The following is a 72089-nucleotide window of genomic DNA, read 5'->3' on the forward strand; positions in this document are numbered from 1 at the left end:
TCAGTGACAAATACCAATAAAAAGGTGTTAGCATGTGGAGGTAATGTGCTGTTCCAGTCTCTTCTGTACCTAAGGTCCATCACCGTTCCCTTTGGATCCCTACGTAATTCGTTGCTCTCCGATACACACGATCGAACAGCGGAGGAGTGGTATTAAAGCGTCAACTTTAGGTTACAATATTTCCGGATTTAATTAACATTTTACAATGCAACAAACGGCACTGATTACGTATTTGTTTATATGTTCAGATGTGCTAACAAAACTAACGGGGTTCCATTTAAAAAAAACGTAGGTTTGTGTTAAAAAACATACTTCCGTGCATTTTTTTATCGTTTGTATTAACCAATTACAACAGCCCCTCTCCTCACGTTCGGTCTGTAGAATCGATTCGTCAGTATTTGATGTGGTTTACGAAATATATCCAGCGGTAATGCTAGGTGACTCACCCCGTATACTCTTGGCGTTTCAGTACTTATGCCTACGCCCATGCCGCAGTGGTAATACCGGTTCTCATCAGATCACCAAAGTTTAGTGCTGTCAGGTTTGGCTAACACTTGGGTGGTCACCGTCCGGGTATGCCGAGTGCTGTTCGCAAGGTGTGCACTCAGCCCTTGTGAGGTCAGTTACGGAGATACTTCGATGAGAAGTGGCAGCATCGGTCACGAAAACTGACCACATGCCTCTCCATATCCGCATCTGGTGATGGCTAAGGACTGCGGATGACACGGCGGCTGGTCGGCACTATTGAACCCTCAAAACCTGTTCGGACGGTGTTTATTTGTTCAGTAACTATGTTTATTATGCGGTGTAGCTACCACGAATAAAACCAGAACGTTTACAAATATCGTCTCAAATGCATTACAGACTATTTAACAATTACCATACAGTAATTTGTAAGACATAAATATTTACGAGGAGTGTACGACGGTAATATTGTGCTATTCCAACGTCAATTGAAACTAAAGTGATTTATCTGTCTTCTACTAACGCGTACGATCAAAATGATTTGCGTTTAGCCTACAAGTGATGAAAGTACCAGTAAAGAAGAAGCAATGACACTACTACTTGATTCATAAATTTGGCAATAGCAGATAATGCTATTAGCATGCAATGCAAGTTCGTAGTCGATTGCGAATATGAGTACTGTAGCGATCCTCTCAAAAAATTTGTTTGCTGAATTTGTATTTCATCCTTTACACAGGGCTCGGAGGATATTGGCCGCACCAGCCGGGTTTGTAGATTTGCATGTTGTATGTGTGTCCATTAACGTCAATTGAATTAAAATCTCGGACGAGAAAGCTCATTTTGTGATTTCGCACTTGAGTCTTTGATGTTACATCTCTCAATTTTGTTGGAACTAGCGGTAAAAGTGGAAGCAATCGAAAAATAAATTAATTTACGTGTAGTGAGTAAGCGGAAGTGTGATACTCCTCTGCCGTCGGCACAATTATGGGATTGTCTTTGAGGTAAAAATGTATACTGCATAACCGTTTCATGTTGTATGTTATCCTCGTTTCCGTGTGATGACAGATGTGTATGTTCTGAGATCACGAAAAATTGGCGTACATTTTGAGAGTAAATGTCATTTTCATGGCTGAAATCGTCTTTGAGTGAAGACATGCTCTTGTACCTTAGCTGTTTCTCATAAAACGATTTTTCTTCATCGTACAAGGCCTAATAGGAACCTGAGGAACAACACAGAAATTTCCTCCGATTGTTTCATATCCAATACACTTGCTACTGGCTACAGGAAGTTTACATCTTGCATGCAAAAACACATATTCTTCCTTTTCAGACTCATTCACAACACGTAAGGTAATGACGCACAGTACCCGGTCACTACTGTTGACCGCTGACCTTACGAATATTGTTGCAGACACTTGGATAACATTTTTACGAACTTCCAGAATGCTGGAGTGGCTGTGGGTCAGCAACTTCAGTTATTCAGTACAACGAAAATCCAGTCCCAAATTGCAAATTTTACTTTTTTATTCGGTCGATGACTAGTATCAGGCCGAGACGCATTTCAAATCATCGTAACAAAGTCAAAAATGATATTTTCGAAGACATGATAACCGTGTCAAAAATGTGCAACGAATAGTTACAGCACTGTTAGTGCGGGACGTGGGATTTGGACGCAAACAACCCATTGGGTCAGTTAATGTCTATTCCCAGGCGACGGGATGCCGATTACATTGGGGATGCTGACTGTCTTCCACGTTATTAGAGGAGCATCAACTGGGTGCTTTAGTCACCGACGATAGTATTTTGATCGGACGTTCCACCTCTGGAGCGTTAGTGTACAACGTCACGTTCACTGCCGAAAGGTACATTATGTGATCAAAAGTATCCAGACATCTGGTTGAAAGTTACTTAAAGTTCGTGACGCCCTCCATCGGTAATGCTAGAGTTCATTGTGGTGTTAGTCCACCCTTAGCCTTGATGACAGCTTCCACTCTTGAAGGCATACGTTGAGTTAGGTGCTGGAAGGTTTCTTGGGGATAGCAGTCCATTCTTCCTGGAGTACTTCAGGAGAGGTGAGACCTGGCACGAAGACGTCGTTCCACAACACCCCATAGGTGTTCTATAGGATTCAGGTCAGGACTCTGTGCAGGTCAGTCTATTACGCCTACAGAAATGTTATTGTCGTGTAATAACGCCTCCACAGGCCGTCCATTATGAACAGGTGCTCGATTATGTTGAAAGATGCAGTCGCCATCACCGAATTGCTCTTCAACAGTGGGAGGCAAGAAGCTGCGTAAAACATCTATGTAGGCCTGTTCTGTGATAGTGCCACGCAAAACAAAAAGGGCTGCAGGCCCCCTCCATGAGAAACACGACCACCCATAACACCACCGCCTCCGAATTTTACTGTTGGCACTACACACGATGGCAGACGACGTTCACCGGGCATTCTCCATACCCACACCCTGCCATCGGGTCGTGACATTTGCACCGTGATTCGTCATTCCACACAACGGTTTTCCACTGTGCAATCGTCCAATATTTAGGCTCCTTACACCAAGCGAGGCATCGTTTGGCATTTACCGGCGTGATAAGTGGCTTATGAGCAGCCGCTCGACCATGAAATCGAGGCTTTCTCACCTCCCGCTTAACTGTCGTAGTACTTGCAATGGATGTTGTTGCAGTTTGGAATTCCTATATGATGGTCTGGATAGATGTCTGCCTATTACACATAACGACCCTCTTCAACCGTCGGCGGTCTCTGTCAGTCAACAGACGAGGTCGGCTTGTACCGTTTCGTGCTGTACGTATCCCTTCACGTTTCCACTTCACTATCACATCGGGAACAGTGGACCTAGGAATGTTTAGAAGTGTGGAAATCTCGCGTAAAGACGTATGACGCAAGTGACACCCCATCACCTGAACACGTTCGAAGTTCCACGGAGCGCCCCATTCTGGTCTCTCATGACGTCTAATGACTACTGAGGTCGCTGATATGGAGTACCTGGGAGTAGGTGGCAGCACAGTGCACCTTATGTGAAAAACGTATGTTTTTGGGGATGTCCGGATACTTTTGATCACATAGTGTAGCGTAGTGGCAGGCGCTCGTTACTATAACTTCGACGCTGCGTAGCGTCTTTCGATGAAGTCTCCGAACATTGGTTCCTATCCTCAATTGTTCCTCAAGACAGTCTCTACAATCCTTCGCAGCTTATCATACCATTTGTGGACAACCTGAGAAATATTTTGCTTTACTGTGCACTCAGAATGTATTAGTTTTGTGGAAAGAATCGTTCCATTACACTAAACTGATACTATTTTACAGTGTTAGAAAATAAATGCATCGTAATGGCACCCCGGGACTTATTTCATAGAAACTTGCTGCCCTCACCACTGATTAGAACCACAAATAGCCTGTTCACATGTTTTGAAGAGTCCAGGCACTACCAGATTTGCTCTCTGGTGCATCGTTTACGAGATTTTCACGGAATACAGGTAGGAGGAAGTACAACACGTTCATTAAGGTCATCCACGAAAGGATCACCTCAACCAGCACGATCTCGGGTGAGAAGGCTTGACCAATATACCCTACGTTTTCTATGCCACTTTCCACGGAACCGGGATTGAACTGGGAAACTTATATCGAGATTCAAGTAAGGGTGAGGAGTTTACACGTTTCAGTCACTGCGTGAAGATAAAATAACCGAACTTTCGGCTACGGTAGCCTTCATAAGTTTGAATACTTGCAGTGACGGCTGCCTGCCATAGTAGCCGAAACATAGTACATCTACATCTACATTTATACTCCGCAAGCCACCCAACGGTGTGTGACGGGGGGCACTTTACGTGCCACTGTCATTACCTCCCTTTCCTGTTCCAGTCGCGTATGGCTCGCGGGAAGAACAACTGCCGAAAAGCCTCCGTGCGCGTTCGAATCTCTCTAATTTTACATTCGTGATCTCCTCGGGAGGTATAAGTAGGGGGAAGCAATATATTCGATACCTCATCCAGAAAAGCACCCTCTCCAAAACTGGATAGCAAGCTACACCGCGATGCAGAGCGCCTCTCTTGCAGAGCCTGGCACTTGAGTTTGCTAAACATCTCCGTAACGCTATCACGCTCACCAAATAACCCTGTGACGAAGCGCGACGCTCTTATTTGGATCTTCTCTATCTCCTCCGTCAACCCGACCTAGTACGGATCCCACACTGATGAGCAATACTCAAGTATAGGTCGAACGAGTGTTTTGTAAGCCACCTCCTTTGTTGATGGACTACATTTTCTAAGAACTCTCCCAATGAATCACAACCTGGTACCCGCATTACCAACAATTAATTTTATATCATCATTCCACTTCAAATCGTTCCGCACGCATATTCCCAGATATTTTACAGAAGTAACTGCTACCAGTGTTTGTTCCGCTATCATATAATCATACAATAAAAAAAATGGTTCAAATGGCTCTGAGCACTATGGGACTCAACATCTTAGGTCATAAGTCCCCTAGAACTTAGAACTACTTAAACCTAACTAACCTAAGGACATCACACACACCCATGCTCGAGGCAGGATTCGAACCTGCGACCGTAGCAGTCCCGCGGTTCCGGACTGCAGCGCCAGAACCGCTAGACCACCGCGGCCGGCATACAATAAAGGATCCTTCTTTCTATGTATTCGCAATACATTACATTTGTCTATGTTAAGGGTCAGTTGCCACTCCCTGCACCAAGTGCCTATCCGCTGCAGATCTTCCTGCATTTCGCTGCAATTTTCTAACGCTGCAATTTCTCTGTGTACTACAGCATCATCCGCGAAAAGCCGCAAGGAACTTCCGACACTATGTACTAGGTCATTTATATATATTGTGAAAATCAATGGTTCATAACACTCCCCTGTGGCACGCCAGAGGTTACTTTAACGTTTGTAGACGTCTCTCCATTGAGAACAACATGCTGTGTTCTGCTTATTTATATCTTGACGCGGTCACACATACAACAGAATCTGAAATGAACTCCAGTCGAGAAACACTACAAATATGCAGTTATGCGTAGCAAATCTTTACTATAGCAGCTGACAACACTGATGCATTTCTCTAACAAGGATTGCATTGCCTACACTTCAGACAGATGTCTTCTCACATTACTGCGTTAATTGTGTCTTTACGTCGAACGCTACCAATAACTTATAACCTGTCGCAAAATACTGGAAGGTCCCGGTGTAATGACCAACATCAGGGACTTTGAATTAATCTCCTGGGTATGCACTCGGAACTTTTCGAGGTTAAGTTGTGTCAACAAAAATGTATGTCGATATGGAAGAAAGGTAGTCGTCTTATTGAGAAAGGTAAACTTGAGTGTTGTAGGATTAAATGAATGCTTACATCTCCATTCTATTCAAACCTCTATTGACAGTGGAAGAAGACAGGAAGAGGAAGCAAAAGGAAGTACGGAGGAGACAGCAAAGGCCACAAGGGAAGTCGCTTGGGAGATGGCACGCGATCAATCGATATCTGCTTTTAGACGGGCAAACAATAGGGGATCCTCGCTGCCGCCGTCTCTATATTCATTCGTCCTGGCCGACTGTTTCTTGTTTCCTTTGGGAAAATGTGTGCGTCCGCCCCCTTCCTGCATTTGCGAGCGCGCTGCACGCCTTTGCGCCGATGGAATTTGAAACGCAGTCATCGATCTAGCTATGTGCCGACAACCGAGTACTAGTATGAAATTCTCGGTGAGATACAGACAGGGTATTTTCGAAATATAATGAAACATTGTTACAGATAATTAGTGCACGTTTCTAGAGATAAACTTTCATCATTAGGCAGTTCATATCAACTTCTGCTATATTTGAATAAAAAATGAACACAATTTACGAAATTTGAGACACTGAAGATCTCACAGTAAACATATTGCAATATAAATGTCAAGCATTGTAACACGAAAGCACTTCAGATTTTAGTCTTTCATAACATTTCTGAGGTGATTGTACAGTGTCTGAAAAACAGTATAATTTGTCATGCAGATGTTATCACAAATTACTTATTAATCCACAAATTTTGCTTTGAAACAAAAATAATAATAATAGTCATCATCAACATCCTTTCAAGGATTAGGCTTTTGCCTGTTCCGAACTCACAAACAAAATCATTCCCATCTGTTCCGAGATCCTGCAATGTCTCTTTTCCCATTTGGCCCATAGTTCATGATCTGCTGGGAAATTCCGTGACATGGGATCCTCGTGATGTGTTGCCTCCAATTCTTACGACGAGTTTGAATGAAAATTTTTCATTCATGCTGGAGGTGTTTAATATCTTCATTTCTAACCATGTCTCTGTCCGCTCCCGGTAGCTGAGTGATTGTTCGGTCAGAGAGCCGGTTGGCCTCTGTAATAAAAAACTGAGTGGAAGGATCAACCACCGAACTTGAACAGGATGTCTTGCGACGTCCGCAACGACCAAACACAACGATCAGTAACGAACAAAGAAAAAAGAAAAAAAAGTGGTCAGCGTCACAGGTTGTCAATCCTAAGGGCCCGGGTTCGATTCTCGGCTGGGTCGGAGATTTTCTCCCCTCAAGGATTGGGTGTTGTGTTGTCCTAATCATCATCATTTCATCCCAATCGACGCGCAGGTCGCCGAACTGGCGTCAAATCGAAAGCCTTGAACCAGGCGAGCGGTCTCCCCGACGGGAGGCGCTCGTCACACGACATTATTATTATTATACCATGTCTCTTATTGCGTAGCCCTTCGTACCCCTAGGCACCCCATCTCTTCAGTTTCCAAATTTTTCTGTGGTAAATAAGCTTTCTCTTCCATAGGATGATAGAGTAACCGCCATCATTTTATCGAAGTTAATGGTGGCCTCTTTTTTTGTACTTTCTGGCGCCATATTCTGTTAATGGTACACAGACATCTTGTAGTTTTTGTATTTTATTCTGAATATCACAGTCAAACAAAATACACAACACATCTTTGTCTAACAGTTTTTTTTTAATTTTACCTGCAGTTATGCTGATAAAGAACTGCAGCAACTTCACTGTTGCTGGAATTGAAATTAGCTTCAGGAATCTTTGTTCAGGTCTGTGTTTCTCGTTTATTTCTTCATTTGTTATCTGCTACCACTTATCTTTTCCCCATCAGCTTGATTTAAAAGCAATGTAAACCTTGCTCAACAGTGTTATGAATGTTGTTACTTCACTGTGTGGCTCCTAATTGTGAATAACAGATATTTACATTAACGTAGAGGCACCGCTCTAGGATGGTAATTTGCAGAGACAATTTATCCAAATACCACAAGTAGCTCATGCTTTGAGTACCGTGCCGCCAGGGACATCATGGTGGTACTATTTACTGCTTTTTAGACTTTTGTACTGAAAATAGATATAATGAAGTTTTTGAACACCTGGAAATAGGTCATGACTGAGATAAAAATTTGTATGTTCTCGAACGTTTGTATAACACGACCGCGCGGGATTATCCGAGCGGTCTGAGGCGCTGCAATGATGGACTGTGCGGCTGGTTCCGATGGAGGTTCGAGTCCTCCCTCGGGCATGGGATGTCCTTAGGATAATTTAAGTTAATTAGTGTGTAAGCCTAGGGACTGATGACCTTAGCAGTTAAGTCCCATAAGATTTCACACACATCTGAACCTTTTTTTTTAAGAACACCTTCTTCGTAATTCTATACTGTTAAAGAACATTTTGCATATTATAAATATTGGCGCAAATGTTTTTATTTATATAATCTCTTCATCTATCGTCTGCTTTGCGTTATTACGAAATAGTGTCACGGTATTATCGATAGAGGTTGTTTGCATTACATTTCTAACGAAGTTCGCCCAAAAAATCGGTTATCGACATGCCCTCGCACCAAATGATGTAAACTGCTAAGTGGAAGAGTCGGACAACCGAAACATTCCCAAAGACTGACAGCTATTCGTTTCATTTTATACTACTAGAAAATCAAGCTTTCCGCAGTTACGTTTTCCGTTCTTTCCACTAAACTTCAGTCACAGTCTGCGTTTACAGTAGGTGTGTCTACCACGTTTCACCCCATTTCTGTAAATTATCCTTGAATGCATTTGTTTTTAAATCATTCAGACATGCCCGTGTGTTAGCCCTGTCCCTTGCCGAATGCTGCAGTGTAGGTTTCCAGGTTCCAGTACTAAGCACAACATAGATCAGGAGACACTTTATTGCATGGCAGAGTCCTAGAATTTTGTGACCTTTTTTTTTCATCGAGAGGTCAAAACATTTTATGATTCCAGTAAGGTACATTTAACTTTAACGAGATCTGTAATAATCTATAATCTATACCGTGATACTGTACAAGTCACATATTGCAAAGGCAACAAATGTCTGTTGTGCTACACGGTAACAAGACCTTACTCTCACCGTTAAGTGATATTGTCACTTAGACAGATTCATTTCGTACATGGCCTGTGTAGGCAGTATCACCGGTCATTCAATAAGAGAAGTTAACTTATGACGCTATACACTGCAGATTGATAGAATATTACACCAATGTCACGTGTGTTCTGATTCATAATGGATAAAATATTCTACCAAGAATTGAAGTAACAATTAGTCAGTGCTATTATAGTTTTTGAATAGCCCAACATTCAGTAAAATTGTTAGGAAAAACACTAAACGTAGAAAGAGGCCTGAAATTTGTAATCCAGTGGAAGACCTCCACACTTTTATAAAAGTTTTATGTCATAGGCAGATGTTGACTAGTGCTATTGACAAAGACTATACATTGTCCATAAAGAAGCTGACAATCTAAGAATCGGTAAGGTTGACGTTGTCTGCAGGTGTTAAACTGTAAGTCACTTATAGAGCTGAATATTTAAAATATGATTAATAAAGAGTTTTTTGTTTGTACGAGTATAAATGCCTTTCAAGGTGTGTTTTGTTCAAACCAATGACTAATGGTTAGATATACAACTGGAATCTTTCAAACGTCTTTGCGCTTCAATGTTCTAAATTAGCAGTGGCTCTCTGTTCTCTTCCAGACAGAGACGGAAACGATTGTCCACTCTCTTAGTGGCTAACTAGGTGTCGTTAATAGCCCGAGGACACTGATACCCATCAGCACAACCTCCTACTAAAGATTTGGGCTCATACTTAGTCTGAATTTTCTCATTTTGAAAAATTAGAAGGAGAGGTGTGTTTTGCTTGGTAAAAACATTCTAAAGCCAAGATCGCAAAAATATGTCCTTATCTGCAAAACAAACGGTTTCGACAGACTTTGCTGTCATCTTCAAGTTTAAAAAAAATTGTTTTGAAATGCCAAGTTGTCGTGTAGATAGAATGCAGCACATTAGATACAGATTTGTCGTAAATAAAACGATTAAAATGGAAAAGTACCTTGTCCACTTTGCCCTGTCCATAGGAGTAGCACTTGACAGATGATTTCTAGTTCGTAAAAAGCACAGTACACAATAAAATGCACACTATGACATCTGTTTACTTTAGCTGGACATGATATAATCACTGAAGATCCACCTTAGCAGCACGTGGCCATAGGTGGACCTTCAATGTCCGCAGCCCGTGATCTAGTGGGTAGCATTGCTGCCTATGGATCATGGGGTCATCATTTCATCATTAACATCATTCGTGACAATGTCTAGATTGGACTGTGTAAGAAATTGGGGCTTTGTATGGCCGCTGATGACCACGCACTTGAGTGCCCCAGAAACCAAAACATCATCATCACGTCATAGGTGGATCTTGATTGTATACTTTGTTGTTGTTGTGCAATAATCACCTGTTCAGTGCCACATATATGGAAATAGATGAACAAGGCGCTTTTTTATTTTAAATGTTTTATTTATGACAAACATTGGTATAATGTGCTACATCTTGTCTACATGGAAACTTTGGATAAGTTACAACTCAAAATAAATACATTTTACAACAAAAATTTTTGAAGGCCTGAACACGACAGAAAAGTCGGCCGAAACCGGTTGTTTCTTAATAAAGTTTGTATCATGTTTAAATAGTATTAGCCTAAATATTTAACAGTATTGACATGACTTTCATAGCCACTATAGGTGCTTAAAAATTTTCTAACTGGCAAAATAAAAAAGACAAAGTGACGTTTAAGTCTTCTTTAAACTATAGTCATTCTTTGCTACGCGAATGGAGCTAATAAACGTTAAGAACGCATGAGTAATTTTATAGTATCTCAACTAACGTCTGTTGTATTGTGAGATAATGGTTCAAAAATCAAAGTGCATGGCATCTGTTACTGACGAAATTTGTAGAGTAACATTTTATTAAATGTTATCTTCACATCTTATACGAGTGTGTTAGTAAATTATGCTTAAATAGTGGTCATATATATATATGAATAGGTATCCCGCAGTTTAGGGCTCGCGCGACCTTTAAACCTGTCCCACCCCCAAGTAAGAATTTTTTTAACTTGCATTTGCGCAAACCACAATGAATTTAATGGAGATACAGTAAAACAACTGTAGCTTTGAACTCTCCAACGAAAAGAATATCACATCAACGTAACAGCTAATAATTTTTGTGAATGTGTTGTCGATTCTTCTGTTTCATAGTGAAGCCTCGTGTTATGTACTATGTATGCAGCACTTTAAAGATAAATAGTATGCTACCGAACATGTAAGTTCGAAGCAATTATGACGTAGGCACCTTTTTCACAATGTTGTTTCGTTACTGACTATATGTATTGATGTTGCTTTACATGTGCTCTTGCTGTCCTGGTACTGAAACAGTGATTCTTCCTGTAGAACTATAATAATTTCCAGTGGAAGACGACAAATCACTGAACAGATTAATATTGTGAGAGTATGTGTGTGCAGTTCGTGCCGTGTGCTGAAAATTATTTTACTGCTACAAGCAAAACGACTGCTTTACCAGCAATACAGATAAATCACATCTAGAACAGTTTCAACACACACACACAATAAGTAATAAAAGATACATTGAGAAAAGAGTATGTAAATCAGATCTGCTAGGAACCCGGATGTACGACAGCAGAATGCGTAGTTTGGAAGAGCTACATAGAAATGGCAATGTACGTATTTCAGGTCATCGATTATGTCTTAGCAAATTGACGAAAACATGTCTGGGAAAACATACAAATCGTCCTACATCTACATCTACATGATTACTCTGCAATTCACATTTAAGTTCTTGGCAGAGGGTTCATCGAACCACAATCATACCATCTCTCTACCATTCCACTCCCGAACAGCGCGCGGGAAAAACGAACACCTAAACCTTTCTGTTCGAGTTCTGATTTCTCTTATTTTATTTTGATGATCATTCCTACCTATATAGGTTGGGCTCAACAAAATATTTTCGCATTCGGAAGATAAAGTTTGTGACTGAAAATTCGTAAATAGATCTCGCAGCGATGAAAAACGTCTTTGCTTTAATGACTTCCATCCCAACTCGCGTATCATATCTGCCGCACTCTCCCCCCTATCACGTGATAATACAAAACGAGCTGCCCTTTTTTGCACCCTTTCGATGTCCTCCGTCAATCCCACCTGGTAAGGATCACACACCGCGCAGCAATATTCTAACAGATGACGAACGAGTGTAGTCTAAGCAGTCTCTTTAGTGGACTTGTTGCATCTTCTAAGTGTCCTGCCAATGAAACGCAACCTTTGGCTCACCTTCCCCACAATATTATCTATGTGGTCTTTCCAACTGAAGTTGTTCGTAATTTTAACACCCAGCCTTGAGAATTGTACTATTTATCGAGTAATCGAATTCCAACGGATTTCTTTTTCTAATCCAAAAACATTGAATATAAGTGAGAACTGACTGTTCAATAATTAAAGCTACTTCATTTTGTTTTCTTTTCTTTCTTTTTTGTTCAGCAAAACATTCATTAAAATACAGTGTGGTGGCGACGTCATGGGAAAGTGATATGCACATATACATACTGCGGTATCACCGTGTACACGAGGTATAAAAGGCAGTGCATTGACAGAGCTCTTAGTTGTACTCAGGTGATTCATTTGAAAAGGTTTCCGTCATGACTATGGTCGCAAAATGTGAATTAACAGACTTTGAAAGCGGAATGGTAGTTGAGCTAGAAACTTGGGATATTCTGTTTTAGAAACAGTTAGGAAATTCAACATTCTGAGATCCGCAGTGTCAAGAGTGAGCCGAGAGTACCAAATTTGAGGCATTACCTCTCACCACGGACAACGCAGTAGCTGATGGCCTTCACTTAACAACCGATAGCAGTGGCGTTTGCGTAGAGTAGTCAGTGCTAACAATAAAGTAACACTGCGTGAAATAACCACATAAATCAATATAGGACGTTTTGTATCCCGCCTGGATAGGCGGCGTGGTGGTCTGCTACTGTGAACTGCTTGTGTAATATAGGCCAAGAGTGAAGGAAGCGAGTAGGAGCAGGAGAGGCGAAGCAGTTCAGTACTGCGTGTAACTAACACTTTTTTTTTTACTAGAGTCAAAAAACGCAAGCAAATAAAGGCTTATATAACTTTGTCTCCGATGAGCACGTAGGTGTGAAGCCGTAGTCCATGTCGGATCAAAGTCTCAATAGCAAGCTAGCCCAATCGGTAGTCGAAGCGATGTTTCCAGGCCGTCTGCTCTTGATGAAATTGGCAGAAAACAAGCTGGCACTCGCTGAGCTCCACAGCGTAGGCCTTAGGGCACTGTGGTCGGCATAGTTAGTTTTCTCTCGTGCTGCCAACTTAAGAGAGCGTACACCTACATTGTGGCATCGTAGCTATCGACAAACACATTCGTTAGGACAGTGCAGCAAAATTCGGCGTTAATGGGCCATGGCAGTAGACGAACGAAGCGAGTGCCTTTGCTGACAGTACCACGTCACCTGCAGCCCCTTTCCTGGGCTCGCGACTGTAAAGGTTGGACTGTGGACGACTGGAAAACCGTGGTCTGCTCAGATGAAACCCGATTTCATTTGGTACGAGCTAATGGTAGTGTTAGATTGCGGCGCAGTCCCCACGAAGTCTTGGACCCAAATTGTCAACAAGGCACTGTACAAGCTGGTGGTGGCTCCGTAATTATGTGGGAATGGATTGGGTCCTTTGGTCCAATTGAACCGATCATTGACTGAAAATGTTTATGTTCGGCTACTTGGAGACCATTAGTACCATTCATGGACTTCATGTTCCCAAAAAACGATGGCAGTTTTATGGATGATAATGCGCAATGTCGCCGAGCCACAATTGTTCGAAGAACGTTCAGGACAATTCGAGCGAATTATTTGGCCACCCAGATTGTCCGACATGTGACATAATGGAGAGACTGTTTCGTGCCCATAATCCTACAATGGTGACACTTTGGCAATTATGGGCGGCTGTATAGGTGGCATAGCTGAATGTTTCTTCAGGGGACGTCACTGACTTGTGGAGTGCATGGCATGTCGAGTTGTTGCACTATGCAGCGCGAAAGGATGTCGAACACGATACTGGAAGGACTCCCATGATTTTTTTCATCTGATTGTATCTCCGCATTGTATGTTTTGCTAGGGAATTATTCATTTACCAAAAAAGCACATCTAGTGTATCTTCAGACTGAGATTCCAGAAGTAAACTAATGTTGCAATGAAAATAAAACACTCTTAAATTAACTTCGGTTTTAAATTTCAACGGGGGCCATGGAAAGACGTTTTCAATGCTTCTGGTTAGGGAAGTATTCATGTACATTACCTGTCACCATTCCTAGGGATTTGTGCGATAGACCATCAGGCTTATGTTTTCCTAGAACTGTACACGAACACATCTTTACACAGTATGCAGATGCGTAAACAGTGTTTTCAGTGTCGAACTTCATACTAATTCATATAATTCCCGGTTTCATGACGACATATTGAAGGAATATGCGAATTATTAGTACCGTAATAATAGCTATTATTAAAATAACATTGAGAAACATTAACATTAGAGTTCTGCCATCCCTATACATAATTTATAATCCATCATGGACTTTTTCTTCATCATTTTGACTCACTCAGAAGAAAATGCAAAATTTCTTCAGTTAACACTAGACAGACAAAACATATGCAGTTAATGAACACTTTCTGCAGCGCTGTAGAGATGGATGTGCATTATTCATCATGTTTCATTTCTAATGGAATTCCAGCAGAACAGAAAAAAATTGAGTGATAAATTCCAAGTATTCTGATCCAAGTTGAAAGGTTTCAATGTAGCACACTCTCTTCAGTTAAGAAATTTTGTCACTGATGTGTTATTTATTCACACACTACGTGCAAATTTTTTGTTATTTACTAATTGTTTAATTATTTTCCTTATAAATTTTTAATCAGCATTCCATAAATTGTGTACTGACTCGTTCCTTAAGCAAGTATCTTTGGCTACGAGGATCCCACGGCACCTGAGAGATAAATAAATATCAACAAGTTTGTATTTTTTTATTATACTCCTATCATATTCCGTTGTACAGATTGAGGTAAAGATCAATAGTCGTGGATCGGCTCACTTCCTTTGCAGTTGATAGCATGTTTATTAAATTAATAGCAGAGAATAATCATTTGAAAACTTTATACTTAAGAAAATTTCATTACAGCATTAGTTAAAGTTTCAGATTAATTTTTCCGATAATTTTACTATCTTTGATATTACTCCTTTTACAACTTTTCCATAACATGAATTATATGCAGTGCATTTCATTCGAGTTAAGTGACAAGCAGCCTTCTGGGCAATATGTGTTGGCTGTCCCAACCGGCGAATAATTTGTATTAAATTCCACATTTCTCACATTGAGACAGTTTTTTCACTGTCTTCCGTTACATCTTATACTTAAATGCGAGAACTAAGTACGCTTCTAGTAGCCATCTGATTCTCAGCCACGAAGAACAGTTTGCCGCGGATGAGGACTTTGGGACGAAACCCATAAATATTGAGTTAATTCGGAGAGGAAGTCATTTCAGACAGTTGTCTCTGTCTCTCTTGGTCTCTCAGAAATAAATTTACGCAGTTCCTTGTGAGACTCATTAATCAAAGGCCACGAACTTTAACAGCAGCATGCTCTACACTTACACGAAAATAAATACGGAGTGTGCTTATGTGCGGTACTAATAAAACTACACAGCTGGTTGGACAGTGAAATACATTCCCAGAGCCACAGCGGGCAATAAATTGTCTCCCGCTGGGGTACCATTCAGGGCAAGAAATACTGGGGTGGTCTCTCCGCTTCCAAGAACCGAAACTATTCCCGTAATCCTTGACTGAATACGAAAGGCTCACCGCGAAATCTGACGCGGTAAGCAAAATGTAACAAACGTTCGGACAACAACCGAGAGATATCACTGGAGCACCTGCATGTGTTACTATATTCTGTCTCCAGATATTGGGTTCTGGCGTTGGATTATTGGTAGTATAACTTTCAACACCTGACAGACGGAAAGTATCACACAAGGAATGCGTAAATCGAGGGATATTGGTCTGTAAAACGCGAGACACCGCGCCACTGAGTCTTACATGTTAGGTAGACTGCCACAGCTATTGACAGAGCAACATAAATCTGGACACAAATACAACGATGAAAGAGAGGAACGTGCTTTCCCTAGTACAGCGTTTCGCAACTGTACCCTCATGCTTGATTTATCCCGTCTGTGACATTTCGAAGTATTCTAGTTAAATACGACAGTGCCTTGTTGATAAATTTGTCTTGTTCATCACAAGTACGTTTTTGTCTCAAACCAAAATGAGATATGTATGAAGCAGCTAGGGGGATATTAAACAACATGATTTCCTTTGTTGTAACTTTCTTCGTTACGAAGACATGGATATAAGTACGTTATTTTAAACAAAACACTTGTGTAATTCGCTTCCTCACCACTGGGCCTCTATCACGATGTAACATTCACATGAACATGACGTTACTAAAAATGTAACGAAAATGTGGCTTTGTCTGTCCTGTACTAACACACAGGTCTGAGGTAAAATCGGATAGCTAAGGAGAAAGCTAGATAATAATGTCAGTCTTCACTATTAGGACGTATGTGAAAGATAAGCAAGGTATGAGCAACATTGATGATTTAAACTATATTCAATATAACTCAGCATTGTGCAACATACGGTTACCTTGGGGTAAAAGCAGGTACTATGAGGGGCTGAAACGGGCAGTGTTACATTTTCCGTCTGTGCCGTGGGACACTCCAATACTTTTGCAAGTCATCTTCAGTCCACGTTGTACAATCCTCAAAATCCTCAAGAGCCCATTTCTCACACTAATGTCTCTGTTAACGAGTGGATGTCTTTGCAAAGAGTACAATGCGTTTTTCACTTTTCAGAATAGCTGTTTGCCTCACACGTCTTCAGACTCTTGTAAAGCTTATTGGTGTTCTAGAACCGAGGTCCTTCAAAAACTTTTTAACCTGCCGGGAATATGCTTTTGTTGCATTGAGTTCATTTTTGTAGTCAGATCAAGGCGCATTTTCCTCTTCACTTGACAGATGACAGTCTGTCACAATGAGGGACCGGCTTTACTCACTCTTGGGTGATACAGTGAATGATGACTATGTTTGCACGTCAGTCGACGGACCAGGATGTGGAGAAAATTCAGTAACTGAATTTTTTGTGTTCTTTTTGTTCTATCTGATGGTACAAAAACTCTTCACCAAATATATTTGTATTAAGCGGGTAAATACCCGTCTTTTTAAACGCAGATAGGTTATTTTGCTTTGTTGCTGTTCTAGTACTTCAAAGTCCGAACCACTGAGCTTTTTGGTAGTGGATTGTCATTCTTGCCGGATAGCTGTCAAGCCATATCTGAATTTCCTGATCGTATAAAAGGTTTAATGGTCCCATCTCAAAATAAAATCTCCTCTTCAATAAGGGGTCATTACTCACACTTTCACTGGCAAAAATAATCTAAAAATTCGCACAAAAAACTTATATATTCTAAAAGTAATTATTAAATTGTAGTTATTAAACGGGTACACGACCTTAGCGTACCGTTTAAGGCATCTACGTCTTCCGTCACCCTCATATAAGTTATAAGTGACGAGGCCACGGAGTAATATCAGGTAATTCCGACTGTACCCATTGCTTCTACCCGCTCTTACCCCAACTGTAGCTCACCTGTAAAATTCCTTCTGCATAAGAAAGAAGGCGAATAATCGCTTAACGTGGCATATGTTCATAAAGCCGATTAACCATGTTATTCATTGTATTAGTGGTTTCAGGTTCTAATACGACTGTATAAGTTACCTACTCAACACAGAAATGTAATAAATTATTCTACTCAACAGGAATGCGTCTGACACTTGCAAGCTTCATGGAGATACAGATAATCCCTCCTGTCTTCATAGTCTGACGGCAAAAAAAAAAAAAAAACGTTACCGACTCATAAAGAGAAATATAGGGGTTCCTTGTTTCTCCCCATACTGGATTGTACACCAAATACCCTAAACCGACGAAGAGAAGGTAGAAATATTACTGATCTGCGGAGAGTGTAACTTAGCTGAAAGAAAGTTAGCCGAATGTAACTTAGCGAACACTAGCGCAGCTATTGTTCTGCTAACTTACATTCTCTACAGAAATGTAGCATTTTACCTTCTCTTCGATGGCGTACACTGTGCTAACCTCTGACGACCAGATTATGCAGGGTCCCCAACATGCTGGAATACAGAAATTTCAAATGTGCAATGCCAGTTCAGTACTGTGGGTCATACAAGTAAATTTTAGTTTTAGTTTTATAAACATTTGCTGTTTCCAGTACGGTAGGTATTTTGCCCCATAACCACGTCCTTAGATTGACAACAGACAATTGATTATCCTTTCATCTTGACAAGGCCTAAGTCCGCTGAAAGGAGCATAATTTCTTGGTGTTGCTTCGTTCAACAAACCACGACAAGAATCACATTTTGTCCGTATTATCTATAGTTTGAAGTCAACGATTTTGTCTTACTGGGATCTAATAATCTGGAACGGAGACCAACGTAGTTTATTTTACGAAAGGCAACAACTAGTGTGTGATTGAAATGAAGAGTTCCTAGATAACAGAACGCAGCATATCATACTCAATGGAGAGAAGTCTTCCGAAGTATGAGTGTTTTCAGGTGTGCCACAGGGGAGTGTCGTAGGACCGTTGCTATTCACAATATATATAAATGACCTTATGGATAACATCGGAAGTTCACTGAGGCTTTCTGCGGATGATTCTGTAGTATATCGAGAGGTTGTAACAATGGAAAACTGTACTGAAATGCAGGAGGATCTGCAACGAATAGTGCAGGGAATGGCAATTGAATCTCAATGTAGACAAGTAATTTAGCTACAAGTGTAATTTAGCTACAATATAGCAGGACTGCAACTGGAAGCAGTTAATTCCATAAATTATCTGGGAGTAGGCATTAGGAGTGATTTAAAATGGAATGACCATATACAATTAATCGTCGGTCAAGCTTATGCCAGCCTGAAATTCATTGGAAGAATCCTAAGGAAACGCAGTCCGAAAACAAAGGAAGTAGGTTACAGTACACTTGTTCGCCCACTGCTTGAATACTGCTCACCGATGTGGGATCCGTACCAGATAGGGTTGATCCAACGGAGAGCAGCGCGCTTCGTTACAGGATCATTTAGTAACCGCGAAAGCGTTACAGAGATGATAGATAAACTCCAGTAGATAAGAGAGACGCTCAGTAGTTCAGTAAGGGCTTCCGTTGAAGTTTCGAGAACATACCTTCCACCGAGAAGTCAAGCAGTATATTGCTCCCTCCTACGTATATCTCGCGAAGAGACCATGAGGATAAAATCAGAGAGACTGGAGCCCACACAGAGGCATACCGACAATCTTTCTTTCCACGAACAATAGGAGACTGGAATATACGGGAGAACCGATAGAGGTACTCAAGGTATCCTCCGCCACACACCGTCAGGTGGCTTGAGGAGTATGGATGTAGATGTAGATGTCGATATCGGTATCCATGTAGTTAATACAGGTACGAAAATAAATCGTCATTATTGAGTAAAACTATTGTGACTAGTCACGCACGTAAACAAATAAACCGGTACGTATAACATGTTGAAATATATTTGAGACAAAAAAAGTTATTCCACATTATGTAAAAAAAAATACAGTATCTCACTTTAAGTTCTGGGAAAGAAACTGGTATGCATTGTCAAAACAGCAGGTAGGTAACATCGTTTCATACTGATTTGTTATCTACTGGCTTCTTATTTAAAATTCAAATTTGTCTTTCAGAGTCAAGAAAATACGTTTGTACGAATGTTTACTGTCCTTGGTTTAATCTTTTCACCGACACAATGACTTAAATCAGTATTCCGCTCTTCAGCTTAACGATAAACACAACTTCAATGGATGTAAAATTTTGAAAAAGTATGAATATTTACTAGTTTTTAAAATTACATTTCCATATATGAGACTAAACTTAGTGACTGTTAACTTTCATCAAAACGTAGCCAGTGAGACATTTGAAAATAACTATTCCTGTGATCTACACTGTAAGCAAAGTTCTTACGCTGGATGAGGCCAAATCACAGGAGGAAGTGAAGATACCGTTTAAGGTTGCGTAATGTGTGAGACGTTACAGTTTATGTAGAGTTGTTAAGTGAGTATAGTTATGATATGCTGGGTTTTGTGACAGGACATGTTAGATGGATTGTGTCTACGAATGGTGGAAATAAGGACTTAGAAGTGAAAGGAAAGAATTAAGGAAGCAGGTGATAGTAATGAGCTTAATTGGTTGAGTGGTGTGTTGCTATTAATAATGGGAAGAGATGTTCAGGTATATTTGTGGTGGAATGGTAAATTAGTAATTTGTGAGGGTGAACTAGGTTTGGGTTAGAATGAAGTGAAGATAGAAAAGGATATACAAGGATGTGGGGGACAGAGGTCCAGTTGGATTTCATGGTGTGAAATGTGGATTATCAGATGATATAGAAGGGAGATGTGCAATGGGATAGTTGGATTCAAATTTCTCGGGCGCATAGGTGCGTTTGAGGCCTGACTTTCAAAAATATGCTGGAAATAATGAAGACTGAAAATAAATGTAGATAAACGGCGGCTCGAATGGGCCACTTAAGTCAAAAGTGGTGCCTACCTTTAATTGTTGTTTTGAAATAGGGTATAACTGGATAAAACTTCACATGTACGTTTATCTTAGCGTAAATGGTAAAAAAGAAAGATTTCTAATCAAACGTTACACAGCAATAAAATTTTTCTAAGACTTGCAGTTCGAGAGGTTAAAAAGATTTCAGGTAATATAGACAATAGAACAAAATACAGTTTTTTAAAGTAAAAAAGGTGTTTTAGTGGCTCGAAAACAAATTACTCTGGTTATACAGCAGAAGTAAAAGAAGATAAAAAATTGCCTAGAGCACCTATGGCCGATGGAAGACCAGCAATAAAAGTGTGACTATATCAAAAAGGATAACTCGTGACCGAAATTCACAAGAGAACTATGTAAACACCATCTGTCTTCATTGTGATACGTCTTCATCTTTGGCACGAATAACGGCAGTTGAAAAAACATCTACAAAATTGTTTTTGCAGTTTATGCTGTGTGTAATTAATGTCTTTGTACTAATATTGTAATATTGATAACGGAGGTAATTCGTGCTGCATTCAACTTAACTAAAATGTTGTGTAACTGTGTATGCCCTGTAAGTTGTGAGGACATAGAACTGTAAATGATGTTTGCTAGGAATAAGCCATCATCGAAAGTTTCTAGAAAACAGGACAAAAGAAAGCTGCATGGGATAAGCTCCGGCTCTCTTTCATTCTTGGTTTAGAAGTAGTATGGTGGCCCCTACGTGTTTGATTAGTAATCAAAACATCATCGGTTTCGGGTTCTAAACCCGCCGCCGCTTTAATTCTGATTAATAATCAGGATTGGGGGCCGAAGACTTCCGGCATAAGAAGCTACCCTCATTTTGCCAACGGCGTTGTCAAAGAGGGCGGAGGAGCGGACAGAGGTTCAGGGCACTCTCTTGTCCTTCGGGTGGGAAACTGGCCCTAACGGCGGAAAAATCAGCAATGATCAACGACATGAGGCTGCAGAAGGCAATGGAAACTACTGCATTAAAGACACGTATCGTGTATCCACACAACATGTGGCCTGTAATTGAGAAAGTGTCAGGATGATTTCTGCATTGGCAAAAGATTCCGGCATAGTCTCCCATCCGGAACATCGCGAGAGGACTGCCAAGAGGGAGGTCACCATAAGGAAAAGACTGAATAACCAATGAAAGGATAACGTTCTACGAGTCGGAGTAGAGGGGGGGGGGGGGGGGGGGTGGGAGCGGTAGAATTTCAGAAGCTGGAACTCAGCTGGGAATCTAGAAAATCTGAAATAGTAGGGGTCATTGAAGTAAAATGGAAAGAAGACAAGCATTTCTGTTCATATGAGTATAGGATAATATGAACAGCAGCAGAAATGGTATAACACGAGTAGGATTTGTTATGAATACGAAGGTAGAGCAGATGGTGTGTTACTGTGAACAGTTCAGTGATAGAGTTGTTCTTATCAGAATCGATAGCAAACCAACTCCGACAATGGTATTTCTGGTATACATGCCAACCTCACAAGATGAAGATGGAGAGATAGAGAAAGTATACAAGGATATTGAAAGTGTAATACAGTACGTAAAGGGAGTTGAAGATCCATGGGGGCTGGAATGCAGTTGTAGGAGAAGGAGTAGAAGAAATGGTTACAGGGCATATGGGCTTGGTACTAGGAATGAGAGGGGAGAAAGACTAATTGAGTTCTGTAATAAACTTGAGATAGTAACAGAGAATACTCTGTTCGAGACTCCCTAAAGGCTGAGGTATACTTGGAAATCGGCGGGTGGTAGGGGAAGATTTCAGTTAGATTATATCATGGTTAGATAGAGATTCCGAAATCAGATACTAGATTGTAAGGGGCATACAAGGGCAAATATAGACTCTGATCTCAATGTAGTAGTGACAAAGTGTAAGCAGAAGTTCAAGAGATTAGTCAGCAAGAAGCAATACGCAAAGAAGTAGGATACGGAAGTACTAAGGAATAACGAGATACGCTTGTAGTTCTCTAAGTCTATAGATACTGCAATTAGGATTAGTTCAGTAGACCGTAAAGTTGATGAGGAATGGAAATCTCTGGAAAGGTCAATCACAGAAGTTTAAAAGAAAACTTGCGTACAAAGAAGGTGGCTGCGAAGGAACCACGAGTAGCATAAGACATGCTTCACCTCATCGATGAAAGAAGGAAGTGCAAAATGTTCACGGAAATTCAGGAACACAGAAATACAAGCCTCTGAGAAATGAAATAAATAGTGTGCAGGGAATCTAAGACGAATTGGCCGCATGAATAACGTGAAGGAATCGAAAAAGAAATGACTGTCGGAAGGACTGACTCAGCATATAGGAAGGTCAAAATAACCTTCAGTGAAATTAAAATGGTGGTAACATTAACAAGTGCAAGGGAAATTCCACTGTTAAATGCAGAGGTGATAGCGGATAGGTGCAAAGAGTACACTGAAGGCTTCTATGGGGGGGGGGGGGGGGGGAAGATTTGTCTGAGGTAATAAAAGAAGAAACAGGAGTAGATTTAGAAGAGATAGGGGATCCAGTATTAGAATTTAAGAAAGCTTCGAAGGACTTAAGATCAAATAAGGCAGAAGAGATCATTCCATCGGAATTTCTAACATCACTGGGGAAAGTGGCAGTTAGCCGACAACTTAAGATGATGTGAACAATGTATGATTCAGATGACTTACCATCTGACTTTCGGAAATATATCATCCACACAATTCCGAAGACTGCAAGAGCTGACACGTGCGAGAATTATTGCACAATCAGCTTAACACATCATGCATCCAAGTTGATGACATGAGTAATATACAGAAGATTGAAAAAGAAAGTTGAGGGTATGTTAGATGACCATCAGTTTGACTTAAGGAAATGTAAAAGCACGAGAGAGGCAATTGTGACGTTGCGGCTGATAACGGAATGAAGACTAAAAGAAAATCAAGATACTTTCATGGGATTTGTCGACCTGGAAACAGCGTTCGACAGTGTAATAAAATGCTACAAGATGTTTGAAAATCTGAGAATAATAAGCGTAAGCTATAGGGAGAGACGGGCAACATACAATACGTACAAGAGCCAAGAGGGTATAATATGAGTGGATGATCAACAAAGAAATGCTCGCATTGAAAAGGGTGTTAGACAGCGACGTATCATTCCGCCCCTGTTGTTCAGTCTGTACATCGTAGTAGCGATAACGGAAATAAAAGAAAGGTTCAGGAATGGAATTAAAATTCAAGGTGGAAGGATATCAATGTTACGATTCGCCGATGATATTGCTATCGTCAGTGAAAGTGATGAAGAATTTCATGATCTGCTGAATGGAATGAACAGTCTAGTGACTACAGAATATATATTGAGAGTACATCGAAGAAAGGCAAAAGTAATGACAAGTAGCAGAAATGAGAACAGCGAGAAACTTAACATCATGACTGATGGTCACGAAATGGGTGAAGATAAGGAATACTGCTATCTAGTCAGCAAAATAACCAATGACTAACGGAGCAAAGAGGACATCAGAATCTGACTAGCACTGGTAAATAGGGCATTCATGGCCAAGAGAAGTCTACTAGTATCAAACAGAGCCCTTAATTTGAAGAAGAAATATCTGAGAATACACGTTTGGAGCACAGCATTATATGGTAGTGAAATATGGCCTGCGGGAAAACCGGAACAGAAGAGAATCGAATCGAAGCAATTGAGGTGTGGTGCTATAGGCTTATGTTGAAAGTTAGGTGGACTGATTAGGTACGGGGTGAGGGTGTTCTGTGTACAATCGGAGAGGAAAAGAATATGTGGAAAACACTGACAAGAAGTGACAGGACTATACGACATCTTTTAATACATGAGGGAATCACTTCCATGTTTCTAGAGGGAGCTGTAGAGGACAAAAGCTATAGAGGAAGACCGAGCTTGGAATACATCCAGCAAATAATGGAGGACGTTGGTTGCAAGTGCTGCTCTGAGATGTGGACGTTGGCACAGGAGAGGATTTCGTGGCGGGCCGCACAAACCAGCTAGAAGATTGATCCCTCCCACACACAAAAAAATTGATGGACCCTCGTAGCTTTTGCACTGCCACAAAGTTATAGGCTAATCTTATTATCTCTAGCGTGCTTGGTGTGGCGTGTACTGAGAATGGACAATATTAAACTTACCTTAAAATAACAGTGTTACCGTTTCGTTCCTTTTGAGCAAATAATAATATCCACGCTTCATCATACTAAATTGTAGATATGGTTGGATTAGACAACAGAAAAACTAAGTTTTCACTGTTCACCTCCTTTTTCGATCGCAATGTGGCAATATTCAGGTTTTGTTACAGTGCTTTTCGTTTTCTTTTCTGAACGAACACAAAATCAGTTGTCGTCTGGGAAATACAGGTAACACGGCGGTGCGAGTCATAACCTGGGACCAAGGAACTATGAAACCAGTTTCCCGAATGCTATGGGTTCATCATTATGAAAATAACTGCGTAAGTAATTGTCCGACCTCCGAAATAAAAACCTGCGAGCGTTACACACTCATAATCACAACAAATAGGTATGGATGTTCGGCCACTGTTCACAACCGTAACAGCATCACACTGCAACAACACATAAGTATATTCCTTACAACAGTTGTAAAATAAAGATCGCGTAGTTATGGGAGAAGCTGCACTTTTTATAAATGGATGCCGATATTACGATATTAAACATTTATTCAGAATCAAAATCACATAGAATCTTATTGCAATATGACTCCTGAAAAACAAAAACAAAAACAGAAAAGTAACATGAAATACTAACGTTGATTATGTGGGACATAAACTGAAATCGCTAGAAAGACTGAAGTGACAACAAACTCAGAGTTTCTCACCTGCGCAACTCACTTTCACAAATAAACAAGGTAAATGACTCGATGAATTTCATATCCAAGATGCCCAAAAAACCAAATACATGTGAACTGCACAGAATATGAACGCCGAAATAGAAGACTCACACCTTGTGCTACAGCAAAAAGCGACACTTACAGTTTCAAAACTGCACAGTCATCACTGAATTGCAGCCAGGAAGCGAATATTAGTCGGCATGGATCAACTCCCATGAACAAACGATAGAAATTAAAGTCCTCTCTTCTCAACCCAAATTCTGTTGCAGGGGCGACAGCGTTGTGTAATGATCGTAAAAGTGCCTCGAAGAATGAAAATAGATGGGACAATAATAGGATATGGAATGCAGATACGCAAGACAGGTTGGTACAGAGTTTGAACGGTCCATTACTATTGGTTGATGAAGGATACATAGTCTTTAGAATGGGAGGCGATACATAGGTTTGAAATAACACAAAATACTATTACAAAGGTGCCAACTTTCTCACATTTCATGGCAGTGGAAAGGCAAGATTGCTTTTGACTCACATGCTGAACAAATGATTCAAGTGGACAATTGGGGGCTGAGACACCATTGCAGGAGAGCATTAGGGATTAACTTGCAGAAACTGCAACTTCATAATATGCCGAGAAGGTCCTGGGAACCACCACAGAATGCCACTCTAGTCATGGGCTACGCTTTTCTACATATGTGTAAATATATAGATCTGTGTGTGTGTGTGTGTGTGTGTGTGCGTGCGTGTGTGTGTGTGTGTGTGTGTGTGTGTGTGTGTGTGTGTGCGTGCGTGCTCTCAGGACCTCCTCCCAATCCTCGGAATCGATTGAATCAAGTGCAGTCAGATTTGACACAGAAATATCAGACCTGACAAGTATGAGCAGTGTAGGTTTTATAACATCCTAGCTCCAATAGAAGTGGAGATACGGGCAAAATCGTGTTTTTTTTCAATCCCTGTTGTATAGGTTGCCCTGAACAACAGCTATGTTGTGTGGGAACGGCACCAGTCTCCTTTATCGACCTGCCTTGCATGGCGGCCTGTACGACAAGGACAAATAAATGATTTTCGAGCCCACGATGTTCAGCCGGCCCTGCATGGCAGGCGTGTTGTGCGAGTAGTTTCGGCGTGATTTATTCAACTGTACTGCAGGTGCTACATGTGCCAATGAGCATTGTTGGTGACAGGCTTACATGGATAGAGGAGAGAATGGACCGAGAAAGAGGGAGGTGGATATTGACAGAGAGATGGGCGGGAGAGGGATATGTATGGGCAGGTGGAAGATGTAAAAGGGTAATGGGCAGGTGGAAATGCAAGATTGGGAGGCAGAGATGAAAAGAGAGATGGGCAGGTGGATCTGATCAGGGAAGAGGAAGATACGGTCAAAGAGAGGGGTTAGGGCAATGGAAAAAGAGAGGGTGAGGAGCTGAATTGTCTATGAGCGAGGGGGGGGGGGGGGGAGAAGCCGCTGGGGAAAGGCTACTTGAGATAAACTGACTGACACAGGATCGTGAAGAAATCAGTACCAGTCTTGTCATAATTGTTATGCTATGATGTAGAGAGAGGTCACAGAAATTCAAAAGCACGAAAACAAGTTAAGCACAAAGAAAGAATAGAAATTAGTAAACCGTGCGCCTTGGTACTAAGTAAAGCCAACATTGGGAACTCTTGCCCACTAGAAGCTCCATAACACATGTCGACTCTGCTTCGTGATCCGACAGTGACTTGGATACGTACAACGTTTCGGCTCACCAAGCATGCATCAATTCCTGTCTGAGTTCTTATAGCCTTTGATCGTTTTTCCAGCATTAGAAGACAAAAAACATTAGACACAGGAATAAACCTTGAACAACGGTCTAATAAACATAACACAAGACGAGCCAACGCCGTAAGGGTAATCTCTTCTGTCCAAAACTGCGTCCGTAATCGTTAGCCATTACACCTGAAAGCACGAAACAAGAGAAATATTTGTTCACTGTGTGAGCGGAAATTTAAGTCACGCGCTGCTGAAACTGTTTTAATTCGCTTATATTCCGCCAATTATTAGTAAATAACAAAGATGTACTCCTGCCAGGACGCAAGCGAGGAGTATGACATACTTAATTGCACCGCATACACGGCAACGACTGCAAAGATACCAACAGAATAACCAATGAGCTGCAGAGCCCGCGATCTTGTACATCGCACTGCGCACAGACGAAGCAAAGGGAGGACTGCATTAATTAAAGGATTAATCAGCGGCCTCAGGTCGCCACTTGTTAAATGTTCTGCATTCAGATTCAAGGATAACACTTCGACTTTTTTCTGTTCGTTAGGCAGAACAATCTAGGACAAAGCGTTTGAGATCACTAAGGACATTGGCAATTCTAGTGTGTAACACGCGCTAATTAGATATAAATGTCAACAGATTTTACGTTTTATCACAGGTAAATTCCTATGGACATTTCGTACATTATGAAACGTAAAATACAGACATGACCTTGAGCATAATTACAGTATCTATACAGACAAATTTATCGGAATATGAATGCACTGCGATTTCTCCATAGATTGGCTAATTTTCGTAGTAATCGAAGTTGATTTCGTTACAGTATCTTTGCTGAATCTCCGTTTCCTTTAAAACTCGTTAAACTCATTGTGACATGGTGGAGTAAAACTGCGAGTAGTAGAATACACCAGTATTTAAGTACGAAATAAAATGAAACACTTAAAGCCCTCCTATCTATGTTATTTTTCATTTAGCAACAGTTTCGGTGACTCAGTACAGCGCCTTCAGGCTTTAACTGACCGTGGGAGTGGGGGGTGAACTCCAATCGTATACACGATCACATCAGTGGCCAACATCTGTTAACTGGCTTCCGTAGGCTACTGTAACAGCGATGTTGTGTCTGCAGCCATCAAAACCAGGCGAACGGTCTACCAGACGGGAGGCCCTAGCCACACGGCATTTCCATTTCCAACTACCAGCTGAAATTGGTCTTGGTAGTTGCAGCACAACGTCGCTGTTATAATAGTCTACGGAAGTCAGCTCATACATGGTGGTCACTGATGAGATCGTTTTACGATTGTAGTTCACCCCCCTCAGGGTCAGTCATGGCCTGAAGATGGTGTGTTGAGTCACCGAAACCGGTTGCTACATAATAAATAACATCGAAAGTCGGCTGCAGGTGTGTCATTTTGTTACGTAAGTGAACATCCGAAGTCCCACAAACTTTTAATCGAAGGATGGATATTAAGAAAAGCATTTAAATTAGTTTTTAAGAGACATTCCCATTCGGGAAAGAAATGAAGTCGGAATGGAATTTTTAATTGCCACTTGCTACGTACAGTGAGATGACCTAAGTCATGTGACGCCTCCTAATAGCCTGTCAAACCTCCTTCAGCACGGAGTAGTTGAGAAACTCGATATGGCATGGTCTCAAGAAGTCGTTGAAACAGCCCTGCAGAAAATTGCGCCATGCTGCCTTTATAGTCGTCTATAAGTACGAAAGTGTTTCCGGTGCAGGATTTTGTGCTCGAACTACTCTCTCGATTACGTCACGTAAATTTTCGAAGGGATTCATATCTGGCGATCTGGATGTCCAAATCATTCGCTCGTATTGTCCAGAAAGTTCTTCAAACCAGTCGCTCACAGTTGTAGCCTGGTCACATGGCGCATTGTCATCCATAAACATTCCGTCGTTCTTTGGCTGCAAATGGACTCCAAGCAGTCCCACATAACCATTTCTAATCAATGATTGGTTCAGTTTGACTATGTAAACAGAGCTTCACCACTATGGCGCTACCACCAACTTGCACATTGTCTTGTTGACAGCTTTGGTCCATGGCTTCATGGGGGTTCGTACCACATTCGAAACCTAGCACCAGCTCTTACCAACTGGAATTGGAATTCATCTGAAAAGGCGACGGTTTCCAGTTGTCTAGGGTGGGATCGATATGGTCACGAGCCCAAGAGAGGTGGTGCATGCGACGTCGTGATGTTATCAGAGGCACTCGGATCGGTCGTCTGCTGCCATAACCCATTAACGCCAAATTTCGTCGCAATGTCCTAATGAATACTTTAGTCGTATCACCCTGTTTATACGTTAGCACTGATAGGTCTTCCCAAACACCGATGCATTGTGTGTGGTGAGAGGTAACGCCTGAAATTTTGTATGTATTCTAGGCACACTCTTGACATTGTGGATCTCGGAATATTGAATTCCCTAACCATTTCCGAAATGGAATGTCCCATGTGTCTATCTCCAACTATCATTACGCGTTCAAAGTCTGTTAAGTCCCATCGTGCGGCTGTAATCTCGTGAGAAACATTTTCACATAAGTCACCTGAGTAGAAATGACAGCTCTTCCAATCGGGTACCATTTTATACTTTGTGTACTCGGTACTACCGCCATCCATATAAATGTATATCGTTACGCCAAGACTTACCTTACCTCAGTGGAAATTCGAACATGTCAGCTGCATTCTATAGCAACGTGCGCTAGACATAGTGGCCACTTATAAACGGGAATCGACGGGAAGTGCCCTACCGGTTTTGATGAGATACTTTGCATCAAAATATGTTACATAAATAGCCGGATTTTTTGATTCATACATCTATCCGTTCCTGAGAACATGAGATGTTGAAAGTCGGACACACAAACGGACAACGACGTGTTCCTATAAGCTATCCGATTTTACCGACTGAAATATGGAAACCTAGTAATAACAACTGTCAAAACCTAGAATATAGTTCACTGGCGAAACGACAGGTCTGATAAGGAGATACAGGGAGTTGGATAACTGCGATAAAGATCGAAGGTTGCATGCACTCTTCCTGGTCATACGGGAAGGAGTAAGAATTAGCCTGGCAAAGGCCATTCCAGGCATAATTAATTTCTTACTGACACGTTCCTGTCCCAAAAATGGTTCAAATGGCTCTGAGCACTAAGCGACTTAACTTCTGAGGTCATCAGTCGTCTAGAACTTAGAACTAATTAAACCTAACTAACCTAAGGACATCACACACATCCATGCCCGAGGCAGGATTCGAACCTGCGACCGTAGCGGTCGCTCGGCTCCAGACTGTAGCGCCTAGAACCGCACGGCCACTCCGGCCGGCTCCTATCCCATACACATTGATTTCGTACATAGAGGGAGAATCCAAAAAGCAGAGTTGTGTGAAAGTATATGACAAGAGAAACGCGTTGTGTGGGATATAATTCCGAAGCAACGGACTTGTCTCAAATATGGTTCTACTTAGTACCAATGTATTTGAAAAGTGATCTTCTCAAACGAATTGGCTCACTGGTATATTCATGCCCTACTTTAACGAGCAGTACAATACTACTTTAAAATACTACACGTACCAGTTTACAGCATCCTCCTACCAGTTAAAGGAGGTCTTCAACGAGTCACCATTGCCGTTTGATTCACTACTGCACTCGTCTCAGAAGTGACTTACGAATTCCCTCAAACGCCCCCGTATCATCCCTTGAAGATGCACCATTCACGGCCTGATACCCCAGACATATCAAATGGAGTCCAATGCATTCACTTATGAGTAGACACAAGAGGGGACGGTCAGAGGTATTGGGACAGATGATGTAGGAGGCTAAAGTAGAGGCTCCGCTAGACCCACACAGCTTGGACCACACTGGCGCGTTCCATGTCTTACTTCAGGAACTGAATTTCCCGTTGGTCCATCAAGTACGTATCACATCCCTTATTGCTATTACAGGGGCATCAGTGAATTGGATACGGACATGGTGTAAAAGTTTATATTTCAAATACAAATGCATTAAGTAGGGCAATATATCATACTGAAGTGATTGACAGATTTTAGTCACGTATCCACAGTTACCTTGCAATAGCACGTGTGTGGTCCTACGTTTCCTGCAACTTTTCCGCTTCTGTTGTTGTATACTTTCACCGATGTCAGTTGTCGCTGTTAATTATAGTGCGCCTTGCAGAACTAATAGGTGACAGAGAGAGAAACCTGTGGAAACGGTTAATGGGACTTTAATACGCAACCATCCATACCTCGATGGAAGCGAGGTAACGGTTCTAAATATTACACTTTAAAAGAATAATTCAACTCAGCCCCACATGTAATACAGTGCGGATGGTGTTCCCCAACGTACAAATATTTAAGGGAAGTAACAAATGTAAGCGACTAGGAGCTGCTAATGAAATACATTTTGATTCACTTTCAGTTTAGATCAATCGACTACCATGACGTAACATAAGATTGTGTAGATCAGCCTGTATGGTTGTTGGTTGGATTGTGTGCATTTATACTGTGTCTGTATCTTTCCATTACAATCCAAGACAGACACTGCTGGACGATTACAGCTGTGGTAAATATTACAAAATTTATTCACATTTTGCGAAACCGGATTGACATCAGCTGTTTGTGACAGATGAAACTTGGTGCCAGTCCTAGATTCGAATCTTGCTTCGTCTATCACAAATCAGGGTTCGCACAATGCGAGTCACTTTCGTAATATTTACAATAGCTGTAATCGTCGGAGAAGTGTTCCTTCAAACGTGCATGCGTGCATATCTGAGGGACGTTTAATGTACATATACAGACAATGTATACACACAAAAATCGTAAGCATTAATGGTTCAAATGGTTCTGAGCACTGTGGAACTTAACATCTGAGGTCATCAGCCCTCTAGAAATTAGAACTACTTAAACCTAACTAACTTCAGGACAACACATACATGCATGCTCGAGGCAGGATTCGAACCTGCGACCGTAGCGGTCGCGCGGTTCCAGACTGAAGCGCCTAGAACCGCCCGGCCATCCCGGCCTGCTAAGAATTATTGACGTATCCATACCTCGACAGGATAAAACGGCGATAAAATATTTGTCTGGCCTTGTGCGGGAATAGCAAAATGTGCGAGCGTAAGGGTTGTGAACTCCGTGATATATCGGTCTTTACATCGGTCCTGGAGGTGTACTTGGATAACTGAAGTTGTTAAGGCGACCGTTCGCGATAAGCCGGAAATACGGGATCGAGTCCTGTCCCAGCACACATTTTCATCTGTCACCAGCAGCTGACGTCAATCGTGAAATGCAAATAAGTTTCGTAAGAAAGCCTGTGTGGTGTTTCACTGACACGCGATCATTTACATCATTTTATTGACGCTACGTTAAGAATGATACCATACTAACTCATGTAGATAATATAATGTTAAGTGATGACTATTAGTTGATCTAAACCGATAGCGAATACAAATTTACTTCCTCTACAGCTCTTTTTCGTATTTAACTATGAGTATCTTCACACTCTTAATGTTAATTACAATAAAAACCGACCACATTAAAACCGAATCGTGTCGGAAGAACAAGTTCCCACCTTCAATTTACCTCACGAGAAACTATCACACGAATAAAAGCACAAGTTAGTTCATACAAAATTGTAAAGTTTTAAAACAAATTTCTCTTCAAGTTGCTTGGCGTGGCCATGTTTCTCGGCAGTTGTATATAAACTTCATTACTGGTAGTTTATTGCAGAAACATATTTTCCATGATGTACATTAATTTCTTTATTTATGCTCCCACACGTGTTTGCTCTTGTAACACGACATTTTAAATGGATGTCCTGGAACATTATAAGGTTTTTTTCGCTGTCACGTAATGGTTATATATTTGAATAACTATGTGTGGAAGAGATTTTATAATAAAACCAAAGGTACTTACAATAAATCTTCTAATTCATTATCTGAAAATTATCCAGTCTTTCCTCAAGCGGAAAACCACCTGAAAGCTTCCACGTACAGTGGTTTTGTAACAGAATATTCTGTCATTTTCAGCGATTAGTGTGTTATGTGCTATTGTAAACTGTACTCGATTTTTTGCTTTGACTTGTTTTCTGGCTGACTATAGATATCTATAGCTGACAATATTCTGATAGAAGTTCTTGTGTGTGTGTGGAGGGTGGGGGAGGAGGTACGTGTGTGTCCGTAGGTGATATGGGGGTATACGGGAGTCGCCACCTATGGCATATAGACACTCGTCAGAGCATGGGGTCGAACTGATCTTGGTTGTCACATACGGGTATATCACACCATGCTGCCTCAACTCTGTGCCAAAGTTCACCAATAGTAGAGGCTGGTCGATCGTAGTCTGCCACTCTCTCAGTGACCCATGGCGAGAGATATGGAGGACACGCTGGGCAGGGTAGAGGTCGAAAATCCTCTTTATGGAGACATGTCAGGGCAGCATGATCACCGTGCGGTCTTGCATTATCCTGTTGAAAGATTTCATCATAGAGAAACCGAAGATGGGGTAGACATTAGAAATGAAAGTCCTGATACCCAAATTATAAACTATGCGAACCAGAAATGATTGTGTTGTGTACTCAATGGTAACATACACCATCAAGTCATCTGCTTTGCCTGAATAAAGATAACGAACGCAATCGGGCTACGTTCATTGTCATCGGAGTGTGTACACATACAGATATGTCAGTCGCAACGCTGCATGGAGAACCGAGAGAACGTGGTTCCCTTCCTGTGTCCAGTATTGCCGTGGGTGACCACTTTTAGTGCGCATATCTTTGCTGTCACGCCAAGAGAAGTTGCAACGATGGTCACAGTGACGACAGACCGTCATGCAGCGGACGTCGTTGCACCGTGATGTGACTGTGTTCTTGTTCCGCCATGAGAAAAATATACGTTCTCTTGGTCGCTAGTCACTTGGGACTGTTGAGATCCCGCACGGCATTGTGTGTAGCTCTCTTGAACCAATTGATTCCATATTTCCATGACAGCCTTGGGGTGCAGTATGCAGGAATGATAAACTTTTGTCTCGGTAGGCCTTGTTGCTGTCGAATTCCGACGGCTGCTAGCATACGTTTCTCCTCCTTACTCACGGCTTTCTCAAAGGAAACAGAATGTTATTTCTGATTGAGGAACCCACAGCAGAGTATTTCCTTTAACTGGGTGGTTGTCGCTAAAATGCAGCTACTCTCGGAGATCCAATGTGAACGATAACTTTTGTACTGCAACGAAAATTGGTAGATGTGCTAATGCGTTAATTCGGAACCGATAATCGTAGTTCCAGATGCGGGAACCGGGCGAAACTACGGCGCTGTACACTGTTTTTATGAAGGTAAGACATCCACACTGTCACTGAAGTTAACATCTTCTGGAGGTATCATCTTCAGGATCATCCGGTGTCCACTACTGCTAGACCACTGTCAGAGTCTAGTTTCACGTTCTCTTATAAAGGGGAGTTCTCCCTCGTTTGTGCTGGAGAAGTGGGAGTATTAGTTAAAATTCTTGTGGCTAGCATTGGTGGGCCATTGTCATAGGATAATATTCCTGCACTTACGCAGAAGAAGGGGCGTTATTGGCTAAACTCTAGTGGATACTATTGATGACCCATCGTCATTGGATAGGAAGGCACTATTCCACACTTACTCTGGAAAAGGGTTATTGGTTGAAATTCCTCTTACTGCTATTGGGTGGCCGTCATCATTGGCTATACGCGAAACGGCCAATGCTGGAGAGGTGTAATGTTTACCCAAAATGTTTTTGTCCGACGAGGTGACTTGCAGCGCGTTCTATATGTCGGTCGCACGCAGCGGCCACATATTCACTTCCTTGATGGCGGGGAGCCACGAAGTCGGAAGCCTATGGGCGTCCTCTCTATTGAAATTGCAAGCATTCTTGGAAATCTCAACCGCTTCTCGGACCTTTCCTTGGCCAGCATACGTATGTTATTAAAATTGATCTCAGAGCCACAGTTCTCATAATGTTCCGCTACTGCCGATTTTACACTTTGTTTTAGAGGTGTGTGCTGTTCATGTTCCTTAATGCGTTCTTTAACAGTTCTTCCCGTTTCGCCTATATACCAGGGTAATCGCAAAAATAAGGTCTCCTATTTTATTATAAGTACAGAACTCTGTTTGTGTGGTAGTTGGTCACACTGTTATGAAGAGTGCTTCACGAGCTGTGTGTAAACATGCGCACGCCGCGCTGAGGCGCTCAGTCTTGGCTTGGCAGCCGTTGAGAATGGAGCTCCAGTTGGTTATCACCGACAAGTGCGAATTGCGCGCAGTTATTCGGTTTTTGAACGCAAAGGGCACTGCGCCGAATGAAATCCATCGCCAATTGACGGAAGTGTATGGTGAGTGGTGCATGGATGTCAAAAATGTTCTTAAGTGGTGTAGAGAGTTTGCAGCTGGTCGGACCGAAATTCACGACGAACAAAGGAGCGGGAGACCGTCAATTTCTGAGGAGCAGGTTGAAGGTTGAGCAAAGCATGCGTTAAGATCGGCCGATCACCCTGGATCATCTCTGCACGCTGGTTCCTGAGTTCTCACTGAATTTTAAGGGAAACATTGAACTACCGGAAGGTGTGCGCAAGATGGTTGCCACGCATGCTGAGGACCACATGCGGCAAGAGTTGATGCTTCCCGCGTATTTCTTCGCCGCCTTGCAGTCGAACAGGACAACTTTCTGGACTCAGTTGTCACGGGTGACAAAACCTGGGCGTACCACTTTACACCTGAGTCCAAGCAACAATCTTGCCAGTGGAGGCATCCTTCTTCGCCAAAGCCGCGGAAATTAAAACAAACACAGTCTGCTGGTAAAGTCATGACAAACGTTTTTTGGGATCGGAAAGGGGCATTGTTGCTCGATTTTTTGCTCCCTGGGACCACAATTAAACTGACAGGTACTGCGAGACTTTTAAACAACTCAAACGGGCAATTCAGAACCGGAGAAGAGGAATGTTAAGCAAGGGCGTACTCATTCTCCATGACAACGCTCACCCAACACATCACTCGGCAAACCGTTGCTCTCCTGCAACAGTTTCAGTGGAACATAATCACCCACCCACCCTATAGTCCTGACTTGGCGTCCAGTAACTGTCACCTGTTCCCTAGTTTAAAAGAACATTTGGCGAGAAAGCGATTCAGCTCCGACGACGAGATGAAAGAAGAGGTTCATAACTTTCTGAACAGCATGGCGGCGAGTTGGTATGACATGGGCATACAAAAACTGCCACAGCGTCTACAAAAATGCATGGACAGAAATGGTGATTATGTCAAAAAATAGCTCAATGTTCAAGCTGTAAACTGATGTAACCATTGTAGAAATAAACAGGTCTATGTACTTATAAAAAATAGGAGACCTTACTTTTGGGATTACCCACATACACTTTGAAGCAGCCACATGTCACTTGATAGAGCCTGCATTGTGGAGGCAATCAGATGCATCCGTTTTTCGACGGAAAAAATCTTTTGCTTTGTTTTGACAAAAGAAAGATGTCTGGATACCATTTTTCTTTAGAATTCTGCTTAGGAGGTCAGTGACCCCAGAAATGAACGGTAACCTAACGGAGTGAGAACGCAGTTCCTCGTCATCCTTATTAGCGTGATTAATATTCCGCCATAAGCCCTGTCGATTGAACAACTATCACAGCCATTTGCCTTTAATGTCGTCTTTAAGAACTTCATCTCCGATTCTAATTGTCGTCATCGCTGATACGGAAGGCTTCATGGAGTAGTACGGAAATGTTTCGATACCTGTTTCACACTGGCACTCGTACGAGATCCAGACAGCGCAGCAACTGAAACCTCATGACCCGCAGCAACATTGTGCATTTGCCATTTTGAATTTGCTCTTCGGTTTCTGATAGGGACTGAAGTAGATGACGTGTGACCGGGCAATGCACTATGGAGTGAGGAGACACATGTTACGGTACAGGGTGCAGTGAATACCCGGAAATGGTGAGTTTGGAGACCGCACTTTGTGAACGAAGAGCCATTGAACTCGCCGTATGCGGCAGTTTTAGTCTCGGTCCGTTCTTCTCTGAAGTGAATTCACGCAGAGGGCCTGTCAGGTGTGTCGTGACGTCTGAACGTTATCGAAGCCTTCTTGTACAGCATGCAATAATTGTTTTGAAGAATTGAAACTGTGTGGAAGCCACTCTTTTCCTGCAGGATGGGGAAACGTCTCAAATCGCTTGCCCAATACATCATTCTATGAACGTGTGGCGTGCAGACGTTTTCCAGATGCGTGGCGTACAAAATAACCTGAACTGAATCCATGTGTCTGTTGGTTCTGGGGACTTCTAAAAGAACACGTTTACCAGGGACCCGGTCGATCTCTGCTTGAGCTGAGGAGTAGTATATGGGAAGACGTTGCTCAGATTCCACTGGAAAAACTCTGAGCAACTGCTGATCACGTCGCTTTACGGACGCAGGATACCTTCGATCTCTTCTGCCCACGTCCCGTCCTAAACCATTGCATATGGAAACGTTTTTATGCGTCTTTCGTGCATTCAACATATCGGCAGCTGGTGGCTAAAACTGGAACTATTCTTTTTTTCAGCGTGAAACGTTTCCGCATTAACGCATTAGAGTACCTACCAAGTTCCGCTGCCATACGGTAATTACAACCCACACTGGACCTCTGTAAGTAACTCCACTTTTTCTATAAACACCTAGTATATAGAATTTACATGATCTCAATCCTACCTACTCATTGCGGCTGAGCATGATTGCTAATGATTTTGTGGTTTGTTTGTTGCAGTCACCTACATGGAGTTCCAGCTTTAATAGCCATTTGTGTATAAAAGCGAATTACTCCCCAGCTGACTTACGAGCAAAATCATAGACAAAAGTTAGGACCTTGTAAGCTGCACGTGGTCAGCGTGGAACCTTGCTGCAACTCTCACACGCAGCCGCTCGACTTAGCTTCTGTGGCTACCGCAAACGTACCCCGGGCGCGGCTGTGAAGCCATCAGAGGCACCTGTAGCTCACTGACTGCCGGAACTTCCTCCATTACCTCGCCTTCCTTGAGGGTTTTGTTATTACTTCACAATTTACGGTCTATCGCTAAGTGGTGTGCTCCGCGAACGGTCCTAAGCCCTTCTACCAGCGATTCATTCCGCAGGTTCCGTGTTAATTGGAAAAGTTAGATGCAGACATCTTCCCCCCCCCCCCCCCCCCAACGGGCACTGTGGGCCACACCCCGCCACAATCTTGCACTTTCTGAAACAAATGTATCGCGCGTGGTAATTCCCCTGGAGAATGAATTTGCTGCCGCATTTCGTGGTCGCTTTCTGACTTAGCAAATACTTTATTCATCTAAAAGTTCTGTTTCCTCATACATCATAATATTAATGGGAACCATTAGATACGCACGTGAGGTGAGAGAGTCACTATGAAAGGCGTCTATATCTACAGGCTATCTGTTTTATCTTGCAATTATGACATTAATTAGCTCCTGTTTCCAATGATGACTTTTCATGTTTTGGTAACTGGCCAATGAGTGCCAATAATTTGTATAACTCAATGAATTATGTTAATGCTATGCCAATAATTGACTCTCCTTTTCAATGATGACTTTTGATAAACATTATTCTGTCATACTAAATATGCTTAGTGACTGGCCAAGGACTGCCACTGTTTATTGTAATACGATTACCCATGATGCCAATAATTTAATTTTATGAACATTATTCTGTAATACTAAATACATGGTACAGAAATGTTCAATAACTGGGCTATGAATGCCGCAAACTACTAATGTAATTCTCAATGAAGACTACTATGTGACTTAATGTCCTTCACCTTCTGACCTAACTACCTGGAATTACTGTAATATCCATTTGTCCTGTCCATCCTCATGATCATGGAGCACTATATTTGGTTTTTGCACTAATTCTACGATGGTATGCCTTGTAAGAGCGTGGTGTTGACACGACATGCTGTCCACCACCGTGAGCGATGAAGACGTTATTATGGTCCCACTGTTTGGTGTACCTGATGTACTGCCAAAATGATAACAGGAAATATTACTACGACATTTCAGTGTCTTGGATACGCTGATAAATACTTCTGGGAAAAGATCTGCAAATTGTCTCACTTGGTGTTGTACTTCTGTGGAAAGATACGGACTTTCAGTGCAGCTGCGTGCAACCTAAGTGCTACAACCATGATGCAATCCTTCCTATTCCTTCCCTAATTCTTGTAAAATGAAAAAGTCATATACAGTGCGTGTGCACTTCCTTTTTTTTGGTTAATAAGATCAGTTATCCTGAAATTACTAAAGACTTCTATAGTGCATGTGCACTTTATTACACTCCTTGATTTGTTTGTTTGTTGTAGAAAAATGCTAGAGAGTACTACAGCCCGTGTGCACTTTTGTCATTTGTCAATATGATTTGTACTCATTAGGTTTATTTGTCGTAAAATCATTAGAGAGTTTTTCAGTGCGTGTGCACTTTATGCCATTTGTACTCATTACGTATATATTTTGTGGTTTTCTGATATGTTCTGTACTACAGTGCGTGTGTATTTTTGCCGTTTATTAATATATTTTCTGATTTGCTGATATATTCTCAACTGCACTGCATGTACACTTATGTCACTTGTCAAAATGATTTTTTACCTTTGCGTTTATTTGTTATGAAAATACTAAAGAGTTTTACAATGCATGTGCACTTATATGTTAATATGTTTTCTACTGAACTTCAGTGCCTGTGCACTTTTCTCATTTTTTCAATATGATTTGTACTCATTCTGTATACTTTTTATGATTTCCTGATATGTTCAATACTTCAGTGCGTATGCACTTATTACTCATTGTATATACATTTCGTCATTTGCTGATACGTTCTCAACTGCAGTGCATGTGCACTCATGTCACTTGTCAACATGATTTTTTGCCATTCTATTTGTTCTGAAAATGCTAAAGAATTTTTTCAGTGCGTGTGCACTTTGTTATCTATCAAATAATTTGTATATACATTTTTCTGATTTGCTAATATGTTTTGTACTCACATTTTGTCTTTGTCTCAAATGTTTTGTACTCGGTGCATGTGCACCACATTTAATTCATGTACTACATCTGTATATAGGCTGTAATTGTAAATTTAATTAGTTAAAAAAAAATTTGCCGCGCTTGGCAAGTCCAAATGACTCACCATCGCTGCCAAATTTTTGCCCCCCCCCCCCACCCCTCCAGTGGAGGGTTATGAAACACGTATGTTGTGTGGCGGCGATGGCGAGGCATTGCAGAGTCTCTGACCAGAGAGCTATTTGTCGTCTAGTCTGCGCTTGACTGCGCCAGAGTGCAGTTCAGTTGCGAGTTAGAGTTCGAGAGTAGTAGCGCATGCGAGATGACGTAGTCTGTAGTAGTAGCGCGCGAGAGATAGTCGCAGTGGTGTGTGAGGAGTCGGCGGGCGTCGACATGGCACTCTGGTCAAGATTCACGTCAAGGTATATTTTTTAATAAGGTAATGAAGCAGCATTGCGCACATTTGATAATGTAATGTAAATTAACTGTAACTAATTGGTTCAAGAATCGACCCAATAATAATTTGTTTTCAAACCAAGCATTTTAACAAAAGAAACATTTTATTGAAAGAAATATTTCTCTTGGTATTCCTTAAAGAAAAGTTTCCCTTACATTCAAAATTTTTACAATGCATTTCCTTCGAGCTATGGCGAAAAATAAGAGCAGATGCAGTTTTACTGAGGTAAGAGTTTGAGTTTAATTACTGAACAGGGCCTAAAGATCGACATTTCGGTCTACTTGCATTTTTTATTGTGACTGAGATTTCATTATCATCGAATTGACTTTCATTTTTGTGAGGAACTTATACTTGGGTCAGATTGCTATTATATTTTCATTTAATTGTCATTGTCATTAAACATAATTGTTGGGAGTTTACACTAGGTTCTATTCTCGTTAACATTTAAATTTTTGTCTTTAAAATTTCTCTGGGGAGCTTACACTTGGCTCCATTTCTATTAAATATTGTCTTTGAAATTATTGTGGGGAGGTTACAAGGTTAAGCACTTATTTTATGCTAAGTAATTCAGAAATTCTTAGGTAAATTGTTGATCAAGAATTAAATATAACAGTTATCTTTTTCAGTAATTGGGTATCACATTATTTATGATTCCCTGCGAGGCAGAAATAACATTTTACTCATTCATACCTACTGACATTATTAGAGTATTATTCTTAACTAAACATTCAGGTGGGGTCGATTGTGTGAGTACATATTCGCATCTTTATTCGATTAGGATAGAGGATTTATCGATGACACTGTAATTCCGTCAGAGACAGTAAAGAACCTGGAAGAGCAGTTGAACGGAATGGATAGTGCCTTGAAAAGAGGATATAAGATGAACATCAATAAAACAAAACGTGGATAATGGAATGTAGCCGAATTAAATCAGGTGCTGAGGAAATTAGATTAGGAAACGAGACACTTAAAGTAGTGAATGAGTTTTGCTATTTTGGAAGCAAATTAACTGATGATGTTCAAAGTAGAGAGGATATGTAATGTAGATGCGTACGGCAAGGAAAGCGTTTCTGAAAAAGAGAAATTTGTTAACATCGAGTAAGATTTAAGTGTCAGGAAGTCTTTTCTGAAAGTATTTGTATGGAGTGTATCCATGTATGGAAGCGAAACATGGACGATAAACATTTAGACAAGAAAAGAATAGAAGCGTTCGAAATATGGTGCTACAGAAGAATGCTGAAATTAGATGGGTAGATCACGTAAATAACCAAGAGGTGCTGCGTAGAATTGGGGAGAAGAGGAATTTGTGGCTGTTGATATACTTTCCGGGATGTGAGGTCGTGGTCCAAGAACTTTTCTGCTCCTTACGTTTCGTCCAGAACTGCGCTGGACTTCCTCAGTCTTGCCGACTGACTGGTCGGGTGTCTGAGAGCGACTTTTATATTGTGAGAAAGGGGGGCGTGGTTCAGGTGACACGTGATGAACAGTGATAATCCATAGCAAAGATAAGGTTGACTATCGATTACCACCTTGTCCAAGATAAAAGTTGTTAGCAATTATGTAGAGCCACTGTCCATATATCGCTAAGTTTCATAGCCTCCTCTTTCCTATTGAAATTATCGTGATGTTTATAAATTTCGATAGCTTCTCTATATAGCCGTGGATAGTAATTTAACGTTGTAGATAAAACTTCGGTATCCGAAAACTTCACTTGGTGGTTGCCTGGTTGAAGAGCATGTTCCGCTACAGCTGACTTTTCTATTTTTTCAAGTCGACAAAGACTTTTATGCTCTTTCAGTCGCGTGTATACGTTTCTTTTGGTAGTACCAATGTAAACTTTACCACAGGTACATGGAATTTTATACACACCACATGTCGACAGGGGAGGGCGTTTATCCTTCACAGATCGTAGTACTTCACTTATTTTCTTTGTTGGTTTAAAGATCGGTTTTATGTCATGTTTTCGTAAAATCTTACCGATCCGATCTGTTACTTTTTTAATAAAAGGGAGAACTACTGTATTTTTCTGTCGTTGTGGTTCATTCTTATCTTTTGGGTTTCTGTTCCTTGGACGCAAAATTCTATTTATCTCTTTCCTTGAGTAGCCGTTTTTTTCAAAAGCCTGCTTCAGATGTTTCACTTCAGCATCCAAATGTTCAGGTGTACATATCCGTTCCGCTCGATCGACAAGACTTCTTATGACACCTCTTTTTTGTTGAGGATGATGATTAGAATTTTTATGTAAATATCTGTCCGTATGTGTTGCCTCCCCCCCCATGAACCATGGACCTTGCCGTTGGTGGGGAGGCTTGCGTGCCTCAGCGATACAGATGGCCGTACCGTAGGTGCAACCACAACGGAGGGGTATCTGTTGAGAGGCCAGACAAACATGTGGTTCCTGAAGAAGGGCAGCAGCCTTTTCAGCAGTTGCAGGGGCAACAGTCTGGATGATTGACTGATCTGGCCTTGTAACATTAACCAAAACGGCCTTGCTGTGCTGGTACTGCGAACGGTTGAAAGCAAGGGGAAACTACAGCCGTAATTTTTCCCGAGGACATGCAGCTTTACTGTATGATTAAATGATGATGGTGTCCTCTTGGGTAAAATATTCCGGAGGTAAAATAGTCCCCCATTCGGATCTCCGGGCGGGGACTACTCAAGGGGACGTCATTATCAGGAGAAAGAAAACTGGCGTTCTACGGATCGGAGCGTGGAATGTCAGATCCCTTAATCGGGCAGGTAGGTTAGAAAATTTAAAAAGGGAAATGGATAGGTTAAAGTTAGATATAGTGGGAATTAGTGAAGTTCGTTGGCAGGAGGAACAAGACTTTTGGTCAGGTGATTACAGGGTTATAAATACAAAATCAAATAGGGGTAATGCAGGAGTAGGTTTAATAATGAATAAAAAAATAGGAGTGCGGGTTAGCTACTACAAACAGCATAGTGAACGCATTATTGTGGCCAAGATAGACACACAGCCCATGCCTACTACAGTAGTACAAGTTTATATGCCAACTAGCTCTGCAGATGATGAAGAAATTGATGAAATGTATGACGAGATAAAAGAAATTATTCAGGTAGTGAAGGGAGACGAAAATTTAATAGTCATGGGTGACTGGAATTCGTCAGTAGGAAAAGGGAGAGAAGGAAACATAGTAGGTGAATATGGATTGGGGGGAAGAAATGAAAGAGGAAGCCGCCTTGTAGAATTTTGCACAGAGCATAACTTAATCATAGCTAACACTTGGTTCAAGAATCGTAAAAGAAGGTTGTATACCTGGAAGAATCCTGGAGATACTAAAAGGTATCAGATAGATTATATAATGATATGACAGAGATTTAGGAACCAGGTTTTAAATTGTAAGACATTTCCAGGGGCAGATGTGGATTCTGACCACAATCTATTGGTTATGAACTGCAGATTGAAACTGAAGAAACTGCAAAAATGTGAGAATTTAAGGAGATGGGTCCTGGATAAACTGAAAGAACCAGAGGTTGTAGAGAGTTTCAGGGAGAGCATAAGGGAACAATTGACTGGAATGGGGGAAAGAAATACAGTAGAAGAAGAATGGGTAGCTCTGAGGGATGAAGTAGTGAAGGCAGCAGACGATGAAGTAGGTAAAAAGACGAGGGCTAATAGAAATCCTTGGGTAACAAAAGAAATATTGAATTTAATTGATGAAAGGAGAAAATATAAAAATGCAGTAAATGAAGCAGGCAAAAAGGAATACAAACGCCTCAAAAATGAGAATGACAGGAAGTGCAAAATGGCTAAGCAGGGATGGCTAGAGGACAAATGTAAGGATGTAGAGGCCTGTCTCACTAGGGGTAAGGTAGATACTGCCTACAGGAAAATTAAAGAGACCTTTGGAGAGAAGAGAACCACTTGTATGAATATCAAGAGCTCAGATGGCAACCAAGTTCTAAGCAAAGAAGGGAAGGCAGAAAGGTGGAAGGAGTATATAGAGGGTTTATACAAGGTCGATGTACTTGAGGACAATATTATGGAAATGGAAGAGGATGTAGATGAAGAGGAAATGGGAGATAAGATACTGCGTGAAGAGTTTGACAGAGCACTGAAAGACCTGAGTCGAAAAAGGCCCCGGGAGTAGACAACATTCCATTAGAACTACTGATGGTCTTGGGAGAGCCAGTCATGACAAAACTATACCATCTGGTAAGCAAGATGTATGAGACAGGCGAAATACCCTCTGACTTCAAGAAGAATATAATAATACCAATCCCAAAGAAAGCAGGTGTTGACAGATGTGAAAATTACCGAACTATCAGTTTAATAAGTCACAGCTGCAAAATACTAACGCGAATTCTTTACAGACGAATGGAAAAACTGGTAGAAGCGGACCTCGGGGAAGATCAGTTTGGATTCCGTAGAAATGTTGGAACGCGTGAGGCAATACTAACCTCACGACTTATCTTAGAAGCTAGATTAAGAAAAGGCAAACCTACGTTTCTAGCATTTGTAGACTTAGAGAAAGCTTTTGACAGCGTTAACTGGAATACTCTCTTTCAAATTCTGAAGGTGGCAGAGGTAAAATACAGGGAGCGGAAGGCTATTTACAATTTGTACAGAAACCAGATGGCAGTTATAAGAGTCGAGGGGCATGAAAGGGAAGCAGTGGTTGGGAAAGGAGTGAGACAGGGTTGTAGCCCCTCCCCGATGTTATTCAATCTGTATATTGAGCAAGCAGTAAAGGAAACAATAGAAAAATTGGGAGTAGGTATTAAAATTCATGGAGAAGAAGTAAAAACTTTGAGGTTTGCCGATGACATTGTAATTCTATCAGAGACACCAATGGACTTGGAAGAGCAGTTGAACGGAATGGACAGTGTCTTGAAAGGAGGATATAAGATGAACATCAACAAAAGCATAACGAGGATAATGAAATGTAGTCAAATTAAATCTGGTGATGCTGAGGGAATTAGATTACGAAATGAGACACTTAAAGTAGTAAAGGAGTTTTGCTATTTAGGGAATGAAATAACTGATGATGGTCGAAGTAGAGAGGATATAAAATGTAGACTGGCAATGGCAAGGAAATCGTTTCTGAAGAAGAGAAATTTGTTAACATCGAGTATAGATTTAAGTGTCAGGAAGTCGTTTCTGAAAGTATTTGTATGGAGTGTAGCCATGTATGGAAGTGAAACATGGACGATAACTAGTTTGGACAAGAAGAGAATAGAAGCTTTCGAAATGTGGTGCTACAGAAGAATGCTGAAGATAAGGTGGGTAGATCACGTAACTGATGAGGAGATAATGAATAGGATTGGGAAGAAGAGACGTTTGTGGCACAACTTGACTAGAAGAAGGGATCGGTTGGTAGGACATGTCCTGAGGCATCAAGGGATCACAAATTTAGCATTGGAGGGCAGCGTGGAGGGTAAAAATCGTAGAGGGAGATCAAGAGATGAATACGCTAAGCAGATTCAGAAGGATGTAGGTTGCAGTAGGTACTGGGAGATGAAGAAGCTTGCACATGATAAAGTAGCAAGGAGAGCTGCATCAAACCAGTCTCAGGACTGAAGACCACAACAACAACAACAGTGTGTTGCCTTCCGAAAAACTTTATATTCCAAGTTTCTATCGGACCGTCTCATAACTAAGACATCCGAGAAAGATATTCTGTTATCCTTTTCTATTTCCATGGTAAACTGTATGTTTGGGTAAATTTTATTTAGATAATCAAAGAAATCGTCCAAGGTCTTTCTGCCACGGGACCAAACCACAAATGTGTCATCTACGTATCGATACCAACGAGATGGTTTGTTATTAGCTTTGTCTAGGGCTGATTGTTCAAACTTCTCCATATAAAGGTTGGCAATCGCAGGTCCTAATGGATTACCCATTGCTACTCCATCAAGTTGTTCATAAAATTCATTATCCCACTGGAACTGACTTACGAAAACATGACATAAAACCGATCTTTAAACCAACAAAAGAAATAAGTCAAATACTACGATCTGTGAAGGATAAACGCCCTCCCCTGTCGACATGTGGTGTGTATAAAATTCCATGTACCTGTGGTAAAGTTTACATTGGTACTACCAAAAAAAGCGTAAACACGCGACTGAAAGAGCATAAAAGTCTTTGTCGACTTGAAAAAATAGAAAAGTCAGCTGTAGCGGAACATGCTCTTCAACCAGGCAACCACCAAGTGAAGTTTTCGGATACCGAAGTTTTATCTACAACGTTAAATTACTATCCACGGCTATATAGAGAAGCTATCGAAATTTATAAACATCACGATAATTTCAATAGGAAAGAGGAGGCTATGAAACTTAGCGATATATGGACAGTGGCTCTACAAAATTGCTAACAACTTTTATCTTGGACAAGGTGGTAATCGATAGTCAACCTTATCTTTGCTATGGATTATCACTGCTCATCACGTGTCACCTGAACCACGCCCCCCTTTCTCACAATATAAAAGTCGCTCTCAGACACCCGACCAGTCAGTCGGCAAGACTGAGGAAGTCCAGCGCAGTTCTGGACGAAACGTAAGGAGCAGAAAAGTTCTTGGACCACGACCTCACATCCCGGAAAGTATATCAACCGCCATGTCACCCGGTGGTGAAAGCCTTCATTCTACAATCAGAGGAATTTGTGGCACAACTTGACTAGAAGAAGGGATCGGTTGGTAGAACATATATCTGACGCATCAAGGGATCACCAATTTAGTACCGGGGGGAAGCGTGAAGGGTAAAAGTCGTAGAGGCAGACCAAGAGATGAATACACTAAGCAGATTCAGAAGGATATAGGTTGCTCTAGTTATTCGGCGATGAAGAAGCTTGCGCAGGATAGAGTAGCATGGAGAGCTGCATCAAACAAGTCTCTGGATTGAAGACCACAACAAAAACTACAATAGTGGATTTATTCTTCCGAAACAACACTGCTAGAAGAACTCCAATCCTTTAGCTTTCCTTCCGCAAACTTTCTCCGACTTTTGATTCCAGGTTTCTGCTTTAGGGCTCCGTCGTTTGTGGAAGCGAAAGAAGAATTATTTTTCTTACAATCATATAAAATCTTCGAGGTTTCCCTCCTTTTGCGTGTAAGTTCTTATTTTCATTGGTGAGATAGAGATTGAAACTGTGTCGAATTGGGACGAAGAATCGAAAAAGAAATTACCATAAGACGTAGAAAATATAATTGAAAATATGAATGGTAAGAAGGCACATGGCGCATGATATGTGCGTAATATCACCTCCCGGATATGTCAGACAAATGTTAGTGGACGATATTAGGCACACTGCTCATCTAATACACTCTCGGGAGTTTAAATAAATTCTTTTAAAAATATTATACTGCCATATCACCGATTTGAATCTCATTTTAACGATAAAGTCATGAAGATGATTGAATCGCAGTTTGGTGTCTGTTCCCCAGCCGGAACAGACTTCAAAATACTGATGAAGGAGTCTAGAAACCCTTCATTTTTATCGAGGTCTTGAGTGTCATTGATAAGAAATTCGATGGTAACACAGTAAGCAAAAGCTTTAAGCTAAGCGTATGAAATTTTAAAGCTAGCCTGCATATATTCTTCAGAACACACGCCAACCCAACTCTAGCTCGTGTAAGAAGAGAAACGAAGTATCTATCGATTCTTTTTCTTCTCTGTTGCTGCGAAATACACAACCATTCCGAATCAAAAAAGTACATTGTATGTACTGCTACAGAGCGTAACGACAGTAGAGTATTTCCTGTATTGTGTAATTGGCGAGATAAGCTATAATATTTTACCACTTTATTGACATTAATTGCTGAATTGCTGTGTTGATTGCACACATCTGGGCGACTGGCAACACCAAAACGTCTCCACTGACGCCCTGCAAGGAAAGCATTGCTAAGTTACAAAAGTTTTTTGATACTCTTCAGGTGAAGTATTCGTAGAATACTCTGAAGCTAGAATTATGGTAAAGCAAAGCCAAAATGACTACTAATTCATAACAGCGGAGGTGTTAAATGTAGCTCATTATTCATTTATAAGATTTGCCTTGCGTGCGAATAACATTTTTCGTGTCACTAGGATGAAACATAGTTTATCTTACGACAAATTTTATTCCAGGTCAGCCTTTCAGTCACCAAGACAGATAGCAATTAAAGACATTAGCTGCAAGTGGACACTGATTTAAATCAATGAGGTAAGTTGAAAGTTTGTGGTGGACCTGGGTCTCCTGCTTGCTCGGCAGATGCTCTGAGCATTACGCCACCTGGATACACTGGTCATCGCAAGTACACGGACTACCCTAGCACGCCTCCCGCCAGACCCAAATTCTCAACTTATCCACATACTACTGATGTAGTGGCCCTTGCCCAGTATCATTACTCGCGACATTTTGTCGATTCCCGTAAGGGTCAGAGCTGGCATCTGCACTCTAGGGATCATTGGCCGACCTAACCTATACTCTTATGGGAACCGTGAAATACTGGGACTAATGGGGATAATGGGGAACGGGCAGTACATCAGTTGTGTAAGGATAAGCTTATAATTTGGGTCTGACGAGAGGCGTGCTAGTCTTTCCCGTGCAGCTACGATGAGCACTGTCCAAATGGCGCTGTGTTCGGCGCACCTGCCCAGAGAGCAGTAGACCTGGGTTCGAATCCCTATCTGGCACAAATTCTCTTTTCCGTATTGATTTAATCCAACGCCCACTGGAAGCTAATGTCTGTAATTCCTTTGTGTCTTGATCCATGGTAGCTCTAGGATTAAAAATGGTGTCTATTCTCTCTGTCATGTCCAAAAGAACAGATACCACATATACATTATAACTCTCCACTGTAGCAAACCCAGCATTTTTTGGCCAGATTAAAAATTAATGCCAGAGGAGATTCGAATCCGGAATATTTCTATACCTGAGTCGTGCTCATATCTTCTGGAAAATCCAGGATTCCATCTTGAACAGCCTCACGACTGCAGGACGTTTACGTACTGACTGCACGCAACCCGTAGACGACTCTTCTATGTCTCTCATTGCGCAGGGATATGCAGTATTACCTTCGACTGCTGAAGCTTTTCTGCCTCCGAGTTGTTTAGTTCCCCACAAGAATTTCATTCTGTACGAAGCAAGGTTATCAACAGCTATTATTCAGGCTTTCCGTCTTTCAAAACACGGAAAATAGTGCAGCCATGATGTCTTTAGAGTTTCAGGTAAACAAGTGGAAGTGCTCTGAGAACCTCAGATACATTGAATGATCATATCACTACAGAAGAACACTGGGAAAATGGACTAAGACCAAAAATACAAAATAATACGTTTTTTAAGATACTTAGACCAACTTATATTTTTTCCTGTGTGAAATAAGTATTACTAATCGGCTATAATCAGCATATTTCGGTGATGGTTGCCTATCTAAAGGGTTCCAGGCGCAAAATTAAAGTCTTTCTTCACCAATACTGATCAAATTTAAAGTGCTACTATAAGCTACTTATTAACAATTATAGCCTTCGTTAAAGATTTAACATAACAAGTTAAGTATTAAAGTTATGAGCTTTTCATATGTTTCACGACAGATTAACCTCACGACCCTAAAATTACCTGTATTATAAGCACAATTTGAGGATGATAGCACGTTGGTAATTACAGGAAACATTTCAGGTAATTCCAACCGTTTCGTAACAATTTCTAGCTGATATCCCTAACAAAATTATGAAAGGAATAAAGTTTATCGCTTGTTACATTTTCGCTGTTCATGCAGTACAGCTTCAGCGTATTTATTAATTACTACTTTACGGCCAACTCTTTTCCCAATGTATTTTGTGGACAAAATCTAGATACTGTGTACCTGTAAATTATGACACTATACGACACACGATTCAGGAGATAACGAGTCAACCATTGCGATGTGTGAAAAACTGAGTTTTCGCAAAATGGAATGAAAATATCCATACTATTTAAGCGAGTTCAATTCTTTAAAGAATCCGAAGTGGCAGTGTTACTGGCAATGAACAGATCCTCAACTTAAGTCTTTCATAAAAATGCGGAAATAGGAAGAAGTTTATTTCGTCCAAACATTTTGAGGCATAATGAAATTTGGAAGTTGATTTACCTCGGAATGATAATTAGGCCTTCTGATTCAGTTTCTTTCCCTAGAACGCCTGAGAATAGTTAATTCCTGAAGCGCACATTCAGGTAGTTCATTTCGCTTTACAGACTTTCAGGCCTTATAGTGGGAACTACGACGGTTGAGTTTATTTTATTCATACAAACTAATGTCCGGTTTTCCCGCTACAAGCAAAATTGGACAAGACTGACTCCAGTTGATGGCCAACCGGATCCAATTACAAGTAGAGCACGACATGACGACCACCGACGACACTACAGATATAGTGCCTCTGTACCATGTTCTGGTACACTCGATAGCAAATCATGGTCCTGAATCCGCCGCAGCTAGTACGTCTTCCTTGGATGTCACAGAGATCTCGTAAATCAAGGATTCCATGTGACCCCACAGGTAATAGTCTAGGGGTTCAAGTTGGGAGAACATGTGGTTCAAGCAGTCGGACCAACACGAACTATTATTCACTGTGGCCCTAATCGTTGGTCAAAATGATCTCGTAACGCACGTGAAAAGTGACGTGGTGCGCCGTCGGGCAGGAACCACCAGTTTTGACGCACATGCTGACACATAATCCAAGAACCCACGCAGAACGCCGCCAAGGAATTGCAAGCAAATGGCACCATTGAAGTATGGTGGAAGAAGGACAGCCCAGTCACATATCCATCCAGAAACTCTGCCCAAATGTTCAGGCGGTATCGTTTCTGAAACCCACGCGAGTGTGCAGCGTGCGGGTTTTCATCAGCCCACTCAGGCCAACTGAGAACACCTTGTCTGGTGAACTTGGCCACATCCTTAAAAAGGATCTGCCGTAGAACGTCGGGGTCGCCCACACAAGAGTGCTAGAAACATCTGTAGAAGTGCTATGGCCGCATTGGGGATGGTACAGGTGTAGAAGCTGCTCATGCAGAACACACCAGACAATTTGGAGATCAAAATTTAGCCTACTTGCTCTGTTGCTCGTACTCGTCGCCGCGTCCTCTTCCACTGCATGGAGTAAAGCCTCTTCGAAATCGGGTGTACACGGGCGTCGTGGACCGCTACAGTCGGTCCTCCTTATTCCGAATGAACTCGTCTCTGAGGCCCGCTGATACATAGTAGCAAGGAGTGAGTGCGACGGTGTTTGGTGGTGTGGAAAACAATCCGCATACAACTGATGATCAGACCTCCAACTGCACCGGGCTTCGGCGTAGAACAACATCAGGTCGGCGTATTCAGGAATGGTGTAGTTCATCATGGTCAACATCAACACATTATGAATGAAACGTATGTACAGCTTGATTTCTGCACTGTAGTGAGTATGAACATACGTCAAAAGCACAACAGCAGCTACAAATCTGTCTCAGCGGCCACAGTAGTGCGATATAGGGTTTGACTACAAGCACAAAACCAAGTACAAATCTCTGTGAGCAAATCACAAACTTAGCCTTGTGGCATGTAAACAAAAGTGTACTGGGCTGGCACACTAGGTGGTCGATGAATGACGTAAATAATACTCTAGTCAGTGGCCCCAAATCAACGTGCGTTGTGTGTTGTGGTTATTTTTCTTGCAAACGAAATACGGTACGTTTTCGGACATGTGTGCCTATGCAAAACTTAACCGTCTTGGTCCTCACTAGAAGATCTCAACTTCTGTAAAGGGAATGTAGTTACATCCTTACGTTATGCTATATCAATCATTTTAGTTCACCTTTCAAATGAGCAAGAAAAAAAATAAAATAATATTTTCCTTACGAGTCGAATACACTAAAATTAAATATAGTTATTCTCCAACGTTTTAAGCAATAACATTAGCAGATATTCCGTGAGCCAGCGAAGTGAATTTTACAGACGCTTCGTAAGACCTCAGACCCTTCCTTTCTTCACACAGAGCTGCAGGCTCGAGAGCCCATCAGACATACGTACCAGGTGTCCGGTGACAGCGGCGGAATACTTGAGAGGGTTGATATTGGAAATCCACTCTCAGAGGTCAGAGAACGCATCGTAAGTTACCTCCAGCGGCCATCAACAGGTGTTCGCCATCACGCAGCGGAACACGGACTGCGAAGCGGCTGTGCACCCAAGTTTCTGCCTGCCACCATTCCCGTCCCCTCTCTGCCACTTCCCCCCTCCCCCCCCCCCTCCCCGTAACCCTATCGAAATCCAATACTCTGTTCTCGGACCTGCAACTAACTTCTTGCGCGTGAGAATTCTTGTAATGCGAACTATCTGTTCCTAGCTCTCACGGACAAAACTGCAGCCATGTTCTTGTCGGTCTCTAGTCGTCCCGTTTTAACGACAAAAAGTAGTGACGTGCTTTAAACTATTGAGTGTTGCAAATACTAGCTTTTCCTGCCGATAATTTAATAATTAGGTTCAAGTTTCCTATACTGTGTTCTAGTTTCCGTTTTTCGTCAATCGTACAATACTCAGATAAATGGAAACAAGGGTTGAATACTTACTGGTCGCTTGTTCTACTTCGGAAAGGTTAAGCAGTCCAGACCTGGTTCTTTTTAACATAAGAATGGACAAAGTGTTAAATAAATTATCTATATCGTTTACCCAACATAAGAAAGTTACCTCATCTTTAATAAGCATATAAGACATAGGCCTAGCTGCTTATTGTCACTGTTGTTTAGCTAGTACATAGAAGAAGCAGCGAAGGAAATCAAGAAAAAGTCAGAACAGTAATGAACACTATCTGATCAAAAATGGCTCTGAACACTATGGGACTTAACATCTAAGGTCATCAGTCCCCTAGACTTAGAACTACTTAACCTAACTAAAATAAGGACATCATACACATCCATGCCCGAGGCAAGATTCGAACCTGCGACCGTAGCAGCAGCGCGGTTCCGGACTGATCAAAAATATTTTGACACTTCTATTCAATGTGTAATTTAGCACTGTATGTCACGAATGGCTCACCTTTACAGAAAGAGGTAGAAAACCAGTAACAGATGAATAGGTCCTTCCGAAGAGCTGAGTGATATCGACGTTGGAATAGTCGTAGGATGCCACCAGAGTTATACAAATAAATCCATCAGGGAGATTCTAAGTGTTCCAAAGCCACCTCTTGGTAACTTGAAGGGAGATAGGAAGGAACAATCACAGTAGATCAAGACCAGCGAGTCTTTATGAATTGACGAGCAGAGACTGTCGTTCATTGTGGAGGCCTGTTGCGAAAAATTTTATGAAATCAACGGAAGGAATCACTCGTTTGTTCTAAAGTGCTACCAGCAGTCCAGATAGTACAATGTCCGCAAGGAGGTAAAAAGAATTGGGAATGGAACAATCGTCGAACAGATTCTCGTACTGTACATACATCTGTAGTCAGTGGTAATCAATGCTTGAAATGGTGTAAAGAGCGAAGCAATTGGACAATGAGCGACTGGAAGCGAGTGACTTTGAGTGATGAAACACGATATATCCTATGACAATCTGCTGAAAAGGTTTGGGTTTGGCAAAAACCTGAAGAATGACACCTTCCATCATGTGCAGTGCCAACAGAGAAGTACGGAGGTGATGACGTCACGGTAGAGAGGTGTTATTCGTGGTTAGGATGTCGCCTTCTTATTGAGCTTAAGAAAGTGCTAAATGCGGATGGTATGAACACATTTTATAGCATTATGCACTGTGTAAAGTTCAGAAACCGTTCGGAGACGATGAGTGTATCAGCAAGACAGTGTGCACTATCATAAAGCAACATCTGTGAGAAAATGGTGAGGCAATGGTTTGTGGACAATAATATTTCTAAATGGACTGGCATGGTCAGAAATTCCAACTTTGGGATAAGTTGAAACGTCGACATTGCTCTAGACAGCAGCGCCCAATGTCACTACCTTCTCTGTTTTTCTGTGGTAATCCATCAAGGAAAGATGGGCTGCAGCCGGACACGGAGTACTTGAATAATGATAACAAAGGCAGCTGCTGTATTTGAATCGAACGTCGTTTATTCTTTTTAACACATGCTTCCAGTTTAGACACCAAATGGTCTGTACTCTGACCATGTTGGACTTGTTATTACCTCGGAAGGTATGGAATCCAGGTCATTTTTGCCCGCTGCGTGTGATTCTGTCTATTGCACATCAAAGCAATTGTGGGTGGCACGTTACGCTTGGGGCCTGAAGATGACACCATTTGGTATCGAAACTTGTAGCGTGTGTTAAAGAAAAAAGACGGGGATTCAAAACAGCCGCTGGTTTTGTTATCATTATTCAAGTCCTTCTCTAGTTTTGTGTCCTGAAGGAGAATTGGCCGAATGCCTCCACAGACTTTCAGACAGCTCACTGCAAGTGCCTCCAGAAAAGTTCAAGCCGTCATAAAGGCGAAGGTGGTTGGACCCGATATTACTGTCCAGTGTTAAGGTCCGGATACATTTGATCAGACAGTGCATCAGCGCTTGAGTTCCTCTGCGCGAAAGCAAGGAACAAAATGACTGTAATGGAATTTACAGCATACTGTGCATAGTATGTGGGTAAATGATAATACTAAGACGATATAAAACGTGGACCGTAGGAATTTGAAGGGGACTGAACGGTTAATATTTGAAATTTGTCATTATCAAAGAATGTGAGAAAAAGACGGATAAAATGCGAAAATGAGAACACTAAAGGTACCAGCCACGGAAAGAAGTCAATAAAAATTAACTAACAACGACAAGGGACCCTTTTTTTATATATGCTACGGAGACAAGAAAAAAATTAATTTGGTGGTAGAAGGGCAGCAGACGGGAAAAAGTGAAGGGCAGTTGTGAGTAGAATATCATAAACACATTATACACGATGCTGGGTGTAGCAGATAAGAAATTTTGAGAAGATTATTGCTGTGTATGTAGAGGTGGAGGACGACATCAAACCATTAAGATATATTTACAAGGCTGAGGCTATTAAATTTACACAAAGCGTACGTCTGGAATTTTCAATTTCACCTCCCTATGAGGAAAATATTAGTGAGGGCACAGCAACATAGAATCAATGTGTTGACTCTCCTGGTGTCAGTGATAGGGGAAGAAGTTCTTGATACAGTATGCACGTTATTATCCGGCAGAGATAGGTAGCGTTGTGTCTTCTCTATGGAAAAGTCATCTGTGGACATCATTATCTACAGGATCATATATACATGTTGTTTATAAATCCTTTCGACGGTTGTGTTGGGGTGGTAGATCACGTCATGGGGAACAACTTTTGTTACAGGTGACGTGTTTGCTGCCGTTTTTTGGCGATGGTAAGCATCCTTTGGTTTCGATTATTCTCCTTGGTTTTTAATATTCTATTTGTGCCTCTCGTACTTCGTAATATTACAGCTCGATCGTCAAGTACCACGTGCGTATTACTGCTGTTAATAAATGCGGGACCTTATGATGGGCCGGCCGAAGTGGCCGTGCGGTTCTAGGCGCGGCAGTCTGGAACCGCGAGACCGCTACGGTCGCAGGTTCGAATCCTGCCTCGGGCATGGATGTTTGTGATGTCCTTAGGTTTGTTAGGTTTAACTAGTTCTAAGCTCTAGGGGACTAATGACCTCAGAAGTTGAGTCCCATAGTGCTCAGAGCCATTTGAACAATTTGAACGTTATTATGGTGACTCGTTTCTTTTTGCGTTTTCTGTGAATCGAGGAGAGTTATGATGAGATTTAAGGCATTGTTCTAACGAGGCCATTCTGTGTTTAACTGCTTCAATTAATTTTTAGAAAACGCGTTAAGAACAGTATCACCCAAATATTGTCTGATTGCTGTGCTCTTTCTGCACTCAGGTTACCAAGTAATAACGACTTACTTAATCTCATAATTGAGAAAATGTCTTTCAAACAAATATGTCGATCGAAATATCGTAGCAATTTTACCTCATTATGGAGACGTGGTAACTTTAACTGAGGAAGCAGCGTAATATGTCCTAGACAGTTTTAGCGTAAAATGATTTGTCATTAAGACGGGAATCACGTTGGACGTCAATCAATTATATCTGCACATGCACAGGGACGCTTTCAGCTGAAATGTCAAACAGTCTAGAAAACATATCTAGTATGGCAGTGTTCTCAAAATGTTTGGAAAACTATCCCTGCAAACTTTTGAAGTCCACAATGAATTCTTTAAAAATAACGTTTTCTTTAGCGGTAGTGAGCTCAGGGAACTGAACTGCCTTTTCCGGAATTTGTTCCTTCTACAGTGTGATATTCTATTTAAATGCATCCCCGTTAAATCAGAAATAAGTTTTTTGTCACCTTGCTGTGTCTTACTGTGGGCACTGTGTAGCCAAGTCCACTTGAAATGCGAGATCTACAGTCTATTGGAGATCTTCTAGTTTTCGTTCCTGCTCCCACTTTCCCTTAATAAATTTAACAACAGCGAGTTTTAAATCGAAGGATCTTTCAGGCATGCCACTTGACTTAAGCAACGTACTTTGCAAGCTCATAAAAGGTCTCCATACTCTTGATTCAGTTCCATCGAAAATTGTTGCAACTGACAGTGGACTATTGCGTGCGACTTCAGAAATTTTACTATTCATCACCATTATTTTAAGTAGTTTCCAACCCCAGGCTGGGTGTCTTTGAAGCTTAACCCTCGCCAGCTAGTCCTGTTTTCCCAACCTCTTTCTGTGTTCACTGCGGCCTCTTTTTACAAGTCACTCCTCAACATCTTTCAGCCATTTATTTCTTGGTCTTCCTCTTGGTCATTTCCTTCACAAATCCATTTCATATACTTTCTTGGAAATTCTCTTTTTTTCCATTCTCTTTAAATGTCCTTACCATCTCAGCCTTCATGTTTCTATCCTGCTTTGCAAGGGTTCCTCTTCAACAGTTTTTGTTACCCTTCCATTCCTCATCGTATATTCCTTGTTACTCCTATCCTACTTCTGAGTAAATTCATTTCACATGCCTTTAATCTGCTTACATTTCTCCCTTCATTACCCATGTTTCGGATGCATGCTTCATTATTGGGATGTAGTAACGTCTAAATAGTACTTCTTTGACCTTTTGTGGGAATTTTTTGTTCCAAACCAGGCTCCTAACACTTAGCAGGAATGCTTCCGCCCGTCTGCCATGTTCAGTGATCGTTACTATTCATACCATCAATTTCTTCACTTGCTGCATGCCTGAAAGTTTAGCAGAAAGTGCTTCTTCATGTACAGAACAAGGAACACCGTCTGTCGATGGTTGTAGTTTTTTCCTGCTTCATGTCAACCAAATCTTTAAATTGTTTCTGCATGGTAGTGTAATACCGTTTCATGTGGTTCCATAATCTACAGGGTGATTCACGAACATATGAAAATATTTTAATATGTTGTTCTACAAGTAAAACTAAAGAAAGAGATTCATATAAACATAGGTCCGAAAATGTTTAGTTACGGAGCTACGGCAAATAAAAATTTTTGCCTGAAATTTAACAACTTCGCTAATATGAAGCCACCACAAAACTGTAAGAGGTTAAAGTATAGCACGATTTCCATTTATTTTGTTGTTATTGGCCTGGTGAATCTAATAAAACATGTCCCAGACGTGTGTCTATAGTAGTTTTTCAGAACTCCAGAGAAGCAAAGATTATTATACAAATAAATTTGTCTACTTTCCATTAAGAATGTACAAACGTTTCCCCAGAAATAGATTGGTCGTGGTGCTACACGTCTGTGGCCATCTTGATCCTCCGATTTAACACCAATGGATTTTTGTATATGTGGATGGATGAAAGACGTAGTTAATGTGGACAAAATCAATACACATGAGTCATTACTTGCACGCATTATGAATGCAACAGACGGAATTAACAGCAACCCTGTGAAACTGAAACGAGCAACAAAATCTGTTCATACACGTGCAGCTAAATGGATTGAACTCGCTGGAGATATTTTAGAACATTTATTGTGAATACATTGAGAAATTGTGTGTACATCGTACAAATCCTTTAATACTGAGCTTTGTTTTTTCCGGTTTAACATGAATTCACGTGTGCTATGGTGTTAATAAAAGCCGATTATCTCACACATTCATACAGTCTCAGTTAATGTTATTACCATCATTTTTCCAAAATTAAATTCTTACAACATCTGTTGAAAACTTTGTGCAATTATCTGGAATTTAAAAAACAAATTGGGCCAAGTATTTAATAAATTAAAAATTTTACGAAATTACTTCTTTGCTTCTCTGGATGTTCTGGAAAACTACTGCAAATACACGCCTGGGACATGTTTTATTAGGTTCATGAGATCAATGACAACAAAAGAAATGGGAATCGTGCTTTACTTTAACCCCGTTCAGTTTTGCGATGGCATCATATTAGCAAAGTCGCAAAATTTCTGCCCCGCGGGGTAGCCGTGCGGTCTAGGGTGCCTTGCTACGGTCCCCGCGGCTCCCCCCGTCGGAGGTAGGGACCGATGACCTGAGCATTTTCGTCCCATAAGACCATATCACAAATTTCCTAAATTTCGGTAAATTTCAGGTAAGTCTGGCGTGGGGTCGGTCGCTTGACGGCGAGTTTCGGCGCGGGCCTGCCCGTTGCCGGCGCGCCGTAAGGCACGGAAGCTCGCACTGGGGCGTATCGCGTCCAGTCGGGTGTGCCGCGGCAGTCCTCACAGGGGAAGTGACGCGTCTCTCATAGCCTCTCCTTCCCAAGTGGCTCTTTCCGCCTTCCCGTGGTGCCAGATGTTAAGCTTGGCTTCTGCCTTGCGACAAAATGGAGAGCTGTGACCCAACCCGATGCGAAAGCGAAGGGTGCGTGGCACAGGGGGAGTTGTGTCGAGGGACTGAACACCTGTCCCTTCCATTCGCAGTGCACAGACCAACAGGTGCTCTGCATGCCGGCGATCTTGTTTGTCGGCGTGGAATCGCGGCGCGTGTCGGCAAGGGTGCTTCGCCGCGCCCGTGGGTAACCAGGGCGTGTTCTGCCAAACCCAGGTGGTGGTGACATCGCCTGGGCCAGGTTAGATGGGTCCAGACCGCCGAACGTCTGGGGGAACGGCCCGCCACCTGAGTAGGAGTGGGTCCCTGGCCGAGAGGTGGAAACTCGGGCAAGTAGGCGGCGAAGGGCGAGAGGTGCATCCGCTTCTCCGGAGTGCGGGGTGCAGTTGCCGGGGTGCGTCGCGTGAAATCGCCGATGACGGAGTCACCGAGGGGGACCAGTGCGCTGGAAACGGTGCGCTGAACCCAGCGGCTCTGGAGTGCCCTTGACCTAGGGGCGAGGTCGGTGGGCGAGCTGCAGAAGTTCCCCCCCCCCCCCCCCCCCATGCCAGAGGAGCCGGTCCGGGGTAAGAGACGGGCTCCCACCCCATTTTTCACTCGTCAATCAATATGGCCACAACAGAGACGAGTGAATCGAGTGCGCTCAAGCGAGCATCTACGATGCTTGATCCCTCTCCTCAGGACGAGACGGGACTGGCAGAAGACGAAACCGTCACACAGAGACATGCACGTGTCACGCTGCTCTTGGAGCAGAACATTAAGAATGGGAAGATAAGTCAGGCGGCATTGTCTATTATTAAGAACGAGCTGGCTGCATGGGCCATCGCCCACGCCAAGCTCGAAGGCCGCGTAGAGGAGTTACAAAAGGAGAATGAAAGATTAAGAAGGCAACCAACAAAGACTTGGGCTGGAGTGGTCGCGCAAGCACCGCCAAAGCCACAAACTACGAAAGAAACGATCGCCAAGGTGACCAAGCGGTCAGACACGGCGGTCTTCCTCAGAACTCTACCAGGCCAAGACACGAGTGTTAAAAAAATACAAGAATTGCTGACCAAAAGTATTCATCCAGCAAAAGATAAAATTAGAATAAATAAGGTTAAACCTAGTAGAAACTCAGTGATTGTGGAGGTGGCTACAGAAGAAGACAAAAAATTGTTAAAGAATCCCAAGCTGAACTCGGTGGTCAAGTGTGAACCGCCGAGAAAAAGGAACCCTTTGGACATCATATACGATGTACCAGCAACAATGACAAACGAAGAACTGTACCAGAGCATAAAGGACCAAAACTTTGACCAAATGAATGAAAATGAGTTCAAGGATTCTTTTAAGCTAAGATTTAAAACGGGACCTCGGGATCGTGATGTTGTACATCACGTCGCCGAGGTCACAGCACCAATGTGGAAGCAGATAATAACAATGGGCAGACTGTATGTTGGCTTTCATGCCATTAATATTAGGGATTACCGCGTGGTACCTCGTTGCCATAATTGTGGAGACCTGGACCACATTCTGAGGCACTGCACCATGGGGTCGGCTTGCTCCAGGTGCGGCGAAGATGGTCACACACGAAAAGAATGTAAATCCGCAAGTGTATGAATTCCCTGCAAAAGACGTGGGAAGAAAAGCTGCGGAGCCTCAGGACGAAATTGCCCTACGTACCGCATGCTGGAGCAGAGACTGATATCCAGAACGGACTATGGCTGAGTACGTCAAACAGAACAGGATGCCAAAGCGAAAATCTCCTAGCAAATGGAGGAGGGATGCCATCAGGGCAAATAGGTTCAAAGAATTCATAAAGTCTCTTTCGAGGGATCCGATACCTGAGACAGCTGACAAAAGTATCCAAACAGATCCACCGAAAATCGATAAATGTATCCAGACGGAAACCATCCCTATGGCTACTCCCTCCTCTCTCAGCAGGGAAGTGAAGCCGACAAAACACCAGCAACGGCAAAGGCATCCTGTGCCTGAGGTCCCAGTAAATGAAAGTAACCAGAAAGAACCAAAGCCTGTGCAAGAGAGCACAATAACAAGCTCTCTAGACACCCCAGTGGTAAGACTACCGCCAATAGATCCGGTTCGGATATATCTAAATTTAGAATTTACCATGCAACTGGCGAGTTTGGAGCAGCCGGCTACCCTGACCACTGCCTTACGACATGTGGTCCGCGTAGGACACGAATATAGAAGAAGAGTCACCTTCTCGGTAATGGAGGCTGTAGACAGAATAAAGCTTAAGTCAGTGAATCTCCCCACCGACTTCGGAGCCCTGCGAGACTTACTAAAGAAAGTGTTCGAGAGAACAGGAGAAAAATTTGACCTAAACGACATTTACGAACAGTCAGTTCTGGCTAATGGACGTATTACGTATGACTGGAACAACACAAGGCCAGAAGACCACATACATACATACTTTCCGTAGACGACAAAAATTACCATTGGCCAACTCAACACACATAACAGTCGACTGGTAATGCAGGAGCTGCGAAAGGAAGTGGAGGAGAGGAGGCTGGATGTGCTCTCTCTACAAGAGCCGTACTCCCTAGCTGGAAAAATTGCATTTGCAGCCGCGACGTGGCAAGTCATCAGCCAAGGAGAAAATCCGAAAGCGGCAATGATAATCACGAACAAAGCCCTGAAAGTAACTACACTAGCACAGTTCACTAATAGCCACTGCAATGTCGTGGAGCTGCTATCTCCCAGTGAAACAATAATACTAATTAATATGTACTTTCAGTACGGGGATAACATTGAAACACATCTTGACCATCTAGCTGCAGCAACCACGGCATTGCAAGGACGAAGGATGATAATCACTGCTGATATCAATGCAAAATCCCCCCTGTGGCACAGCGGCACAAGGGACACCAACGGAGAGAAAGTAGAGGATTTTATCATGGCATCACAACTAGTGATAGCCAACAAGCCTGGTAATCCTCCAACCTATGCAGGTGGAGGAGGCCCAGACACGAACATTGATATAACTCTAGCCACCCCCAATGCAATTAACACAATACAAGAGTGGAAAGTAGAAGAAAACGCCACTACAAGTGACCACAACCTAATCACATTCATTGTAGGTGGAAGAGGGTCCCGCTGGGCCATGGGGTGGGAGATGCAGTTTAATTACAGAAGGGCCGATTGGGAACGACTAGCGAGGGAGTGCGTCATTCCTGCCTTGTCAGAAGGTGGCGCAGACTTTGACATAGACGTAAACGACCGAGCAGAGGAACTGACCAATGCAATAACTAGCGCGGTGAAAGCTGCTGTACCGACCAGGAGGAAGGCCATAGCAGCCTCTCCATCACCATGGTCGCACGAACTTGAGGATGTGCGCCGGTCTGTTAGAAGGTTGAGAAGATATTACCAGCGCTGTGTCGTCTGGCCGGAACGGCAAAGATGGCTGATGCAGTATCGGGAGGCTAAACTTCGTTTTCAGAAAGAACTCCAGGCTGTTAGAATACAAAGTTGGCAAAAATTTCGTCCAGAGCCAATTGGCATTGGACCCCTGGGGTACACCGTATAAATTAGTACGAGAGAAGATCCACTCTCCACTGGAATTATCAACAGTCAGGCACGGGGTAACACATGGTTTAAGAATCATGAAAGAAGGTTGTATACATGGAAGAACCCTGGAGACACTAAAAGGTATCAGATAGATTATATAGTGGTAAGACAGAGATTTAGGAACCAGGTTTTAAATTGTAAGACATTTCCAGGGGCAGATGTGGACTCTGACCACAATCTATTGGTTATGACCTGTAGATTAAAACTGAAGAAACTGCAAAAACGTGGGAATTTAAGGAGATGGGACCTGGATAAACTGAAAGAACCAGAGGTTGTACACAGTTTCAGGGAGAGCATAAGGGAAGAATTGGCAGGAATGGGGGAAAGAAATACAGTAGAAGAAGAATGGGTAGCTTTGAGGGATGATGTAGCGAAGGCAGCAGAGGATCAAGTAGGTAAAAAGACGAGGGCTAGTAGAAATCCTTGGGTAACAGAAGAAATATTGAATTTAATTGATGAAAGGAGAAAATATAAAAATGCAGTAAATGAAGCGGGCAAAAAGGAATACAAACGTCTAAAAAATGAGATCGACAGGAAGTGCAAAATGGCTAAGCAGGGATGGCTAGAGGATAAATGTAAGGATGTAGAGGCTTATCTCACTAGGGGTAAGATAGATACTGCCTACAGGAAAATTAAAAGAGACCTTTGGAGATAAGAGAACCACTTGTACGAATATCAAGAGCTCAGATGGAAACCCAGTTCTAAGCAAAGAAGGGAAAGCAGAAAGGTGGAAGGAGTATATAGAGGGTCTATACAAGGGCGATGTACTTGAGGACAATATTATGGAAATGGAAGAGGATGTAGATGAAGATGAAATGGGAGATATGATACTGCGTGAAGAGTTTGACAGAGCACTGAAAGACCTGAGTCGAAACAAGGCCCCCGGAGTAGACAACATTCCATTGGAACTACTGATGACCTTGGGAGAGCCAGTCCTGACAAAACTCTACCATCTGGTGAGCAAGATGTATGAAACAGGCGAAATACCCTCAGACTTCAAGAAGAATATAATAATTCTAATCCCAAAGAAAGCAGGTGTTGACAGATGTGAAAATTACCGAACTATCAGTTTAATAAGTCACAGCTGCAAAATACTAACGCGAATTCTTTACAGACGAATGGAAAAACTAGTAGAAGCCAACTTCGGGGAAGATCAGTTTGGATTCCGTAGAAATATTGGAACACGTGAGGCAATACTGACCTTACGACTTATCTTAGAAGAAAGATTAATGAAAGGCAAACCTACGTTTCTAGCATTTGTAGACTTAGAGAAAGCTTTTGACAATGTTGACTGGAATACTCTCTTTCAAATTCTAAAGGTGGCAGGGGTAAAATACAGGGAGCGAAAGGCTATTTACAATTTGTACAGAAACCAGATGGCAGTTATAAGAGTCGAGGGACATGAAAGGGAAGCAGTGGTTGGGAAGGGAGTAAGACAGGGTTGTAGCCTCTCCCCGATGTTGTTCAATCTGTATATTGAGCAAACAGTAAAGGAAACAAAAGAAAAATTCGGAGTAAGTATTAAAATTCATGGAGAAGAAATAAAAACCTTGAGGTTCGCCGATGACATTGTAATTCTGTCATAGACAGCAAAGGACTTGGAAGAGCAGTTGAATGGAATGGACAGTGTCTTGAAAGGAGGATATAAGATGAACATCAACAAAAGCAAAACAAGGATAATGGAATGTAGTCTAATGAAGTCGGGTGATGCTGAGGGAATTAGATTAGGAAATGAGACACTTAAAGTAGTAAAGGAGTTTTGCTATTTAGGGAATGAAATAACTGATGATGGTCGAAGTAGAGAGGATATAAAATGTAGACTGGCAATGGCAAGGAAAGCGTTTCTGAAGAAGAGAAATTTGTTAACATCGAGTATAGATTTAAGTGTCAGGAAGTCATTTCTGAAAGTATTTGTATGGAGTGTAGCCATGTAAAGAAGGTGAAACATGGACGGTAAATAGTTTGGACAAGAAGAGAATAGAAGCTTTCGAAATGTGGTGCTACAGAAGAATGCTTAAGATTAGGTGGGTAGATCACATAACTAATGAGGGGGTACTGAATAGGATTGGGGAGAAGAGGAGTTTGTGGCACAACTTGACCAGAAGAAGGGATCGGTTGGTAGGACATGTTCTGAGGCATCAAGGGATCACCAATTTAGTATTGGAGGGCAGCGTGGAGGGTAAAAATCGTAGAGGGAGACCAAGAGATGAATACACTAAGCAGATTCAGAAGGATGTAGGTTGCAATAGGTACTGGGAGATGAAAAAGCTTGCACAGGATAGAGTAGCATGGAGAGCTGCATCAAACCAGTCTCAGGACTGAAGACCACAACAACAACAACAGGCACGGGGACAGGATGACGGAATCCTGGCAGGAAACTGCTGAGGTCCTCCTCCGGTCCCTGCTGCCTGATGATAGCGCGGATGGACAATCTGATCAGCAACAACAACTAAGACAAGACAACCTCAATGAATACACCAACAATACGGCAGTCTACCCTTTCTCGGAGGAAGAGGTGGCTGCCCACATAAAATCACTGAAAAGGGGTAAAGCTCCCGGGCCAGACGGCATTGTAGCCGAGGTGGTGCAATTCCTAGCTCCCCAGCTAACTGCACCACTCACTCACTTATACAACGAATGTCTGATACAACAAAAAATTCCAAGGGTGTGGAAGTCCGCGAATGTAGTCATAATTCGGAAAGGGTTAGATAAAGATCCAACAAATGTAAAATCCTACAGACCAATCTGCTTGATTAACATACTAGGGAAAATATTAGAAAAGCTACTAGCTCACAGACTGGCTGCACATAGAGTGCTGCGTGGGGTGAGCGACAGGCAGTTCGGCTTCAGGCCTGGGCGATCGACATCTGATGCAATCGCCCTGGCTGCTGAGGTCTGTGGCTCTACCCCACATAAGTACGTGGTGGGCATCATGGTTGACATCAGTGGCGCCTTCGACAACCTGTGGTGGCCTTCGCTCTTCTCCTGCTTGCGGGAGGAGTGCCCAGGCCCGCTATATGGTTGTCTGAGGAGCTATTGCGAGGAACGGGAGGTCTGGCTATCATCTTCTAGCAAGAGAATTGGAAAATCTATAACAAAGGGTTGTCCTCAGGGTTCCGTGCTAGGGCCCCTGTTTTGGGACATCCACATGGAGCCTTTACTAGACACCCTACAACAAAGTGAAGAAGTGCTAGAGGTGATAGCCTATGCAGATGACCTCCTCCTGTTGGTCGGCGGCCGTAGCCGCGAAGACATTGAACCTAAAATAGAGAGTGCCCTAAACAAGTTACAACTATGGTGCCAAAACACCAAAATGACGGTGTCACCAAGTAAGTCCACCTACTTACTATTGAAGGGACAATTAATCCGTAACCCGACTCTACGAATCGAGCGCTCGCCGGTTCTTCGGAGACGTGACGCACGATACTTGGGCATCATCATTGATGAGAAGTGGAATTTTGGGAAACACATCGAAACCGTAACCCAGAAAGCCCTTCAAACACTGAACAAACTCATATCCATAGGACACAAAAGATTTCATCTTCCACCTCATCTCATAAGACTCTATCATAACAGTATATTAACATCGATAGTGGGCTACGGCTCGGGAGTCTGGGCACACAGGCTCACGAGGGTGGTGCCCGCCATGACAGTGAGAAGGGTTCAGAGGAATATGATTCTTAGATCTGTTGGGGCTTACAGAACATCACCAGGGGGAGCACTACTAGCCCCTTGGACATCAAAGTCAGGGAGCAGGCTGCATGGTTCTGGATTAAGAAGGGAAATGTAACAAAAATAGAGGAGATCTTAGGCATTGGGGCAGGGGACAAGGGTGAGATTCGGCAAAGGGGAGTACAATTATACCAAGAACTGTGGGACGCGGATGAAACAGGGCGCAGGACACATGAGTTGATACCAAGCATTAGGGAACGGCTAAAAATGAAGTACTTTGAACCCACCAGAGGACTAATCCATTTTCTAACTGGACATGGACCTTACCCGGCATACTTATGTCGGTTCGGGAAAAGGGCCACACCCGCGTGTGAATGTGGTGAACCGGAGGGCACTCCCGATCATGTGATTTACGAGTGCCCCCTCTTCAATGATGTTGCTTCTACACTACGTGACCAACTACCCGACCATGACACATACCACCTGATAAGACAAGAGGACACCTTCCAAACACTGAATAGACTTGCCAACGAGGTATCACAGAAAGTGTTGAGAGAATACATGAGGGAAAAAAACTAAATAGCACAGATTACGACAAATACGTGCCCTACTCCCATACCGCCTGGGCCTGGATAGGCCGACCCTTCAGTCTGGAATCCGCCACGTACGGGATTAGGGGGATTGGGGAATAAAAATAACCTGGATTTGACAATACACTGGAGATGACTTAGGTTAGAACTAGTTAGTAGGAATTAGACTAGAAATCTAGATTTGGGAACCTGCAGCGATTAACATCCTGGCCTGCCCAGTGTCAGGGGCACGCCCATCGGGATTAGCTCGATGGGCAAGGCAATAAAGTAGGTTTGTACATTGCTGACACATCTGTGACGCTGCAGGAAGTAGAACGTAGGTTTAGTTCAAAATCTTAGGAGTTAAAATAAATAGCTGTATATAGCTGCCCATTGTAATTAGATTATAGCTGTAGCTCACGACTTAATATATTGTAATTAGCTGCTAATTGTAACTAACAGTAGCAAGTAAGACCCACTAATCAAATAAGGAGGTGGGTTGTGATGTATAAATATTATTGTTGATTGTAAATAAAGATTTTTTTTTAAATTTCAGGTAAATCTTTTACTAGCTGTAACTCCATAACTAAACATTTGCGGAACTATGTTTATATGAACTTTTCTCTTTAGTTTTTCTTTTTTTCTTTAGTATAAAAATATTTGCATATCTTCATGAGTGACCCTATATATTTATAAGTCTCATCTCTGTCTTCTGTAATTCCTATTTTCTAAACGGTGTTGACGACACATCTGTAGGCTGCCTTTTTGTGCGACCTGGACCTATGAACGTCCTTCATACATCGAACTAATAGCAAAGAGTGAACAGCGAAAACGTAACGATTCTGATCACCTGAAGAGAGATGTGAGGAAATTGAACTTTTTTTTATTTCCTCCATCTTAGCTCCATTGATACAAAATTCAGTTGCAACTGAGCCGGACGAAATAAAAAAAAATTATCCAATTTCCTCAGTACTGAACAGCTGCGGTCCTACCATCCCGTGGCAGCATGCCTCTACTAAGCATGATGTGCCGACCGAAAAATGCCACACAGCATTATTAAACGAAATGTCGTGCTATACAAATACCTTCTCGGAACGAACCAGCAAAGCCAAGACACGTCGAATCATTGCCCACAGGCCACCGTCACATACGGCCTGCGCGAAATTTGCCATGCCATGACCGGCCTTGTTCTAGATGGTGATCTGTCTGTTGAATAGGTACGTTAAGCTAAGTACCCTCAGATAACTATTCGAGAGGAGTAGGCTATGTTCCGGCAACGTATCTCTTTCGCTTCCTTGTCTCTCCATTATACAACACAAACATACCTACATCTTATAAAGGTTAATGCATGTACGTATCTATGTATCTTCCACATCTCCTCCTAAACCACTGGATCGATTGCGATCCAACTTGATACACATATGACCTACTGCCAGAAAAGAACTACTGAGCGTAATAATCACGTGCTTCTAAAACGCGTAGGGGTGAAAACAGAGCGTAGCTCACGACGCACGAACATCCAGATTATAGCCATCCGATATTGGAGAATTACAGCAAACTTGAAAACATTACCGATAATTCCAAACGTTTCCAGAGTTGAAACTTCCTGGCAGATTAAAACTGTGTGCCCGACCGAGACTCGAACTCGGGACCTTTGCCTTTCGCGGGCAAGTGCTCTACCATCTGAGCTACCGAAGCACGACTCACGCCCGGTATTCACAGCTTTACTTCTGCCAGTATCTCGTCTCCTACCTTCCAAACTTTACAGAAGCTCTCCTGCGAACCTTGCAGAACCGGCACTCCTGAAAGAAAGGATACTGCGGAGACATGGCTTAGCCACAGCCTGGGGGATGTTTCCAGAATGAGATTTTCACTCTGCAGCGGAATATGCGCTGATATGAAACTTCCGAGCAGATTAAAACTGTGTGCCTGACCGAGACTCGAACTCCAGGCGTGAGTCGTGCTTCGGTAGCTCAGATGGTAGAGCACTTGCCCGTGAAAGGCAAAGGTCCCGAGTTCGAGGCTCGGTCGGGCACACAGGTTTAATCTGCCAGGAAGTTTCATATCAGCGCACACTTCGCTGCAGAGTGAAAATCTCATTCTGGAAACATCCCACAGGCTGTGGCTAAGCCATGTCTCCGCAGTATCCTTTCTTTCAGGAGTGCTAGTTCTGCAAGGTTCGCAGGAGAGCTTCTGTAAAGTTTGGAAGGTAGGAGAAGAGATACTGGCAGAAGTAAAGCTGTGAGTACCGGGCGTGAGTCGTGCTTCGGTAGCTCAGATGGTAGAGCACTTGCCCGCTAAAGGCAAAGGTCCCGAGTTCGAGTCTCGGTTGGGCACACAGTTTTAATCTGCCAGGAAGTTTCATATCAGCGCACACTCCGCTACAGAGTGAAAATCTCATTCTGGTTTCCAGACTTATTGCCGCTACCTACCACTCCTCCACACACACACATACACACACACACACACACACACACACACATACACACAAAATGATGAAAGAAAAATAGTTTATCGACTACAGTTTCCCTGTTCATGCAGTAAAACTTCTACATCAGGTATGATCGTCTCGTTTATTACTTCTTTGCTAAAAGCTCTGTTCGTAACATATTTAACAGACAATATTCTCATACACCATAGGATGTACCTGCAAAATTATTTCAGTGTATGACCACACTTCGTGGTATATGACGTCATAACCATTCATCTGCGTGAAAACAAAACTGCACCGAGAAATTCACTACAGAGGAGGACATTTGTACAAATATACGTGACATTAATTATAAAATAGTTTAGATCGCAAAGGCACGTTTATTACAAGTTTTTGTGATCTAGACTGTTTTATTATTGCAATGTTATTGGCATGTTCTATTCTGACACCTTTCTCTAATAAAATTTTCAAAAATAAATACGTTTGAAGTATATTAAAAAACATGCGCATATGCAGGCAAAACCTTACACACACGTGGATGGATTTCAACCAAAATTGGTACACATATTACGTACTATCTGAAAATAAATACTGTGGGTGTAAGAACCACTGAACTCCTATTGATGATGGGGAGTTATGTGAAGAGGGAAGGAAGGTGAGAGGAAGAGATGGACAGAGACAAGGAAGGAAGAGATGAACACAGATATGAGGGAGGAGGAGATGAACAGAGAAGGGAAGGGAGAAATGGAAAGAGTAAGGGAAAACGAGGAAATGGACAGATGGGGAAGGAGTAGATTGACAGAGAAAGGAAAGAGGTGGAGATGGACAGAGAGATGGGGAGGAGGAAACTGACAGAGAAAGGGAAGAGGAGTTAGACAAAGAAAGGAACGGAGAAGGCGGACAGAGAAAGTAAACAAGGTGGAGATCGACAGAGATTGAAGAAGAACAGGTCGACAGAGAGAGGAGAGGAGCAAGAGGATGACAGAAAGAGGGGAGGAGGAGATAGAGAGAGGAGGAAAGAGGACCTGCACTAATACAAACGGAGTAAATATACACACAGACAATAATAGTAACTATGTCTGCAGACTCCAGGGCGAGGCTTGAGAAAAAGACGAATGATGTGCTTGCTCAGATGCAGCTTTGGTGCTTGGGCAACAAACTGTTCGTAAAACCAAAGGCATACGTCTGAAGGGGAGACTTTGTCTTGCCAGAAATCCCTCTCTGAGGCTTCACGGAATCCCTGTAAAACGAGCGCTATTGTAGATATTTAGACATTCTTCTAGGCGAGAAAAGAAACTTCCTAGACTACGTAATATCTGTTACGCAAAGAGCAACTACAATCGTGCAGAAGACTGCCTGTGCTGGCACTGCTGACCATAAATTTCCATTGAATGTGGTGCGCCATTCCATGAAGCTATCTTTAACATTACTGTGGTCCTTGCAGCCAAAGTCTGGGAGCATCGCCTTCGACTAGGCAATTACAAAGCAATGATGCGACGAATCCAGCGGAGCGTACCTCTGAGGTTCTCCGGTGCCGTTCGTGCTTCACTTGTCGACGTGTTACTCGTGATTCTCGGGGTATGACCGATGGATATGGTGGTACGCTACAGGGCAGCGCTGTATTGTTCGGTGCATGGACAATATGATCGTATGTACGAGATCACAGGTACTCGTATTGCTGATAAAAGAGATTTACGAGACTGGAAGTTAGATGGAAGAGAGTTTGTGGGTTTACAATATATTCCCAAGTATCAGAAACAGTCTCAAACAGCGGGACATTGGCTCTACTCGACATGCTGTGTACCCATTAACAAGAGACGGTACATATCCCAAACATCTGCATCGAATGGGGTGTAGTAACATACCAATCTGTGAATGAGCAGAGCAAGGTCCTGTTGAAAATGTCATTTTCAGGTGACCCCTTTTTTTCAGGTAGAGAGACTACAGACAATTTGACTGAGATCTACAAGCAACTGTTAGTGAACAAAATTTTGGGACTACAGTTAACAGATCACAAGAAGCGTTTTAAAAAAGGAATGAAAGAATGCCAGGGTACACACACAGGGATGCGTAGACCCGAGGTTTGCCGAAGTAGCACATAGCATTGTGGCGATGTGGGCAAACCTCAAGTTATTCTGAGCCGCCAGTAGCGTATCTAGTACGAATCATTGTCTTCCTCTTCAGTTATTACCCATTACACATCCCTCTAGTAACATGGAAGTTATTTCCCGATGCCTAACAGATGTCCTAACACCTTGCCCCTTCTTCTTGTCAGTGTTTTCCATATATATTCCTTTCCTTACCGGTTCCGTGGAAAATGTCCTCATTCGATACCTTATCGGTCCACTTTATCTTCAACATTCGTATGCAGCAGCACATCTCAAATATTTCTGTTCTCTTCTGATTTCCCCGTAGTCCATGTTTCACTGTCATACAATGGTGTGCTCCAAACGTACATTCTCAGAAATTTCTCCTTCAGATTAAGGCCTACGTTTCGTGCTAGCAGAT

Source organism: Schistocerca nitens, chromosome 8 (assembly GCF_023898315.1).
Source record: "Schistocerca nitens isolate TAMUIC-IGC-003100 chromosome 8, iqSchNite1.1, whole genome shotgun sequence".
NCBI classification, from domain to species: Eukaryota; Metazoa; Arthropoda; class Insecta; order Orthoptera; family Acrididae; genus Schistocerca; species Schistocerca nitens.